At 42.1% G+C, this 72,089-nt stretch overlaps 1 long non-coding RNA gene across 4 annotated transcripts; it reads left to right on the top strand.

The window, feature by feature from the left end:
- Positions 1 to 32,694: 32,694 nt before the first annotated feature.
- Positions 32,695 to 54,272, top strand: LOC102151428. 4 transcript variants are annotated; one of them, XR_005385432.1, is made up of 5 exons: positions 32,695 to 32,944; positions 33,243 to 33,440; positions 38,191 to 38,284; positions 46,793 to 46,947; positions 54,161 to 54,272. It is a non-coding gene; the product is annotated as an uncharacterized LOC102151428 (long non-coding RNA). The 4 variants fall into 4 exon arrangements; XR_005385431.1 differs by lacking the exons at positions 46,793 to 46,947; positions 54,161 to 54,272 and adding an exon at positions 38,733 to 40,081; XR_005385430.1 differs by lacking the exons at positions 46,793 to 46,947; positions 54,161 to 54,272 and having other exon boundaries at positions 33,297 to 33,440; positions 38,191 to 40,081.
- Positions 54,273 to 72,089: the final 17,817 nt, after the last annotated feature.

The raw sequence follows: 72,089 nt of genomic DNA, 5'->3' as shown, positions 1-72,089 counted from the left end.
GAATAGCAAAACCACATCATCCATGGATCACCTAATACCACAGGCCTTGGACCAACACCAAGGTCCAAAAAGAACTCTCTGGCTTCAGAATTCGATTCCTGGAGCTGCCAATAGCCAGTCCTAGTTCTGATCGTGATGATTCACACAAGGGACAGAAGGCTTTTTCATGGGTTGGGACACATAAACTCATAAATTTTACATATAAACTCATAAATATGCATGTTGGCCTCAAAGTTTTGTAACTAGCTCATCCAAAATTTGCATGAGGCACTTTAAAATCAAAATGTCAATTGAATTCCATAGAGTAATAAATGTCTCTCCCCAGAAAGGGAAAGAAAAGCCCAAATTGCTACCTGTGAGTGAACATGTAGCCATGGGGCCAGCCAGTGCCCACAGAACATTACTGAGGTTTCCCTATCTTTCACCAACCTGGGCTGCTTCTCTCATTAACCCTTTCTTCCCCACTACTTCCTCTTTTCATGTGCTCAAGCTGCATCCAGGGGTTAGTGCTAATTCCTCTTGAACAGCTTGTGGCTTGGTTTCTCAGCTGCAATCCCTTCAGGTGAGGAAGCGATGCCTCCAGCCATGACAGCTACAAAAAGTGCATGGAAACGGACTCTTACATTAGATAGCACAGAGAAAGTGGGGAAGGCACATAACTGCAAAATACAGAGTATTAACAATAGCACATGTTTGTCTTCAGTGCATTTTTTCCCCAAAATTTACCTTAGTAGAGAGAAGTTAAAAGATCACTCTTAAAGAAAGAGGGCACAAATCACATGAATATTAACAAGAGGTAAGCAGGTGGTCTAACAAAGACTTAGTGAATGTGGCTAAACAATCCTTTGAGGAGGTATTTAAGTCATCACAGTTGGCACTAATTATAAAAGGAAACCATGTCTTTTTCTTTCTTTAAGACTTAAAATGCAACCATTTCAGCACATGCCAGAAATAAGTTAACTAGATCCTGACTTTCATTACCATGCCTGATTCCCCAAACACAGATTTCATCTTAGAAACTGTTATGAGCTCAATTGTGTTCCCTCCAAAATTTATATGTTGAAGTCTTAACCCCGGGTACCTCAGAATGGGACTGTATTTCAACATATGGTCTTTAAAGAGGCAAATTAAGTTAAAATGAGGTCATTAGGGTGGGCCCTAGTCCAATAAGACTGGTGTCTTACTAGAAGAGGAGATTAGGACACAGACATGCAGGGAGGGAAGGCCACGTGAAGACACTGGGAGAAGGTGGCCATCTATGAGCCAAGGAGAGAGGCCCCAGATAAAAGCATTCCTACTGACACTTTGATCTCAGATTTTGAGCTTCCAGCATTGTGAAAAGATAAATTTCTGTTGTTAAAACCACCTACCTAGTCTGTGGTACTTTGCTATGGCAGCTCCAGCAAACTAATACAGAATCCCAAACTGTAGATGTTTGACATGGATAAATCTAGGACAGTTCAGCTGAAATAAATCTGCAATATGCTTGCTTCCTTCCCATGATCATTTCCATTCAACTCTTAAAACCAATGAAAGAGCACGCCATCCTAGACCTGGGTGAAATAACACCTCTTTCAAAACCCTGAGACCCCATGGACAAGATGGAGTTAGTTGGGTAAAGAGTTCATGTGCCTGCCCTAGTACCTAACAAATTCTACTAGTCAGTATTAAATAAAGAGTCCTTCTCCCCTGACCAATGCAATAGCCTCCTTGGCGGTCACCTATGCCTCCATCCCTCCTCCTTCCAATCCATTCTCAGAGAAGTAAAGCAATCTTCTCAACATTTGGAAACTCTCTGGTTTAAAAGCCTCCAGTGCTTTTGCATCACACCTGGAATAAAATCCAAACTCCTTAGTGCGGCCCAGAGAGGATCCAGCCCGGTGCTGTCTCTCCACCTCCAGCATGAGGCGCTTTCCGCCTTGCACACACCTCCCAGCACTTTTTGCTCTTTGAACATGCTAAGCTCTTTCCTGCTCCAGGAATAGCATGCCTTGACTGCAACTACCTCAAGGAGATATTTTCCACCACCCTCCTAAAATATCTGTCATTCTCCATCCGACCCACGCTTCATTTCTCCACGGCAAGTATCATAATTTATATATATTTCACTTGCTCTTCTGTGTACTTGCTTTTTCTCTAACCATGAGATCAAGGACTCTGCCCAATTTATCACCATTATCGTTCCATGATTGAATGAATGAATGAATGAATGGATAAGAAACACAGTGGGGGAAACCACTTTGTAAACTCTAAGGCGTTACATACATGCAAAGTGTAATTAGTGGATTTGAAGGCCTGTTAAAGCAGAACCTGTGTCTTCTTTTCTTCCCAAAGCTCATTGTCTCAGTAAAAGGGAAGTGGATTGATTAATTTAGTCTTCATCATTTGAAAATGATGTGATGAATGAACTATCATATCTAAGAACTTATGATTTATAGCAATGTATGGGGTCTAAAACAGTTTCATGTATTTTATCTCATGTAATCTTCACAACTTCCCTGTGAGTAGGTATTCTTACTCCCACTCTACAGAAGGGGAAACTGAGGCTGGGGTGCTAAGTAAACTGTTCAAGTCTATACAGATGATAAGTGGTAGAACCAAGACTCTCACTATCCCACAGCCATCATCAATCCCAGATTGCTTTGTAATTATCCCTCCTGGGCCGATGGTGGCAAAGGACAGGTGAGAGGAGGAAGACCCATGTTCATGTAAAAAGAGACTGTTCTGTACATTTGTTTGGCAGCAGGGAAAAGGCTTTTCTTAGAATGAGCTTTTTTGAGCGGCTAATGGAAGATTCTCCTTTGTACTCTATTTTTCCCTTTATATATCAGTTCTACAACCTGAGTATATTTTGCTATTACAGTCTAAAATAGTCCTGTCTCCATTCTATTTCAAGGCAGATTTCTCCAGAAATTATTTTGCTATTTATAATATAGTATTATACTGCTGACAGATGAAAAATTATATTACTACGTCTTCCAGGGTTAGCTTTCCCATATACTTAATTAGGTATCTTTTTACCAGAGGATAATTTAGTTCTGTGAATATTATTTTACTCATTAAACATATTTATTTAATGCTATTATTATCAAACTAACATTTAAACAGATTATATTCTCTCTTATAATGACATTTACAAAATAATTTCGCCACGAAAATGGATTCTGTGGTCAAAGTTGAAAGACAAATGGCAGGACATGAGAAAAGTATTTATAGCTCATATAATGGTCAGGGTTAACATCCCTAGAATTAAAAAAAAAAATGTCCAAATGAATAGGAAAAACCTCAATGTAAAAATGAACCCGAGAAATAGGAATATGTTCACAGAGCACATGAAAGTATAGAGCTAATAAACAATAGCAACAAAGATACAACCCCCTTAAAATGCACATTAAAGCAGTATTTGCCAAAAATATTGGTAGAAAGCTCAAAAACTAAGGACATCTATATAAAGCAAAAACACTGCGAGGTGTCAATTGTTACATTTTAGAGGCTACATTTACAACATCCACTTAAATCTATAATGTGCACTGATGACTTCCGTCTCTAGGACTAGATCTTCTTGAAATACTACCATAATTACATGTCAGCATAGTAGACTTATCTTTAAATAATTTTATAATCGGTCCAACACGTAAATGCCACTTGCACCCATGTATTCAACATTAGATCCCTGGCCATACTGGACACAAGTTTTCATTTGGAAATTTTGCTCAGTTAGAAAAGAGTAAAGCCTTCATAATAAATTCTTTACAGACTGAGATTGAAAGGATACTCCAACTGACAAAGCCATAAGAACATTCAACGTAGTTGTTACCACGTTCTTCGGGAATGCAGCCTTCCCCTTAAAACTGTTCTAGGAATCATGTCTAATTCATCTTCCTATATTTGCTCAGACCTGTTGTGAGAAACACAGTACTTGCCTCTATAGGTGCAAATATATGAGCACATGACAGGTGCATAGCCTGCCATCCAAATTGGGATAAAGGAATTCTTCATAAACACCTAAGGAGAAAACAACTGGAGCTCTTTTTTTTTAGCAAGGATAATACCTCCAAATGGACTAAATTTTTTTCAGATTTTATTTATTTATTCATGAGAGACAGAAAGAGAGAGAGAGGCAGAGACACAGGCAGAGGGAGAAGCAGCCTCCATGCAGGGAGCCCGATCCCAGGTCTCCAGGATCACGCCCTGAGCTGAAGGCAGACACTCAACCGCTGAGCCACCCAGGCACCCTGTAAATGGCCTAATTAAGGAGAAGAATATTGAGAGTTTAATATGTGCCAGGCTCTATTTATTCTCTTCACCTTATGTGGATTATCCCATCCCAACCTTTCAAACCTGTAATGTGGACTTTAATATTATAGGTCTTCTTACTGGCCAAAGAGGAAGAAACCTGCCATTTCAGGGCATCACACTGCTTTGACATGATTGACAATGGATGAGGCCCCAGTGCAGAGTGAGCAAAGCTAAAATGTACTTCCCCGGATCTATAAAAATAGATACGAATCTGTATGATTCAGGAGGAATAGTTCATCCAAAGAAAATTAAAAACTATGACTTTGTCATAGTCCAGAATTTGAACAGTTCATCATAAAGTGAATGACACCTGACTTACATCGAGAGTCTGCCCAGCTGGGTAGCCAATTCAAGATCTCCATGAAGAGACACACGTGTTTCATGGATCTATTTCATGGATCATGGGCCACTATCCCGGTCCGGAATACAGCATCTGCTCATTTGATAAATCTTTGTGATTAACTCCTATGTGCCAGCCAGGTACTGTTCTGGGCACTGAGAATACAGCAGTGAACTACACAGACAAAAAAATATCTGCATGGATGCGGAGACACTAAACAAATGAGTACAATATACACTCTGGCGAAGAAAAGTGCTATGCAGAACAACAAAGCGGGGGCAAGGAGTTAGGAACTCTGACTGGGGGAGCGGAGAAGGGGCAAAGGATGTCAATCTGTCACCCACAACCTCAACAGGTAGAGAAGGAATGTCCAGCCGAGTAAATGCACCAAAGCATTCTGCCTGGGGGAAAAAAAAAAAAAAAACAGAAAAGGAACAAAGATAATGAAGAAACAAACAAATATATCACCATTTTTATACCAGGTTTTAGTGTCAGGTCCCGGTTAGTACTATAAATGCGTTAAGAGTGTATGAGTGTCACGTGCCTTCTACACTGTTTAAAATATTTACAAGAATATGATAAATTAGTCTTATAATTTTAATTACATATTTAGAAATCTTAGATTTAACCGGTAATCACTGTTTACATATTTTGAGAAAATGTCATTTGTTGAATTCATGACTTTGTATTCATTCGTTGCATAAATGGTACATAAAGAGAGAAATGTGTCGCTTTTAAACATTTTTTAAATACTCCCTGATAGAGAAATTCATAAGATTAATAAAACGGGCACTAAAAACGTGAAAAGAGAACTGAGTGTTTCTCTCTGTGAACGGAAGTCCCTCAAACACATTACGCGTGAGAAAACTGAGCCTCCAGGGAAGTTAGGTAACTCACCCTTGTTCTGAGCCCCATCCGTTGTGAGTAACAAAGCCACCGAGGATTTGAGCACGACCGCGACATCAGTAGCCTCCCGAAACAATATTAAATGTTTAAAGTGTGTAACATAGAGCTTGGCACAGAGTGGGCATTTGATAGTTCTCCCCTCCTGACCCCAGCTTAAATCAAACTGCAATCGATGTGACCCAAAATCCTACCCAAAGTGCGCCCAGGTGCGTGCACACACCCTTGCACACACATTTGCACACACATGCACACACACACCACTCAGACAGCATGAAGTAGTCCTGAGGAAGAGCCGCTATCTGCTCCCTCCCCTCCCAGCTCTTACCAACTCAGGCCCATCAGACTACAAACCCCCCTGCTGCGGTGTGGTCATCTCACCCATTAAAATGGTCTGAGTGGGCAGCTGGTCGGTGACCGTGGTATGCGGTAGGCGGTTGTAAGGATGGCCCCCAATGAACCATGCCTCTATTTGTAACCCTCGGTGATCACCTCGCCTGGAACCGGGACTGTCCCCATGACTCACAACTAACAGAATGAGGAGAACTGATCCCACTGGACGTTGAAAGGCAACTTAGAAAAAGCCTTACAACTCTGTCTTGGTCTCCTGGAGCACTTGCTCTGCGGGAAAACCAACCACCACATGAGAAGTCCCACTACCGTGAGACCCCTGTGCTGTGAAGAAGCCCGAGCTAGCCATGGATTGAGGTTGCTGGAAAGGGAGATGCCCCAACAGCCCCCAGCAAGTGTTCCAGCCTGAGAGCGGGCAGTGCGTGTGATGAAGCCTTCAGGTGCCACCAGCCTCAGCCACCATCTGACTCTGGACAGATGAGGGTCCCCAACAAGCAAAACTTGCCCCCCTGAACCCATCAAGCCCCAGAACTGTGAGATCATGATAAATCATTGTTGCAAACCACTGTTTTTTGGATTGTTTTGTTTTGTTTTTTACACTGCAATGGATGAACAGTGATCACCCTGCAAGCCCTCCTCCATTTGGCATTTCCTCAATGTATTTTTCTTAGTTAATAGATCCCGCGTTTTCCTACGTATGAACTACCCAACCAAAAATGTCCAGTCAGCACGCTCTTTTTCTCTTCTATCCATATTCAGAATAGTAATAACATACACTTTATCTAATATTTCAAAATTACCACCTATCATGACACCCAGACAAAGAATATTTTCTTTCTCCTTTTCCAGGAAATGGTTGAAAATGAACTTAATAATGAACATTTTCCAAGCAACGTTCTACTCCAGAACTCATGGGAGTTATAAAATAACCCAAAACTAAGAGGGTGAAATGGCTCACCTTTTAAATTCTTTATATCTTGAAGTCTTTGATTTAAATCATTATTTTTAAAAAAATCAAATCACACGGTGCTCTTAATAAAGCATTATTATTTCAGGAAAAAGGATAAAACTTTCCAAATGCAAATGTTTAGCTGGGGTAGAGTCTTAAAAGATTCCAAGACATTAGTAAGGAGATGGATTGCTTTGCTATTACAAGTCTAGGTTACAATATCACTGGAACCAAATTCCCGTCAGATTGGTCTTTACTCAAAATGAATGTTTGTAATTATGAAATGAAATAAGTTTTAATTTGAATTGCCTAAAAAGGGGAAACCAAATATTGTGTAATTACAGGAGAAGAAATTTGAGATGGAAAACAAGATAGTGTTATTTACAAGTAAAAAGGCTTTTATGGGATTATGGGGCTTTAATGTGCATATTTGTAGGATTTGGGGTAGCAGAATTTGGAACTAAAATATTTTTCATCAGCATTTATTTACAGTCTGCATGCAAGAAATGGAATCCCAGACACATCTGATATTGGGCTTATTTAAACCTTTTATATCCCTACTAACTCTGAAAAGACTCAAATGTTAGCCCCACATAATGGAAGTAATCGTGGAGTGTGTGATAAAATAAGTATTTGAAAACCACATGCAACTTTTAGGCTCAAATCCAGAACTATAAAATCCACCTTAGAGACATAATGAGCCTGCCTCTCCTTGGAGGAGGAAAGCATGCCCCCGTTCTCCCCGCACAGTTCATGGCACCTGACAGCCCACAAGTGGCTCGTAACTCCTCTACTGCTGGTACCCCCAGCACCATTTTGCTTCTCTGGAGAGCAGCTATTTCTCATCTTCTATGAAACTGTGACTTGAGAGCCTTTTTGTCTTTATCCTCCATTTCTCCTGTCCCCTTCTGATGCTCCACGTCTCCCACCCCCGAGAGCAGGACCCTGGGACCCAGGTCTGCCTCAGTTATTTCCACCCAGCCTGCACCACTCACCTTTGCTAGCCTCAAACCTCTCCCCTCAACTTTTTCTAGGGCAAATCCTTCAAACCGTGGACATCCTTCCCCCGGCGGGGACAGACTAATTTATACTTACCCACACCTTCCCAGAGAGAGTGCCTCCTTTTTTTTTTTTTTGTTCCTTATTTTTTTATTTATTTATTTTTTTTTTATTGGTGTTCAATTTGAGAGAGTGCCTCCTTAAAAGGTGTGGTGAAGACCGTTCACAGTTGGTCAGACACGTTGGTCCTTTGTCACATATGGCACTGATGCGACTGGAAAGTGGTTGCCCAGTCAGGCAGTCCATTTCCCAGACTCCCTTGCAGTCAGGTCTGGCCATGGGAGTGAGCGCTGGCCAGTGAAATGGAGACAGAAGTGCTAAGTGCTACCCCAAGGCTGGCTTGTGAGCCTTTCCCATAGAGCTCTTCTCCCCACTTTTTGCCCCATCTGGCTGGCTGGAAGGGAGGTGATCCTTTCGCAAACCTCCAACAATCTGGGCCCCTGAATGGAAGACGGTCACCCTGGGCACATATTTGCCCTCCAAATGCCCTCCACATGTTGGGTCTCTCGGTTTCTCTTTTTAACTGCAGCTACCCCAGCCTACATGCTACTTAGCCCAAAGGAATCATTCTCTGACAGAGAGACGTCGGGCAGATTTGGGAGGGTGAAAGGAGTTTCCCAATTCCCTGCAGATTGCCTTGTTTAAAAGTCACCCCCACATAGAACTGTTTTAGTTGACCTCCAGCAAGGGTTTGCCATTCATCAGTCACTGGTAGACGCTGCCCTCTGGCTGCCTTCCTGCCCAAAGACCTTCTTCAACCTACTTCATTAACATCTGTACTCAGTAGTCATTACTGAGCCTTAGAAAGTTTCAACAAGTCTTCCCAGCATATCAATTTAGAAATTCACTGATCAATGAAGATCTCCTGTGTCATGATCTCATTATTTGCTCATTCACTCAAACACTTAGCGAACACCCCAAATATCAAGTATCATGCTAGGCATTGACTGAACACAGCTTCCTGTCCATCGGTGTCAGTTAGTAAAGAATGGTGGCAGGGGACAGATAGGAATTGTAAAATGATAATCTAGGCAACCGTGCAATTACCATTACAGCTGAATTTATTGAACCCGTGTTATGCCAACACCCTACTCAGGACTTGACGTCATTTATGTTACGGAATCATACCAACCTATCCTCATATTATAGAAACCAAGGCATGAGGCAACATGCTGAATTTACATTAGCAACTACCACCGAGGTGGAGGTTTAAACCAAATTCTGTCTGATTCCAAAGTCATTTACTAAGTGTGTGACTTTGGGCAAATTAAGTCAAACATCCTATCTCTCCCTCTCTAATCTGAAACGCCATCTCAGTCTCGGAGAAGTAATTTGTACTAAGAGTTAAAATCCAGGACAGAGATGTTTACACTCTCGCTGCCCAAAGTATACTTTATAAATACTATGTGTAAAAATCTGGCCTCTTCAACAATTTTCTTGCTTCTGAAATGTCAGTGGAGGGTGGAGGAAGCTTAAGTAAATATTTACAGTATTCATATTATGAAAGAATTTTCCAGCTGGTGTGTCTTGAAATGTTGATTGCCTTCATGCCAACTGAGACCCTCCAGTGAAGACATCTCAGACCTCATCTTGGTGAGTTGAAACAGTTGTGATAAGGTGACCGACAATTATCACATGACCCCAGGGACTCCTGTTCCGGGTGCCTACGTGGGCGTCACTATGGATTCTGGAAGAGCCCAGAGGAGAGTGCTTCCTGCCCAAGTTTCTGGGCTGTGAGATGTACCACATCGTGAGCCCACTCCAAGCCTGGCTTTGCTGCCAAAAGCGCACTCGACCAAATCCCTGCACTCCAGGTGCTTACTCAGGCTCAGCCGCGGACTGAGAGTCGAGCATCCCCTAGAGAACTGAGAAATACACATTTGGGAGACACTTGGAGTCTGTGCTGAGAAAGCAGCGGAGAGGAAGGCTGCCAGGCAATTGGGGAACAAGCCAATGGGAGCCTTGTGGATTGAGCACTGAGGTGCACGTGGGGTCTTCATTTCCCAGGAAGCATCAGTGGCACGTAGAGCTTAATTACAACTAACCCTGGAAGGTAGGTACAATTATTATTCACATTTCCAGCCAAGGAAACTGAGGTTAAGAGAGGTCTAGGAACTTGCCCAGCATCACACAGTAGGAAAGATTTAAATGGAACTCCAAAAGTCTCTCTTAACGTCTTTCAACCCAGCTTAACTGAAGAAAATAGATAGATAGATAAATAAATAAATAAATAATAAATAAATAAATAAATAAATAAATAAATAAATACCTTTTCATGAACACAGCCCACTTTCCTCGGACAGCAGTGGGTGTTATAGAATCATTTCACAAAGTTGGTCGTTGTTCGGTTATACTCCTTTCTCTGCTCCTTCTGACCATCTCTGGGAGCTGAAGCTGACTTCCTCTCTCTGAGGAAATAGGAGTTTGAGGTGATCCTACATGGTTGTCAAAACCGGAGTGTCCCCAGCTGACAACTAGAGGAGTGGGCATCAAGGGGTCACCCTGAACTCCAACCTAAGATAGCCTGCTGTATCCTCAGCCGGCCACCTCTAGCCAGGAGCAAATGCCCTCCACGTATCACAGGGAGTGACTACATCAGATAAATTGAGGCACAAGTAGATTTTGTCTAGAGGCAGGTGGGGAAGGGGAGGGGCGGAGAATCTCCATATGGAGAGTAGAAGCCAATAAGCCCATGATCCCATTGATCTGAGTTCAGCCTGGCCTGACCAAAAGAAAATAAAATCAGCGGGTCTTAGTGAGGCTTAAGTCAAGTGTTCTCAGCTGGGAGCAATTTTGTTCCCAAGGGAACACTTGGCAATGTCTGGAGACATTTTTGGTTGTCATGACCTGGTTGGGAGGAGTATTATTGGCATATAGTGAGTAGAGGCTGAGGATGCTGCTAAACATTTCACAAAGCGCAAGATCAATTCACAACCAAAATTATCCAAACCAAATGTCAATAGCACTGAAATTAAGAAACTCTGGCCTAAGCCAGTCACTCCCTGGGATGCTCTGGGCTCAGCAACCCTATACTATGAGGAATTTTCAAAGGTTCTTCAGACTTCTGTAGGCTAAAAGGATACACAGTTATCCCCATGTGAGAGGCCATAGAGAAGGAATCAGAGAGGACAAGAGAGAGAATGGATCCTGGATACTAAAGGTGGTAAGGAGCATGGACAGACTACCTTCTGTACCCTCAACTCTCTCCTCCCTGTCCTAGCTACCACCCCTTCCCCATCACTCTGACATTCTAGACTCCCAAAACCTTGTGGCCCTTCTTCTTTGCAAACCTGTTTCTGGAAAAGGATTCAATGTGGAACCAATTCTGGAAAAGGATTCAATTCAATTCTTCCTAATGTAGAGTGAAAGTAAATTATCATGATCCCTCTCTCAAGAATATTAGCATTTTAACCCACGTTGTGAACTGTATAATGTGAGACCTTGGGGGTGGAGGGAAGGCGGGTTGGGAGGCACAATTCGTTTATATAATAGAGTATGTGGCAACAGCAAGTAGGTAGGGGAAGCCTAGGGTTCAGGGCTAGCCTGTAGTAGAGGTTCTTCACTGGTAGCCTTGAAGTCACATCACGGAAGATCACAGTAATGAGGATAGTAATAGCCACCTATATTTACTGGGCACCTGCTCTGGATAGGCAGTGCTCTAATTGCTTTACCTGTATCAACTCATTTAATCTTTACAACAGCCCATTGAGGTAGTTACTACCACTATCTTTATTTTGCAAATGAGGAACTGAGACACAGAGAGTCCAAAAAAACCCCAAACCAAAACAAAACGAAACAAAAAAAAACCTCACTCAAAGCCCATTAGCAACTGGAGAAGTAGGAGTCAAACCCAAAGACCCTGACTGCAGAGGAGAGCATGGGCTCTTAGCCACCCCTGCTTCACTGCTTCCTTTGCTATAAAAAGAGCTCCAACCAAGAGGAACAGGACCCACATTGTACTAGATGCATGTGTAGGGCAAGTTAAACTATACTCAGGATTTGGGGTTCCTGCTTTAGAAAGGGATAATTTTGCATCCAGTAATCACTGAGTTCCCTGCAATCACTGACTTTCAGTGATTCTTATGGTCCAGATATAAAATTTCAAAATAAATAGACTTCATCTTACCTTTGGTGACATTTCTACTGAGTAACATGGTTGGGCATATAACATTCTCTTAAAGGAATCTAGCAATAAGCACGTTATCCTATGGGATCGCTACTGCCTTCCCCTAGAATTATCCCCTTGCTCCAGGATTGACTCAGCCACCAGAGCAAAATCCCAATTTCTCTTATTTGGTGGATCTCTTTTAGGTAAAAGGAAAGAAAGCAGAGAATACACATCAAGGTGTGAATGCATGATGAGCTCCAGAACCTTCTCTTATTCTGCAATGTCAAGCAAAGAACTATCAAGGCAATGAAAAAAAGTGAAGATATTTGGGGTATGATAAATTTGAGTAGCAGTCCTAAATCAGCAGGAGAGAATCTCTTTTTCTCCAGGTCTAAAACTGGTTACACTGAACTAGTCCCATATTTCTTTTGTATGTCATTATATTTAGCCAAGAGGTAGGCTCAAAGTCAATGCTCAAAAAGTACTTACTGGTTGACTAAGAAAATAATGCCTCTGTGTACCTCAAGTTTTATTTTGGTAATTTAATCTCCATTGCAATAAAGTTAGAATTTGAATTTAGCTCTTGAAAAATACATCTTTACCACCTAACAAGTCACGGATTTATCAGAAGGTTCCTACATCCTCTGACCTGACAGTTTCCTGGAGAAACAAATGACGCATACCCAATTTTTGCTTCTCAGAGTATCAAAGCGTTTATTAGGAATGAGAATCTCCAGCTCCACCTCAGAACCTTCTGAAATAGACTCTACATTTTGACAAGACCCTCAGATGATTTCTTTGCATGTTAAAGTTTGAGAAGCATGGGAGGGGTTATATATTATATTATATTATATTATATTATATTATATTATATTATATTAGGAAGTGGCTGGAGAACCTACACCTGTATACATAAGGCTAACTAAAGAATTTCTTGTTTAAATATTGAAGATTACTTTGCATTTTTGGAGTCTATGTGAGCCTAAAGGCAAGAATTAAATACATACGCACACACACAGGGGCATTACTTCAGCTCTCTAGGATTTTGCAGTCTAGTAAAGGACAGATGTATAAAGATACAGCACAATAATGATGGTAGATTCTGGAGTGAGGGAAGAGTAGGAGAAATGACTGTGCTTACCTGGAGAGTTAGAGAAAGTTTGGGAATGGAAAAGGGAAAGAATAAGATCAATTCCAATGGTGGGCACCAGTCCCCCATGACCAACGGGTCCCTGGCTGGCAGCAGACACAGGGCTACTGGCCTGCACATGCCCTCCTGTGCTATAGTAGGACTCAGCCCCCTCTCTGAAAGGATAGAAAGAGGATAGAAATAGGGTTGGCCAGATGCCACATGATACACATGCTTCACCAGAACAAGAGAGTACACACTAAATCTGAAACAAGAAGAATTATTTTGGCACAAGGAGATAAGCCCAGCTCAAGCCACAAGGACTCTAACTCTTGTCAAGAAAATGTTTTAGGCCCAAAACCCATTCTCATACAGCCATATGGGGGTCAAAAGAGTGCCTGCATGAGTGCATGACTCTACAAAAAAAAAAAGAGGGGGGGGGGGAATATATTGTTAAATGTAACTAAACAATCCAAGAATGGTTGGCTTCAGGCATAGCTGTAGCCAGGTGCCGAAATCATGTCTTCAGAGACATGATTTTCTCTATTTCTTGTGCTTTTCTCTGCTTTGGCTTCATTCTGAGACAAGTTCCCTTCAGACATTTATCAAGAACATTCAAGCTTACATTAACCTTTTAGGATTCCCAGAAGATAGTCTTTTACCAGTTAATCTTAAAAACTTCCATTGGCCTGGCTTGGGTCATGTGACCATCTCTCAATCAATTGCTGTGGCTGACAGATCTGGACTAGCTTGCTTAGCGTGTGGGTGAGCCTCAGTGCTCCCCTCTATAAAATGGTGGACAGTAATGCCCAGTTTGTAGGAGCAAATGCAGTGAATGCTCACTGATTGGTAACTAAGATTATTGTCATCATGACCTGAGCCAAAGGCAGACACTTAACTGACTGATCACCCAGTCACCCTAGACAACAATTTAAAAAAAAAAAAAAAAAAAAAAACAATAAAAGTTTAAAACCTTCACAGGGTCACAAAGATTTAAAACATCATTTGTGGGGCACCTGGATGGGCACAGTCAGTAAAGCATCCAATTGTTGGTTTCAGCTCAGGTGATGATACTAGGGGTCATGCGATCGAGCCTCACACTGGGCTCCACACTCAGCTGGGAGTCTGCTTGAGATTCTTCTTCCGTCTGCCTCTGCCTCTCCCCCCAACTAGCACACAGGCTCCTTCTCTCTCTCTCTCTCTCCCTCTAAAATAAATAAAATAATCTTAAAAAAAATAAAGTAAAACCTCATTTGTCTGTGACTTCCATTGGCACTTTAGATTCTGATTTGGATCCTGATCCAGATCCCCATCCTACTTCATGGGAGAAGGTTTACACAGAAATTTGTCTGCTTTGGAATCAGAATCTCAATTTCTATTGCTTCCTCTAATTTCTGCACCTTGCTTTTGATTCTGCATCACACCCCCTTGACGGGATTTCTACATGGGGCTTTTCCTGCCTAGGCAACACCCCCCCCAAAAAAAGGTCCTCCTCCCTGGGCTCTATTGAATGAGACATAGGTAGAAGAAAGGTTGTAACATGATATGCTTTGGTCAGCTGGGGTAGTAGGCTGGTGGACTCAGTCCTTATAAATATAAATCAATTCAGAACACATCTTGTAGAAAGGAGGTAGCACCGGTGTCCAGGGGTGTGACTGGCCATATGTGATTGGCCATATCAACTCAGATAGGGCAGGGTTCAAGCCAGGGCCTCCACACACAGAGGATCTATGGCACATTGTCTTGTCAGCAATAACCATCCATATGAGCTTAAACCTTCCCCCATTATAGTCAGAAACACCTGTCGATGAATAATAATGTGTTTAAATTTAACCTATTATTTCTGAGCAACTGATGGAGTCTCAATGAATATTTTCAGGGACAGATCAAGGAAAAACTGCTTACTTATGCTACTAAAAGGTTATCCACAGAATATACACAAATACTTTGTTGAGAAAACAGAAAAGCTACCTGACACATACAGCCAGCCTACTGGAGATAGATTTCCGTTCTCAGAAAACACCTAAGAGGGGAGCAGGAGAGGCAGAGAAGGGGGTGGGGGATGGGCGAGTGGGAAGAAATGCTTCCCGTCAATAGCATCACTTATTGCTTGAATCATTAGAACCTCCTGCTCGTCCCAGGCTCCCATCTTTCCACTTTAAAGGAAAGTGCTTTCTGTAGGATCAAACTAGCTTTCTTATTTAACAGAAGAAAAAAGGAGAAACACCAAATGCATAACAATGGTGACCTTCAAACTGCAGAGCTTTGAGGTCTGGCCTTTGCTCTGTGCTTGTAGCAATCTCTCAATAACTGATTAAGGGATTAACCATCCAATTTGTTCAAAAGAACAACAAGATTTATATACTTATAAGGTCCTGGAAGACATACACCTGAATTAGCATAACAATAACCTACACCAGAGGAGTCAGACTGAAAAGTAATTCACATTTATAGTTTGAGTTTTAAAACCAACTATAAAATAGAAAATAGTCTACCTTGCCACCCGCTCTAACAGGATTAAGGAGCATGTGTTGGTTTTATTTGTACTTCTTGAGCAAACAGGTCTAATTAGAAATGAAAATCTTGCATCAATCAAATGCAGGTTGACGATGGGCAGATCTACACGTTTTATCTGGGGGTCTTAAAGGGCTGCCATCCAAGTCTAATAGGCATGAAAGGAGGTGAATTCCCAGCTGCAACAGAGCAGAGAGGACCTCAAGGACTACTCCGTGTTCCGAAGAAGGTGGGCAAGGCTGGGCTCGAAGGGTGCCCTTATGAACAGCGAGCTCCCTCCAGGAGGCAGGTATTAGAGAAACAACAGAATCCTTGGCTTTGCTTTTTAAGTCTGGCCCCACCCTAGACTGTGCAAAACTGTTTACTCAAAAGGACAAGAATTATACTCCTTGTGTCAGTACAAGGGAAACAGGTCCCTTAGGAAAGGTCCGACACTGGGTTCAGGTACGGGAATTGGTGTCTTGGCCCCAGAAAGAGTGTCTTGCTGAGCAAGTGGACACAGGCAGATGTGCCCCTGGGAACAGGCAGTGGCTTCAGGCTAATTTGTCTGCCGAAGTCTGAAAGTCCTCACACAGGGATGGGAGGCCCAGGGGAGAACCCGCTGCCACTGCGCCTGACCTGCCACCAAACCGACTGCTGTTCCGATCCCCTAAGCAGGGTTTCGTAAAGAAAGTGAGAAAAGAAGAAAGGAACTAGGGTTTTACCATAAGATAGTAGGACTGTACACTGAAAACCATACACAGGAGCAAAGGGAAATTACTAACCTGAGTCCTACTTTATCAGGTTTGCCTGACATTCCTCAGAGCTAGAAGCAATTTTGCCCATTAAACCCACTCTTCCTCCATCATTTCAGCCAAGAAAGTCATTTTAGCCAGTCCTTAATTTGATCTTAAATTTTGGCTCCTCAAAATTTAACCACCTAGGGGCTCCTGGGTGGTTCAGTCAGTTAAGCGACCAACTCTTGATTTCAGCTCAGGTCATGATCTCAGGCTCATGAGCTCAAGCCCCCCATGGGGCTCCACGCTCAGCACTGAGTCTGCTTGAGATTCTCTCTCACCATCTCCCTCTCTCCCTCCCCCCACTCGTGAAATAAATAAATAAACAAATAAATAATAAATAAATAAATAAATAAATAAATAAATAAATAAATAAAATCTTTAAAAAAAAAATGTCTCCTTCGCAGGATTTCATCATTTTCCTCTGGCCTTCCAAATCTTCCCAGAATGTCCTCATTTCCTTCAGAATTCAAGTTTACATTCTCTACTTAGCTGCTCCAAACTCATTGCTCCTGCCTGGGCTTCCCCTTTCTCTCCCTGAACCCACACCCACGGCTTTGTGATGCAGCCTTTCTTCTTCCAAAGCCTGCTTCAAGGTCACCTTCACAAAGAAACCTTTCCAGGAATTTCTACCACACTCTACTAACAGTGACTACAACCAACTGCCCTGGGCAGCTGCCCATTCATCTGACACTGAGTTGGGTTGTACTGTTTTACTTTCTGTGTCTTTATTTGTGATTATCTTGTACTTCATCCTGGGGTGTCTCCCACACAAACACCCCCCAGGGGCTCTGTACTGTGAATCTTCTCAGGTTTCAGCACTGCACACTACCAATGCTATAAATGCCCTGCTTGTCTGTCCTGGACTACAGTAGATCTCAGGGACACAGAGAAACAAGCTAATTCAATTAATAACCAGCTCAACACACAATCAAGCTCATGATCTAATTCTAGGCACTAATCCATATGTGAGGAGTGAACCCAAGTGGCTTGAGTTTCTGTTGTCCTTCCTGGTTTGGTTCTGATAGAGATATGCAAACCATGTGGCTACATAACATCACTTCTTGATTTTTTTTGTTTAAACTCCACTTGAGTCTCCTTTCTGTGCCATCAAGACATAAGCCTATAATCATAGGAATCCCAGTTTCTGAAGCCAGAATGCAGTAGCACAGTCCGACAAGGGAATTTTTCCTATTTGTAAATTGATATGAGGATATCCAAATGATAGAAAGTTAAGACCCTGGGGTGCCTGGGTGGATCAGTGAGTTAAGGGTCCAACTCCTGATTTTGGTTCAGGTCACGATCTCAGGGTCATGAGACCAAGTCCAGCATCAGGCTCCACACTCAGTACAGAGTCTGCTTGGGACTCTCTCTCCCTCTCCCTCAGCTCCTCCCCTGCTCATGCATGTTCTTTCTGTCTCTTAATTAATTAATTAAAATGAAGGTAATTCCTCTTTTTACACTAAGCAAATCACCTATCATCTTTGCAGATAAGAATAAAAAATAACATTAATTTGAGAATTTAGGAAAATCAAGAATATGTCACCACCACAGGTAGAACAGAAAAATCCTGTTTAATTCCTGTAATTTGTTCAGTGCCAGGAGCCATGGTCATCTAGAAAATAAACCTAGTGCATAGCAAATGGGATTCTGAGGTTAACAAACGAGGCACTCATTGTTTATTCTGTGTCTCTGACCCAACTCCTTTGCAGCAGGAGAAAAACATGAGTGTGTGAATCTTTCAGAATGAATTCTTGGCACCTCATCAGAACTAACCCAAATAACTAAGGAGGATTTAGACTGTCTAAGAGTGGCCCAGAGCCAGCTATGGGGACAACCAGAATCAAATTCAGAGCTTCAGTGAGTGGGAAATAAGCACAGGTCTCAGGGTGGGAGGGGGTTGGGGATGGGAGTGGGGGGACAGGAAGATATAATTCAGACAGAGGTTGTGCTCGGTAGCTGCTCTCATTCTCAAAGATGCCAGATCACTGGAGACTTTACGATATAAAAATAGCCAAACTGATCCTTCTTTTGTGTTGATCAAAGTGATTTCTCAGTAGGGCAGCTTTGAAAAGCATCACAAAAGTGAAAAAGGTTCTCAAACCCACCTCCTCCTCCTCATGCTCCCCAGCCTCTTGGGAATAAGTTATCAAACAGGGTACTCATACAGCAACCTCAATCTCAGGAGTTAACTTTATGGAAGTATTTTTTTGCTAACACTTGTCTCAGACACAAATGGATATAGTAGGTCACTTGGTTTTTATAAGGCAGTAAAGGAGGGGGTTCCAAAGAAACATTCATGTTTTATAATATGAAACCATTTTTCTGATTATTTTCCACTAAAGAGAGGAAAGAGATTAATTGGCATGAAGCAATTTCCAAGGTCGGCTCAGTGACTTTTCACTGATGGGCAAACCATATTCCCGGCATCATAGAATTTTAAAGCTAGACAGGGCATTGACAATCACCTCACCAACTTCCACATTTTCCAGATGAGGAACCAAAATCAGAGATAATCAGCGATTTTCACAAGGTGACACTATGTTATAGGCAAAGCCAGGATTAAAATAAAGGTCTCCAGACTCAAGAAATATATTCAGCTGTGTCCCACTGCCTTCGTATGAGCTGAGAAGCCATCCTGGCATAATCATCTCTGGGGAAAATACAATGGCCATTGACTTAAAAAATACAGGATGGCTGATGGTGACCTGGGTCTTACAGAAGCCCCACCTACATCTATCTACATCTGTCCGGTTAGATTAATGATTTGACTGTTTCTAACCATGACGACACAGGTGTCTTTTATTATCCAAAGTTATTCATTTCTGTCTAAAAACACAGGCAGATTCATTATTATCCTAAACACTAATATTATGAAAGAACCCACCTTTGGATCCCCCTCCCCTGAAAACCCTCACCAACTTCTAGAGAGTCATTGACTTTATCCAAGTGTCCACTAGACAGAGAAGCTACCTGGAGAATGCAAGCATATTAAATGAGGCATTCAAAATCCATTTTTTACAAACCTTGATCAACTCAAACAAAATATATCTCCAAAATGATCTGATAGCTTGTGACCCTTATTTTAAAAAATAAAACGATCTTTTCACATTCTAGGTAATTCGGTCTATTACAAAAGAGTAACTTCATTATTCAAGTAAAAGTATGCAACTCTGAGGAGCCATAGTTATAGGGCATTCGGGCTCTTACGTTTCTTGAAAGTTCTAGCTTTACTATGCTTACTGATATGGTCTTGTTCCTCACACACATTGCCTGACCCAGGAGATGAGGAACATTTGTTGCTTAACCCTGTACTAAATGCTGGCAGCACATGCTGAAACTCTAGGGTTGTCCCTTTCATGTCATTTAAGCAAAAAGAGAGCTGCCCCCCATTACAGTCAAGAGACCCTTTGTCTATGTGGACAATGAAGTCAGGTCATTGCCTTGTGGCTGCATGTGATTCCCTCTAGCATGTGCTAGCATTGGCTGCATGGATGAAAGAAAGCTAAGAGTCCATCCAGTGAACCACATTCCTGTGAGTCAATAGCCCATCCTTCTCATGCTTTTCCATGGTCTTTGGTTCCCTTCTCCTAATCCCATTTCCCTGTGGCTCTGTCTTCCCCCGTTTTTATTTTTTGGAAAGAGAGGTGATGAAGGGGAAGTTATGAAGAAAAGCAGAGGAGATGGGGGTATGGTGATTATGTCTGTCCAAGCCCCCCTCTGTAATGCTCATCTTTAAAAAAAAAAAAAAGATTTTATTTATTTATTTATTCATGAGAGAGGCAGAGACACAGGCAGGGAGAGAAGCAGGCTTCCATGCAAGGAGCCTGATATGGGACTCGATACCAGGACCCCAGGATCATGCCCTGGGCCAAAGGCAGGCGCTCAACCACTGAGGCACCCAGGCATCCCTGTAATGTTCATCTGATAGGATTTGTGTCACCTAAAACATTCAACCTCTTGTTGGGGGTAGGGTGTGTGTGTGCGTGTGTGTGTGTGTGTGTGTGTGTGTGTGTGTGTGTGTTGGACATTCTTTGTCCCAAAGACCTGACACACAGAATGGTTGGGTGAAGATTTATTAAATTGAATGCAGTGCAGTGGTATTCGCATTAATTTATTTGGGGCTTAGGTAACTAGATTCGTCATTTACAGTTTTATTAATACTTCTCTGGGTTTTTTGTGACTATCCCAAGAAATTATTTCTTAGTAGTTCACATGCTACAAATCCAGATTGTAGGATGGAAGGAGAAGGAAGAAGAAAATTGGAGAAAAAGGAATAGAGCTAGACAAAACTAAAGTGGGTAGAAATAAGATATATATTAGGAAAAGAATGGACCAGAACTCAAGTTGCTTGCTTTTAAATTAAGATTCAACTATGTGAGACTCAATTTCCTTATCTTTAAATGTGGAGAACATGGCATCCAACAGTGTTGCCGTGGAGAACAAATATAGTCTCTATATACAGGCTTTAACTACCTTTTTTTTTTTTTTTTTTAGGATTTTACTTATTTATTCATGAGGAGAGAGAGAGAGAGAGGCAGAGACACAGGCAGAGGGAGAAGCAGGCTCCATTCAGGGAGCCCGATGCTGGACTCGATCCCGGGTCTCCAGGATCATGCCCTGGGCTGAAGGCGGTGCTAAACTGCTGAGCCACCCAGGGATCCCCACTTTAACTACCATTAAACACCACCCAATATAAGGAATAATCGTTATAGTGGCGGAATGGTTAAGAACATGGTCAAACTGCCTGAGTTCATCTAATCCTAGCTTTGCTTCCTATTAGCTGCATGTCTTTGGACAAATATGTTAACCTATCAGAATCTGAGTATTCTCATCTCTAAAATGGGAATAATTATAGTAACCACCTGCCAGAGAGTTTTTTAAGAATAAAATGAGATTCCCATAAGCCTAGCCCAGTTCTTAGAAATACCTATAATATATTTGAAACTGTTATCTACCTTTATCACTATTTTTTATTGTAGTAGAGTGCTTATCACATGCCCGGTTCTAGATGTTTTATGTTTGTAAATAGAAATAGAAATACACACACACATACACACAAACACATAAACACATATGTACTTACACAGTTGACCCTTGAACAATGTGGGGCTTGGGGTATCTAACCACTGCAAGTCAAAAATCTACACATAACTTCTGACTCCCCCAAAACTCCCCTACTAATAGTCAGAAGCCTTAAGGATACCATAAACACTTGATTAACACATATTTTGTATGTTCTATGTATTATATACTGTATTCTTACAGTAAGTAAGCTAGAGAAAAGAAAATGCTAAGACAATCACAAGAGCAAATAAAGTACAAGGTAATACTGAAAAAAATCCACATATAAGTGAACTCACACAGTTCAAACCTGTGTTATCCAAGGGTCAGCTGTACATACATATATGATTATATGTATATTTATATTTATAATCCTATTTATATAATATATATAATGTCAGAAGAGGATTATATTTATCTCTTGGGTATTGAATGAATATGGCATAAAGCATTTCCCAACCTAGAACTGCCAGTCTTAGCTCAAACCTCTTTGCTGACTCATGTCTTCATGTAAGACATGTATTTTCCTATCCCAAAATGTCTCCTCGACCCCCATATCCATCAAAATCATGCTGCTTCCTTTCCGGACTAGGGAGAAGAAGAGGGCTGGAGGAAAAAGTGTGGCCATGGAAGCCCTCAGCACGTTCCAGCAAGAACCACCAACAGGTCTGCAGTGTTTTCCAACAACAGAAACTAATTCTCTGATTCTCCAGGCATGCCTGGCTGCGCAACAATTCAATTCAGTCCTGACACGAAGCACCTGGAGTTAGCACCAGATCCGTCACACAGACTGCCCCTACTTCAAATGTCAGTCACAAGTCCTGGACCACCACCTCTACTTCTGACCAATTGCTATAAATTGAGGGTTCCCATAACCCCTCCTCAGATTGGATAATTTGCTAGGACAGCTCAGAAAACTCAGGAAAATACTTACATTTGCTGATGTATTATAAGGGATGCAATTCAGGGATTGTCAAATGGAAGACATGAACAGAGCAACATATGGGGTCAGGGTGGCTGGAGCTTCCATGCCCTCTCTGGGTGTGTCACCTTCCCAGCACCTTGATGTATTCACCAACCCAGAAGCTAAAATAGTGACCAAACATACAACCAAGTACTGATGGGAGAGACCCAAGCAGCACTACCCAAAATGTGTTCCCACAAAATACCATCCTGTAAGAAGCTCTCCAAAAAAAGAGATTCTATGGAATTAAGAAATCCTGCGTGCTGCATTGGCCTCATGGATATTCATACTAACATATTGAAGGCTCTGAGAAGTAATTTGTGTAACTTACCCAAAGACTCCCAGACTCAGCAGGCCACCATGCAATCCTTATTTCTGCCTTAACGCCTTTGAAGAGAACATAGTAGAAAATGTTAAACCGGAAGACTTCTCTACCCCTCCTCTTTTCTAAAAGTCTTTATGCACATTGCTGAATGTAAAATAGTGGATCTGATGATATTTCAGGACCAAGATGATGAAAACGGCGTAGCCATAGTAGCCGGGTAGAGGAACTGGCTCAGGGACACACACAGCCTTGCAAAAAAAAAATTACATCATGAGGTGATTGGTCATAACTATTTTTCACCGAATATTTCAGGCACATAGTAGGACTGTACTTCTCTGCCATCTTAACGCAAGTTTTAGTCCCATGATTTGCTCTGGCCAATTACATGACTGGAAGTGCCCATGTGACTCTTCTACAAAGGAGTTTTGAAAGCTAGTATTTAAGTGACACATCCCTTTCCCAATAGTGAGGCCATTGTGTAAGCCCTTGTTGAGATGGAACTTCCACCAATCTGGTCTTTACAGACTGGAATGAGCAGAATGCCTCTTCTGTGCCTTGATAAACACGCAACTTGATAAACATGCAACCAGAGTGAGAAATGTTACTGCGTTACTTCATCATTATAAACCAGCCAGTTTTAGGTGTTGTTTCTTTTCACAGCCTAAAGTTTTGTAATATATACTATCAATCTATACTGTAATATATACTGTAATATAATATATAATATATACTGTAATATAATCTGTAATATATACTATCAATCAATCCCCCCCACCCACCGAGCCTATTACTCTCTATTCTCACTCTTAGTCTGAGCTTCCACCACAATCCAAAAACTGAGTTCACTCAAACCAAAACTCCTCTTTTCTAGAATGTGCATAAGAGAATCTTTCAGGACTCAGAAACTCCCCACTCTCCACTCAAGGCTTCTCCTACAGTGGAGGGAGAATTAGCCTCAATAGTTTAAAAAGATTCATGCTTCATTTTATTGAAAAGGAAAATCAGTGCATTCCCTTTGTAGATGGTGTGACTGAATAATTCATTGAAGGCTTCATTATCTATAATTGTGATAACACACACTTTAAAATAAAGTATTGCACATATCAAATATCTCTGATACATTTCCGAACAAATATGTGCAGATATGTAATCAGCTGTGGTAATCAACTGCACATCAACAAAGAATCGGAGTGTTTTAGGGGCGTAAAGATGCTGTTACAGTGAACAATCATTTGGCAGTGTGGCTTATTTTAATAGACACATCACTTTAAAATAAGTCTTCACCATCTGCTGCAGCCTCTAATTACAAATGCAACTAGAACATAATTCACAATTGCATCATTAAAAAGTAAGACATAAGGGATTTAATGCATGCCTGTGTCCTTTTTCAATGCAGCAGACGTCTGTTCATCTTTTCTTGTGTTTTAGGCACAAAATTGGCAGGTAAAACTTTCTTTGCTCCATACTGAAATTTCCCACAGTAGAGTGTTTCAGGGGACAACAGGAAATCCATGGAAGGGTGCTCACTTGTCAAAAGTATTCATAGGCTACAATCCTATTGATATTAGATTGACCTGTCAGCACTATTTTTCACATGCAAGAAAAAAAAAAAAAACTACCTTCAAACAACTTACAAGAAAAAAGTCTATTCAGTAAGAAGTACAGATAAGGTAATTTAATCTTACCAATAAAAATAGCTTGGAAATTCACCGCTAGTTTAAGTGTCTATAATAAACTAACCTTTTAGCAGCCCACTTTCCAAATGTTGTACAAAACTAGCTTGATGAGCCAGTCTTCTGCTAGACACAAAATTAATATAAGAATATATAAGCACTAAAACATCTTGTTTAAGGTCAATTCTCTATTTTTACCTGCCTATCAAGCTTTAATTACTCAAAGACTACTCAAGAAAAAAGTTGCCATGGCATGAACTGTCAATTTAGAAGTCTGAATTTGCAAAGGTGATATTTTGCCTGATATAAGGGTATTTCACCACTAGATGGATGAGGTCATGGTAATAACCTTGAGGTCTAAATAGCAATGATGAGGTCTAAATGATATCAAATAAGAATTCTATGCCATATGGCTTTAAAAATAAAATCATTATCATGATCACCACTCTTTATTTTTAAAAACATAAATATGAATATTTATCTTTATTACTAATCCTTATAGAAAACGCAACAGAATTACATGGAAAGAAAAAACAAACTATATTCACATGGTTCCTCTAGTAATTCTTAATCTTCAACAAATAGTACTAATCACTTAATCCAGTCCTAGGAGATTTTCTTGTCTACCAGCATCATGGCAACCATAGTGGTTACTTTTAAAAATAGAACTACGAAATGATCCAGCAATTCTACTTCCGGGTAATTATCCAAAGAAAATGAAAACACTAACTGGAAAAGATATATGCACCCCATGTTCATTACAGCATTATTTACAATGGCCAAGATATGGAAACAACATAAACCTGATCAACAGATAAATGGGGAAAGAAAATGTGATACACGTGTGCCGCGCGCGCGCACACATACACACACACACACACACACACACACTGGAATATTACTCAGCCATAGAAAGCATGAAATCTTGTCATTTGCAACACCATGGATGGATCAAAGGGGCATTATTCTAAATGAAATAAATCAGGCAGAGGGGTGCCCAGGTTGGCTCAGTTGATTAAGCCTCCAAATCTTGATTTCAGCTCAGATCATGACCTCAGGGTCATGGAATCAAGCCCTCTGTCAGGCTCTGCACTCAACATGGAATCTGCTTGAGATCTCTCTCTCTCTCCCTTTGCCCCTCCCCCCTGCTCTAAATAAATAAATAAGTAACTTTAAAAATCTTTAAGGAAGGCAGGCAGAGAAAGACAAACACTGTATGAGCTCACTCACGCAGAATCTAAATAATAATTTTAAAAATGTTAAAGCTCATAGATATACAGATTAGTGGCTGCCAGAGGCAGAAGAGGGGGCAAAGTGGGTAAGGGGAGTCAAGGAGTGCAAACTGCCAGTTATAAAACGAATGAGTCATGGGGATATAATGTACAGCAGGGCAACTAGAGCTCACAGCGCTGTACTGCATATTGGAAAGTTGGTAAGAGGGCAGACCTTAAGAAGCTCTCATCACAAAAGGAAAAATTCTGTAGCTCTGTATGCTAAAAAAAAATAGTTTTTTAAAAACAAATATGCTATATCATTTATTTCTAACCTCAGGCCAAGAGTAGTTTAGAATTTCTGTTTCTTCAGTCTGAAAAATCCTTTAACATCACCCACAACCACTGATTTATTACTTTTATTACTTTTCTGAAAGGCTACTTTGGGATGCATCCACTGGTACACTAAGTCTCCTGGCATTTCCCAGGATTTGAATGAATGCAATGACTTGGAATCAACCTAGAACCCCCTTTCAAGTCCTCCTTACTCAGTAGCATCCTTCTGCTTCCTGGATAGCTTTGCCTGTTTCTTCTAGGATGCCATGTTCCCTGACTTACGGTTATTGCTTCTCATATGATGCCCCCACACTGGGAGCAGAGAAGTAAGAGTAACTGTCCCATTCATCAAAGGAGGGCAACCCCAACCTATTGTTGACAGCCACTCTCTTGTTTTCACTCACACTAATAGCTTTTTCCATTCTTATTAGAGCCACTTCCTGTCCTCTGGGGGGCTCCAGGGGAACTTCCTTCCCCCTCAGTCTCCTACTCCACCTTGACAGCACAATCTTTGCTATAGACTTGTAATACTAGCAATCACAACCAGTCATAGAATTTTTCTGCTCTTTCTTTTTTTCACATATAAGACTCTCCTCAAAGATTCATTGTCTACAAGGGCCTGAATGTTTTCTCTCATTAAAACCAACAGTGATATTTTTGCTATTACAATGGATCATTTTTATTTCCCCAATCCTTAGCTTCTTTCCCCTATGGAGAGAAAACTTCTATTATTCCAGATTTAAAACAATGATCCTTAATAGTCATCACAATGACCATTTTATTCGCAGAATTCCACATACATAAAACTCATTCCTAAAAGATATTGGAGCTACAAAACCTGGGTCATAAGAACACAACAATTTTTAAAACATTTAAACAAAACTAAAAGTTTTAATGCTTAGATGTAAAGTGACTTAATTTATTTTCTAAGTAGCATAATTCCACTTTCTTACCAAAGAGCAAAATAGAATTTAAGAAGTCATAGAAATATGGGCTAGAGGAGTATCCCAGGGAGCGAAAGCTCCTAATTTGACTCTTCAGTCAGAAAAGCATGTACAAAAACCACCTCAGAATGATAGCTTTCTGCTATACCTTATTCCAGAAACTTCAGAAAGGGCTCCCTCCCACACACACACACCCCTACACTCCGCCCTCCCAACTCTCTCCCTGTCACCACCTGCCTTCATGGTAATGCACTCCAGAGTCTCCAAGCCCCCTGTGGACAGGAAGTTCTTTCTAAACCCCCTGTTGCATTCTTGGACCTTTTTTTTTTATTATTATTATTGGAAAAGAATAGCTGTCCATTATTTAGCACAATAAGTTGTCTTTCCTGTACTTTAAGATTTATTTATCGATTGAGCTCCCCCAGTCCTCTCTCCCCTTGATTAAATAATGTAAATGCTTTTATCTTGTCATTATTTTTATCTCCCTGATATTATTTGGTCAGTATCAATCATTTTCCTTAGAAATTTTCAATCAGGTTGTTTGGGTTTCTTTTTCCAGTCACATCCAATTTTAACAGTTATGGCTTCTGCCATTTTGAGTTTTCTTTATTTCCACAAAGTTCAATTTTCCCAGATCAAATTTTGCACGTCTAGATTTTGTCAAGAAGATTTAATTTGGCCATCAATTTTTTTTCTTTTTTAGCCAATAACAAATTCTACCACAGGCTGTTGTGTCGTTGTCAGTATTATTTTGTTGCGATCAGTTCTACCAGTAATAGCCATTATGAATTTGATAAAAAGAAACATAGCTTGTATTTGTAACCCATGAGAAAATTGTCAGCAGTTTTTGAGAGACAGAAATAAAAGCCAAAAAAAGCGGGACAGGAGATAAGAGGAGACACCTACAAGGAGGTAAAAATGAAGACCTACAAAGAGCGAAAACCAAGAGAGAAGCTATAGCCATTTTATTGCACTAAAAGCTCAGCTCCCAAGTGCATGGTGTTGTCAAAATATTCTTGGGCCAAAATGGTGGAATCTATACACACAGCTTTGTTAGTTTTTCAGTTACTGTCCAGTTTCATAAAATTCTATTTTGAACTTGTAAGGACTGAACCTGAATATTATGCTCCACTAATGGTTTGGTCTGTGCTCTGTGAAAACAAAAGGTTTGCCCATGGCTTGCTCAGTCATCCAATTGTTCATTCACTCACCAAATAAATTGTGAGACGCTTGGCTCACAACGTGCTGAGTAGAGTGTAAGTACTGAAGACGTGGGGGTGCGCAGGACAACCCAAGCCCCTTCCTGCTCTCATGGCCAAGACCAAATATATGAGACACATAAATAACAGGATCAATGCTCTGAAGGAACAGATAGGGAAACAAGGCAGAATGAATGGGTGGGAAAGCCTCTCAGAGGAAGCAAAATTGGAGTTGAAACCTGAAGGGTAAGACGCACAGAGCTAGCAATAAGCATTGTGGAGATGGAGCTGAGGGAGCAGGCACCGTGAGGCAAGGAAGGGTGTGGGCACCTATGGAACAGAAAGGAGACGTGTGTATTTGGAGATTAGTGAGCAAGTGAAATATTCCAAAATAAGATATCATCCTCTGACAGGTGTAAATGGGTAAACAGACAAAAGTTTATTTTCAGTAAAATTAAAATCTAAATGTTTGAGATAAATACTCAGAAACATTCATTCCAGTGCTCCGTTTCCCACCAAACTAGTTTTCGATTCACCTTCAGTACTCCAAACTATGTATGTGTGCATAGGAACGTGTGTATGTATGGGTGTGCAAGTCATATTTCATGTTAACACATCTAAGATTACATGTTTTAATCTGTCTGAGGGATAAATGGAGGTCTGCTCTGGCTCAACGTTCCTGAAACATAATTTTCCCTACTGGTTTAACCCAGTATGCAAAGCCCTGAGGAATATTTTAGCAACAAAGACCCCCCCACCCCCATCAAACACAGGAAGAAAACTAACTTCATTTCCTCCTGTTCCTTCCTGCCACAAATCTACCTTCGTATCAGGAGATAAACTGACCCGCAAACACAGGTGTAATTCAATATTCTATTTCAAATGCCATCTGATTTGAAACCCAGGTAATTAACAGCTCACTAGAGACCCTACTGAAATAAAACCAACTTTGATCCTATTCCCAAATCCCTTGCCAAATGGATGGGCAGCTCAAACCCTTCTGCTTTTGCATTAATTGAAATGAATGCCTCTATCAGAAGAATGCTGTGTGCAGGGAGAACAGACTACCGGGAGGGTGTGTTTTTCAGCTTGATTATTAGAGAAGCTAATTTGAGTGTTGGGGTGCCATAAATACTGACGTGCACTCTCTGGCATCTTGGAGGAACAGAGGCATATGAGACACGATGCCTCTGAACTTCAAGGAATAAGCCTCTGGTTCTCTTATTACAGCCCAGAGAAGGGCCATATTTTATTTCCAGTATTTCAATACACAGAGAATGGCCTTCTGGTCCAACAGGTGACTAACACAAACCAAGTATACACAACAAGGCTGTTCTCAGTTATTTGTTCATTCTTTGTATTCCAGTGCTCTGATTATCCATAGTGCTTTACATAGCATAGTCCACACACTGTAACAGCTTTATTTGCGGAAATTACTCGGATGAGGCCAAGGGGTCCCTGATGATTCACTTTAAGATAGATAAACTTGAAGGCATAATTCATGGTCACTGGTACCTATAATACAATAATAGTGGCCACATGTTGAACTCCTACTTCCTGCCAGGCTCTGTGCCATTGACCCTACACTGTTTTCATCCTGCTCCGCTCTTAACCACTGTTTCAAGGTACTTTCTAGTTCTAGCACCAGGATGAGTGAGGAGCCTAGTTTTCAGTCCTAGCTCTGCTGGTTTCTAGACTCTGCACAAGCTGTAGTGCCCTCTCTGGGCCTCACTTTCTTCTGCTACAAAATGGACCTCCCCCCAAAGTCATCATAAGGGTGAACTGAATTTTTTTAAAATGTGAAATATGTTTAAATGCTGAAGTTCTCTATGAGTATAAATACATAATCATTATCAGTTACCATTTATGAAATGTCTACAAATTGTCAAGTAGTGAGTAGATCTTTACAAATATTTTTCTCCAATCCTCACACAATCTGAAGAATAAGTATTATCCCCACTTTCCAGAGAAGGAAATGTATGTGCAGAGAGGACAAATATCTTGCATGAGGTTTAGCCAGAAAACAAATCCCTGTCGATGATGAGAGACTATTCCCAGAGATTATATCAGTGAAAGGTTAGATCAGTTAGTAACACCTACTGTCTTCCAACAAGTCCCTAGAAATAATCTGTAAATATTGCATATTATGTGATCACGATGTGTGTATACAAAATAAATACACATGCGGATAATAAATACATTAAGTTGCCCATTATACATGAACAGAGTAAAATTGGTGTATAGGGAATGAAACATCATTGAGTAACCTGGAGTCTCCCCATATTCCACGGAGCCCATAGAGCCCAATTAAGTAAAGTGAGCATGTGCCAAGGTGGAAAAGGTAAGCCACTGGGGTTGTAAATTTCTCTAATATGTCAAAGGTACAGCAACTCCTGGGTGAGATATGGTGCCTTCCCATCTGCTGGAGACATTCATGAATTTCCAAATGGCTGTAGTCCTTTCTAGGGCTAGGTGACAACACAATTGAATCGGGTGATGTCTTCTGCTCGGTTGTATGCAACCGGCCCCTGTAGAGTTTAACAACTTATTATACTTTCTCCTTCAGAATTCTCAAGGTCTAAGTGAAGCTATATTGAGAAAGAAAAAACGGAAGGTGCAAATAAATTGTATCATTTGAGGAGACGCACCTGTAAATACCTAGACTCACCATGCAGTTCCATGAATTACGGGCCATCTGTAGGAGGCAGGCAAGACCAGCCTGGCTGGAGAAACAAACCCTAAAATCTCAGTGGCTGAGAATTCAGCAAAAGTTTATTCCCTACTTACACAAAGCCCTCTTCTGTTTGGAACAATTCTCTCTTTTTTCTTCTCGCTTTTCTTCTTGTCCTAGTTTCTCCTTGTGGTTTTGCCATTTCAACATCACCACAGTCATCAAAGCAGAGCAGAAAAAGCTGGAGGGTCACACAAACCTTTTCACTGGCTTGGCCTAGAAGTGATACATGTCACTTGTCATTTCATTGGCAAGACCCGGTCATATAGCCCTGCCTCCCTACAAGGAGCAGGGAAGTTCCCTCTTAATGCTACCCAAGGAGGAAGGGAGAACCAGCAGGTGCATGCCCCATCTCTGTCACCACTCTCTCCATATGCAAAGACACTGTGCTGGGTGCTGGGATTCAAGGACAAACTAGACCCACTCTCTGCCTAGGAAGGAATGACATAGTTGACCATAAGGCACACTGTGATCTGGATCCAAATGCAACAATAAATATGGGGTGCAGATAAGGGAACAATTAATGAAAAAGGGGGATGTAAGAGAAGATTCAACAGAAGTATTGTTTGAGTGGAAATGAAACTAATTTTTACGTGTCACTCAACAACATCATCTCTAAAAACCAACATGTGCCAAGGAGGAAGCAGCACAGACTCAATAACTAGGGGGAAAGGAAACACTCAAGCAAAATACTGGTAACGAACCACACTGCAGTCCAGAGGTTAGCGGAGATATTATTGGTCCAGACCCTGCCCTGTGGATATGAAACTGTCAGCCAGTGTGCCAGAGACCAGTGTCCTCCGTGAGACTGAGATGACTGGCAGCAAATAGCCATTCTTCTGTGGAGCCTGACAGGGGAGAGGGGAGGAGAACACAGCACATAGGATGCAGCAGGAGACTAAGAAATCCCCTCGCCCCGTGCTAGTGACAGTGAGTGATCTGGGATGATATCCAAAATATTGCAATTGCATGGGACTCCTAGTCTTCATATGCAATCCCCTGAAGAAACATCATGATGGCTTCCATAAAGTAACCTCTTTATTTCTGATAGCCCAGGATTTCTAAAATGAGATTGGTAGAGTGCATTGTTCTCACCCAACTAAAACCACGTTTGGCATGAAAAAGCTACCTAAGACAAAGGATAACACTGGCCAAGCTAGGTTGAGGAAGAGTTGTTGCTCGTCGTCTGTCCAGCAGCCATGTCGTGGCTGCCTGTGTGGTTCTTGAGCACCGGCAGTTTTGTGCATGTGGGAACTGCTAGGGAACCTGCAAACGAAGGCACAAAAGGGTCTTGGGTTTCCACTAGACTGTCCTTACACCCGATGCCTTGAAAGTGAAATATTATGGAGCTCAAGACTATGGCTGCTGATCCAACGTCTTCCAGGCTTAATTTCCAGCCTTTGATTAAGCTTTTTTCCAGATTTTTCATCTCTTCATGGAACATTCTTCCAGATTCCTGGTTACATGACTTAGAGGAATCTCCATATTCCCACAAGCATGGAACAGGCCACCCAGCTTCAGTCACTCTGGGCTATCCAGGGTTCCTCCTGACAGCCACCTGCCTATGGACACTATCAATGACTTCAACACCTGCCTGCCTTTCAGTTGGACTTTAACTCTTTGGGTTCATATAGAACTTAGCTCAACTTATTTTCCCAAATTCCTTAGGAAGCTGTTCACAGTAGATCCTTTCAGAAAATGCCAAGTGGTCCATAATGGCCATCCCATTGTGACCCATCTTGGACACCATGACAGAGCAAAGATGTGGTGCAGCAGGTGAGCATCACAAAGTAGAGTTTTATTCCCCCACCCCCACCGCCCCACCGCCAAGTATCACTCTGGAACAGCACGATAGTATAGTGTAGGGAACACTTGGCCAAGAGGAGAGTCAGAAGACCTGAGCTAAGTCTGGGCTTGGACAGGTCACTTAGCTTCTCTGGACCTCAGTGGCTGAGCTCCAAGCTCAGTTTCTTCAGTTAGGACCCCATGAGAACAAATGTCCATGTCTGAGTCCTGATATCCCATGACAAAATCAGAGAGTAGAAATAATAGGAGTTCCCACATTTCTGGTGAATAGTTTATATTTATGGGCTAAAAGATGATCAAATAAGATGAAACATGCCCTGGATAAAACCAGGTAGAAACAGAAGTACAACATCTTCTGTACAAACAAAAATAGTAAGGGTAGCTTGCATTGCTGGCATCATATCCTTTTAAAGCACTTTTGAGTTCATGTTTCTTATTTAGTCTGCTTTATTCAAGATACCTGAGGACACTGTCTGGGGCCCATACTTTAGGCTCCCCATCTGCAGAGTGCTTTACAAGAAAATCTTCATGTTGCAACTTGACTATTTGTTTCTTCTCCAGATTTCTACTAGGTTCAGACCTGTAATCTAGGCCTCTGGCTTTTCTTGCTCACAGAAAATATTCTAAGGGGGCTCATTCAAGACAGACTAACTCAACATGAAGCCCTGCCCTTCAGAGTCTCCCCATCTTCAACCATTAGAAAGCAGGGATTCTCCATGAGCAAAAGCTTCCTGAGGACGTACAAGGCAGTTATCTAAGGTAAGTTTACATGTTTCCACCTGACGCTTAGGCTTCCCCTGGAAGCTAAAGAGAGAGATGTGTGTTCTGGAAAGAAACATGCTAAATCCATTGGAACATCAAATTTCTTTTTTTCTTTTTAAGTGAGGGTTGGGGAGGGAACATGAAAAGGGAGAGGGAGAGAGAATCCCAAGTGGGGATTCAATCAATGAGGGGCTCGATCTCACAACCCTGAGATCATGACCTGAGCCAAAACCAAGAGTCAGATGCTTACCTGACTGAGCCACCCAGGAAATGTCTTCTGATTTCCCCCTTATCATCTGCTCTCAGGCAGTTGGTGTATCTGGAAAGGAAGCAGAGTAAAAAGGACATTATTGTTGTTTTTATAACTCTTCTGACATGAAAAATCTTTTTTGCTGTTGTTTTTAATGAACTGTTCTGGTGTTATTTTTCAAAATCTTCCAGGAAAAAGGGCATAGAATCCTAGGATGTCACAGTGATCTTTTTCATCATGTGTCTGTGACATCTGAGCAGTTCTGTGATAGATCAGTAGGCCTATGACAGACAACACATCCTTGTCTTGTGAAGCACTGAACATGAACATTGTAACACTTTCCTAGCCTCGCTGTCCCTGAGGTTTGGAGATGTCCAGACGTAGTGCCTGCAACAGGCTGCATCATCTGACTTACTGGCTAAGGGCAGTGGCAATTTTCATGGTGCAAACTCAAACTCCAGGCTATGCAAGCTCTGAAATGATTTATAATGACCCTAATTCCTGTCACAGACACTTCTGCTCTCCAGTCACTTGTCAAGCCTGTGTATGTGTATGTATGTGCATGTATGTGCACACATGTATGTGGTATAAAGGCCCACATGTTGCAAAGAAGAAAGCTGGCAGCCCAACTTCTCCCTAGGGAAAACTTCTAACCATGGCCACAATAACCAGTAGAACTTCAAATGTCTACATGTCAACATTAAGTTTTCCAAAATTATGTAATCTGAACTAACAATTCTGAATGCATCGAACTAGTAAATACATATTCACAAATCTTAAGTAGAATAATTGCTTCTTAAAATAAAGGCACCTGCTAGCTCAATCAATAGTTTTCACCTGTCCCACTGGTATAGCCAGACAGGTTTTCAATTTGAAACGATATGAAGATTTTGTTTTGTTTTAAGATTTTATTTATTTATTCATGAGAGACACACAGAGAGAGGCAGAGACACAGGCAGAGGGAGAAGCAGGCTCCATGCAAGGAGCCCAACATGGGACTCGATCCCGAGTCTCCAGGATCACACTCTGGGCTGAAGGCGGTGCTAAACTGCTGAGCCACCCGGGCTGCCCATATATATGAAGATTTTGAATGCAACATGTTCTACCTCCCCAAACTGCTATTTTATAATAAAAAAAATCCAAATAATAAACATCTCTCCCACCAAGCAAAATTGATTTTACTGTGTGTTGCACCCCTAGACAGTGCTGTTTGTGGAGTGTGGCACCTTAACAAGAACAGTGTCTTGTATTTAGGCCACCAGCTTCCATCCACAGACAATTTTCATATTTATTACCTCATTTCTGATTCACACAACAACTCCGTAGAACAGGAACCGCCACTTCCTTCATTTCACAGATGCTTAATCTGAGAGCTGGGAAACACAGGGAACGCGCCCAGGGCCTCAGAGCTGGTTAGGGCAAAGCTGGTATTTCACTCAGTCTGACTCGGAGCCCCGCTCCTTCCTATCTCCACCACTCCCCTTGCCCCACATAAATGATATAATACAACTGCAACTCTAGCAACAAGAGGGGTAAGTGGGACACCTGCTCCTAGTCACCTTGAAGGGCCCTCTCTTCCACCTTCCTTCTTCATACCTATCAAAAATGGCCCCATACCCAAGAAATGAGCCAGCACACAACAGCAGGTCCTTGAACCATCTGAAAGATGATGGCAGAGTCTGGAGGGAGGGTGAAAAGAAGTCTGCCCCCTGCTCACCTTCTAGTCCTCCCCGCCATGATTCATGCTTCCAAGGCCACGTGATAAGCTAGGGTCTAACCCTGAGCCTTCAACAGAGAAGACAGCTAATCTTCCCAAGGCATAGTCATAAATCTGTAGAAGTCAGAGATTGGGGAAGAGACAAAGATTTTGATCACTAAATTATCAAATGGTGATGGCTGCCTAGCTCCCCCACGTTCCTAGAGAGGTAGGGGAGATATATTTCCCCCTGCACTTTACCCAGTATCTCAAAGATAATAGTCAGCACTATCTGATAATTTGCCACCCAGGCACATATCTCTCAGAATAGGGGACCCGGAAATAAAAGACATGAGCAAGAAAATAAAGAAGCAACTGTTGACAGCTGCAGATGGAAAGAAAGAGATGAAAAGGAACTGAGGGAAAGGCAAGCAAGCTATGTCCTAAAAGACTAAGGGGATGACAAAAGACCACCAGGGTGTCAGTGGAGATGACAAGGGACTTGTGCCAGGGTTGAGGTGTATATGCAGCCTCCTGCCACCTTCTCTTCACTGTCTGCTTCAGAGCTGCCTGGAATTTTCCATAGGCAGGCTGAACCCCAGGGTCATCCTGCTTCTCTGAAGTGGTGGCTCTCCCAAGAGTCTGGGACTTTGTGGCACTCACATTGGCAAAGAAGGCAGTGATTGGTGCTGACTGTCAGGTGTATATGTGAGTCTGAACCTGTCTGGTTGCAAGTGACAGAGAACTAACTCAAAGCCAGCTAAAATAATGGGCACACATAACAAGGGGGTCCAGAGGGGGTCGGCTACATGGAGCCATGCGACACGGGCTCGTAAACGTTTTCATTAGCTTGCTTTTACTTTTAAGTGTTCTCTCTCCCTCCCTTTCCTACCCCACAGCTGCTTCTCACCATGCATAGCCCCCATCTCTCCTTACAGCATGTTCCCTCTGTGAGCGAGAATGAGCCCAGAGAACGCTGGGAAGGCACAGGTGGACAACCCCAGGCTCATACCACCTCAGCCAGCAACCTGAGAGGGGAAAGAGAGTATGCCCACATATAAAATACCATGACAAAATTCCCATTGACTTGGCTCAAGTCTCAAACCCAACCCTGGGCCAATCACCCTAACGCAGGGGATGGGGTATTAATGATTAATCAGGTCACACGACCACCTCTGGGTGCTGTGGTTACTGCAGCTGTCTATTCAGCCAGAATCAACTAGAAGAGTATAGGGGAAATCTCCCCTCAACACCCCCAGGGAAAGAGAGAATAGTGATACTGGAATAAGAGTTAGATGAAGTGAGAATGGTGAAAATTAACAAGACAGGAAACAGCAAATGTTGGAGAGGATGTGGAGAGAGGGGAACCCTCCTGCACTGTGGGTGGGAATGTGAACTGGTGCCTCCACTCTGGAAAACTGTGTGGAGGTTCCTCAAAGAGTTAAAAATAGACCAGCCCTACGACCCAGCAATTGCACTGCTGGGGATTTACCCCAAAGATTCAGATGCAATGAAAAGCCGGGACACCTGCACCCCGATGTTTCTAGCAGCAAAGTCCACAGTAGCCAAACTGTGGAAGGAGCCTCAGTGTCCATCGACAGATGATGGATAAAGAAGCTATGGTCTATGTATACAATGGAATATTCCTCAGCCATTAGAAACGACAGATACCCACCATTTGCTTCCACATGGAGGGACCTGGAGGGTATTATGCTGAGTGAAATAAGTCAATCGGAAAAGGACAAACATTATATGGTCTCATTCATTTGGGGAATATGAAATTAGTGAAAGGGAATAAAGGGAAAGGAGTGAAAATGTCAGTGAGGGTGACAAAACATGAGAGACACCTAACTCTGGGAAATGAATAAGGGATGGTGGAAGGGGGAGCTGGGCGGGGAGTTGGGGTGATGGGCACTGAGGGGGTACTTGGCGGGATGAGCACTGGGTGTTATGCCATATGTTGGCAAATTGAACTCCAATAAAAAAATTTTTAAATAAAATAATGTATAATAAAATAAAATAAAAAAGAGTTAGATGAAGGCCAGGGCCAGGAGGCTACATTCCATATGACCCATTGTTTTTCACTCTCCACTAAAGAAAATCTAAAATATTCTTCAATTAGGCTTCTGAAAACTAAGAGTCACCAAATTTTGATACATCTATAAATCAGATTATTCTTTAGTCTGCAACTCTACATAAACACATTATGTGGATGTGTAGGGAATACCAAACTCTGCATCTAGCAATTAAGATGCCTCTTTTTGTTCAGAAAACATAGGTGAGCCCTCATCATTAAAGGGGGGTTTCTCATTCTTCAATATGGTACAAACAAACCAAACCAAAAGCACAGCCAGCCGGGTTGGGAAGACAGAGAAGGAGTGACAGAAGAGTCACTTTCCTTGATTATGTTCTTTTTAAGTTGTATCCTGAACTAATCATAAAGGTAATGAGTTAGCTGCAGAACTGTAAGGAAACAAAGTCAGAGAGTTTAAGTGAGGTCCTAAGACACAGAGACAGTCATCAAAGGATGGCATTGACTTTATGTGCTATTCTCTGGAGAGCCAAAAGCTCAGCCCCCACCCTCCTGCCTGGATAAAAAGCTGTTTATTCCTCTGAACTGAGGCTTTGTTGGTGCCAGAAAGGTGAAATGGAACATTTGGACCGTTATGTGGATACTGGAGGGAGAACACACCCAGAAAAGAAAATCTAAGAAAAGTTCTATTCATTTGAATTAATTGAGACAGCATTTATTTTCTGTTTAAATTGATCTTGTAATTGTTTCTACTTTTTTTTTCCCCCAGAAGGTATGTAGAGACATCACCCCGAGGGTCAGTCCATTTACAGCAGGAAAGAACTGAGCACGGCTGAGACACCCAGCATCTTTCACCCATGCAGGTCAGACAAATGATTCTCTCGCACAGACCGACCATATGGATTGATTTAGCAGCATTTCACCTGCTGCCCAGAGACATGGCTTGAGTCATCCCATATAAATTACTGAACTCTCCACCACAAAAATGAAAAAAAAAATGTTTTCTTGCACAGCAGTAGCAATTAATGTGCAACGTGTTTATGGAGTTTAATAATATACGGCCCGGCACTCGTCTCTGTATGCAATAAATACCATTATCTTGAGAGAGACTGAGTTGGTGTCATCAGCATACAAGACGTGGATGATGGATTCATCAATAACTGAGCCTGGCCTTATTACAGCAAACAAATTAGACACCGTGGAATCTATTGCCATATAGACAGGACTTCCTTCTCTTCAAATAGATGTCATAATTAATAGTGGTGACCTTTTGGCAACAGCTTGCAATTAACGGGCTCTCTCTTCCTTTAGTGCCTGCACACATAAGTGGTTGTTCAAGGCTTGGCCCAGCCCAGTGGAGTGGAGCAAACTCTAGACATCTTCCCAGGAAAGTGGTGGCCAGTAAGGTCAATCACCTCTTCATCTTTCTCAGATTTCATGCCAGCATAAGGTAGAAAGGAAAGCAGTGAGTCACCCAGAAGAAGTTCCTAAGCCACTTCTCTCTGCCAGGCACAGCTCCAGGCACTGAGGATAGAGCAACAAATCATATAGAAGGACTCCCCCACCCCTCCTCACCCCTGTGAGTAGAGAATGACATCAGACATGTAAACAAATAAATGCTTCTAAAATTCTGATATGTAGCATGCTGAAGATATAGAGCGCTCTCGAATCTCCGTATTTTTAAATGGCAACAGGGATTTTCACAAGAGGAGATATTTTATGTACTCGGCATCCACGTGATTCAATAATCACCAACATAAGCAAGATTCTGCTGCTCCTAGATTTCCTCTTCCTCTGAATTTTAAGAATAACATGGCAGTTCTGAAGAGGAATGGGTACTGCCTGCAATTTGATCATTTTAAAAGACTTTAGTCTTTTAGAATAATTATTGTGGAGTTCCACAATAGCCCAGGTTAACCAAACCAATACCAAAAAGAAATGGGTATTATCTTATATTTTAAAAATACTAGTTTTAGTGTGGGGAAAAAAAAATGTGCCAGGACACATCAAAATCACAGGTTGAACCATCCATGGAACATACATTCTACGCATTTTGTTCCCTTACAATTTTTTACCTCTATAGTTCAGTATAGATGATGTCTATACAGACAAGTTGAAGTTCATATTTAATGCAATTGTCCATGAAAAAATAGTTGAGGCAAAAGTCCTTCTCACATGAATTCTCTGGAATCCTCCTTCAGTTTTTCACTCTAATTTTAGACACAGCCTTGCCCTATTTGTTCATGAAGCAAGAATATTCTAACCAAGCCCTGTGGTTCTCAGTCCCTTCATGGTAGGAAACTGGGACAGTTGGGTTGGTTACGAAATGTGTTTCTGTCATAGGCAATTAATCTGCACTGATTTACTCTTTTCTCTCTCTCTCATAACGATGCCACTCTGTGAATCCCAATGTCCTTCTTGAGTCACAGGAGAGGAGAGCGATGCACTGGCAATGGCTAATAACCCTGGGCACGTGCGTGACATTCATGGGGATGTGAGCTGCAAGTCACCTTCATCTCGAATGTATGTTACAGCCAGAAAAAAAGTGGTGAACAACTGCACTCAGTAAATACTAATTCGAAGGAATAAATGATGACACCCATGGTACTCAGGTCATTTTACTTTCTCCCTCTACTTTGCGGAGTGAATGGTTCCACAGGTCTGTTCACGCTCCATCCCTTCGTCACCCTCCCCTGGATCCCAGAGAGGCTGCCCTCTACTGGATGCATCTCTAGGCTGACTGCCAGCTGCATGCAGCCAATGAGAGCAGGTGGCGGGAGAATGTAGGCCAGAGGTCGAGGAAAACCCACTGCATTTCTCTCCCTGTCTCCACTTTGGGCATCGAATTTGGCAGTAGAGGGTCCAGCTCTCCCCAGCTTGGTTCCAGCCTCTATCTGGAGGACCCAACCCTGTGATTCTGGCAACTCCACGTCCGCCCTAGGATGGTACCAACTTCCTACTCTTAGCTGTTCTCCGATCTGCCTCTTTGTTCCCTGTTCAGCTTCTCAGCTCTTCCATCACCTCTGCGATGAATTCCCTGTATTAAAACTCCTCCATCTTTAATAATCAGGATAGTTTCTGCTTATTTTGGTTGTATACGAATTGATACAGAGAGTTTCCAAGGAAAATGCAGTTCAGTTCATATTGAGCACCTATTGTATACCAAGCACCATGCTCTACACCGGGGAGACCATGATGCATAAAATATCATGTCTGCCACTGAGGAGGTGTGAGTCTAGCAAACAGGTCATTTCACAATTATCTAGCCAGCACTGTGACAGGACCAGGCTAGGGGACTTCGGAAACTCTGAAACTGGCTTCTTAGCTGGCTTCTGGGCCTCAGGGAAGGCTTCCTAGAGATGGTTGAGCTGAACTTTGAGGATGAAAGTTAGCCAGATGAACAGATGCTGGAAGGCTCTATTAGGCAGAGGGAGTAGTGTAAGTAATTGCACCAAAACATTAAGCTGAATGGGGTTGGTGTCAGGGTGGAGACAGAGCAGATACAGAATGGAAGCAGGGTGGTATCATTGGACCTCAGGGTATGAGGCCAGAGAATATGGAAGGAGGTCAGGGACTAAGGCAGGTAAAAAGCTTCAACTCTCTTCAATGCACAATTACGAGTAATTGATTATTTTTAAAGCAGTGCAACAGCAAGCTCACATTTACAACCTATAATTTAAATGAATCATTTGGGTCATACTGTAGTAAATCGTAGCTCTAAAAGAGGCAAAAATAGAGGAAAGAAATAAACAAAAGAGTTACTTGAGCCAGATTATGCTAAGAATTCAATCCAAGCAAGTGCCTGGGTGCCAGCCACAGAGCCACAAGTCTTACCAGTTTTACACAGATCCTATGATTTTCCTAAAAATCCCATGAGTTAGGCATTAAAATCTCCATTTTTCAGATGTGGAAAATGAGTCTCAGAAGGTGAGAGAATATCTGAGTAAGAATTGAACCCAACGGTTTCCTGACTGTGAAACTTTAATTTTCTGCTCCTTATTACATGATAGGATGAATTGATGTTTCAGAAAGTTGAATTTTCAGTAGCTACAGAAACAACATAGGGACCCACAAACACACATACATTAGGTTATTTCACAATCAATGCATATTCCATCTAGGCATGGGCTTGTTCGTTTATTTTAACTATTCCCCTCAAGTTAGATTCTAGCTCTTTAGAGAGTTGAAAATAATCATAGATAATTGACTCAACTTCTAGATCAAGGCTGGCAGAAGATAGTAGGTTGCAGCCAGTAGAATTTTAATCAAGATTTGAATTAACTTTTCCATCCTTTACCCCAACACAACATGGATGTGAAAATAAGGATATTAGCTTAAAGAAAGTCAACACATCAGTATTTCATGAGGTATCAGTATTTCACATCATGTATTTCAAAATATACATGAGGTCTAGAGGAGGGCAGGAAATAACTGCCTTTCCTACCAAGTGACATTTCAGTCCCTCTAGCAGAGGGCTATTGGTCAAGTTCATGGAAACTGTCACTCCGGGCTCCATCCTGGGTGGGTGATGATGGATTCCTCACCACTAGGAATAATTCAACCCTGCAGAAGTCTTCATGGTTTTCCAGACCCTAAAGCCTCCCTCTTGCTGATACTACTAATCCCTCTCAGGGCAAAATACTAATAATGCATTATGATGCTAACTCCCCAACCCAGTGGGGCTTAAAAGAGAAAGCAACAATTGGACAAATGAGACCGAAAACCCAATACCACAACTATAATTCCCTTTGGAAAACCTGCCTCTTGACTCACCCCTTTCCTTTCCTAGGATAGCCTCTCCTAAACCAGGAACAGTCAGCACCCCCTGAGGTTAGACTCAGTGCTTCACAGACTCCTTTCCACCCCTAATGGTTCCCACCAGTAACAGGGATTCATTTGGCAGCCATGATTCCACCCAAATGTTTAAGAATCATCTTTGGACTTCTATGTCACCATTGTTTACTTATTATTTTTAATCTTATATTTTAGCCTTACATTTATAAACATAGCCTTGTTTTGAGTATATTCCACATTTTATGTGCTGGTTACATTATTTATAATAAATATTAACATAAATATGTAAAAAAAATCGTCATATATAAACTGCCTTTCATCTCGGGCGAAGTGGAAGTTGAGGCAGTTCTGGAACTACTGTTCCATCTCTTGCCTCTGAACCACATACACCATGAGGATATTTATGCAAATAAGACTCCAGATGACTATAAGCTCTATAAGTGCACAGATCTTGTCTATCTTGCCTGCAACTGCATGCCCAGAATCTCGCACATTCCCTGGCATGTAAGAGGCACTCGATAGGAGAGTAGCTAAAATTTACTGAGCATGTACTATGTGCCAAGGCACCGTTCTAAGCATTTTATACACATATAAACTCATTTAATGCTCAAAGCAACCCTATGGGTTAAGATGTACTGTCTACATTGTAAGGTACAGAATCAAACGCCCAGAATAGTTGTGTAATTTGCCTCTGACACGTAGATCAAAAGCAAAGAGCTTGGGGCTCAAACCAAGGCAGTCTTGTCAAAGAGCTAGTGTGTTCACAACCAACACTGCTTTTCACAAACTTGCAGATTGACTGGGCACCCTAGTCTATACGGGGAGACTTGTGCTTCCTTCCTGCCTTCTCGCCTACCCTCGCCGGAGTCAAACACCGCATGCTACCCAGGGGACAGTGCAACCTCATAGGAATTTCACTCTTATGCTTTGCCAGTGTTTCTCTACCTTGGGAGTAAAAAGACTCCGGTACCCCAGGCAGCTCTACATTTTCTTGTACAAACCTGCAGTTCGCTCTGTCTCCAGGTCCCCTGGCTATACGCAGTGGCCATAAGTTTTCTGAAATACCAGGATTTCAATTTATCACTTTGAGCAAAGCCAGCATCTTCTTTCAGGGTGGCCATGCATCTCACAAGTCTCTTGGTAATAATGTTCGAGCTGGATTCTGATGAGAAAAAAAAAAAAAATCCCTTTGGATGTGAAATTTCTCCCTCTTCAAATATCTGTTCTTATTTCTCATCAGGAAAACGGGGTGGCGTGGGGGGATAAATGTTCTCAGCTTGGGCTGAATTTACACTGTAAGTTTCATATCTCAGTAGTGCTGTGGTCTTTAAATGCATGTGTGTCTTTTATAATGGTTACCCAGGTGATTTTAGTCTCTCCAGAACATTCACCTTCTGATCCAGTTTTAAAAGAGATGATACCACTAAAAAAGCTGCTTTAAACTTGAAAGCAGACCCTCAGAAACTCAGAGGAAATGCTTATGAGGAAGAAAGATGATTCTGACCTATATAGGAACATTTTGGACTAAAGAGGTTATTACTCTTCAAAAACCCTGCAAATAGCCAAGTTTTTCAGAATTGAAGAGAAAATTCAGAGACATCCTTCTTACTGAATCCTGGACATTTCTCTTTGTTTTCTACCAAAGTAAATACTACATCAGCCATCAGGTATATAACTGCAGTTTGATCTTACAAGCTCCCCGCGCCATGAGCCAATCAGCTAGAACCCAAATAACCTCGCTGGATATTTCATAGACCATTCAGTTGTAGAGCGATGGATGCACGAGCAGGACAGGACACTCGAGGAGATCCAGACCTACTCCACCTCTACATTTCTCTTCCCCCCCACTCTCGGCATGCACTCTACCAGCAAGTCTTAACAGTTCTACCACCAAAATATGGAAGCCCTAAATCCATCCACTTCTCTCCATCTCCATATCTGTCCTCCAACTCAAGCCACTCTCACCTCCCCTTCCAGAAACTTCTAACCTGTGGTCTCTCTAGTTCTATTCTTTTTCTTTTTGAGTTTTATTGAGATATAACTCACAGTACTTAAATTTCCCCCACTGAAAGGGTATAATTCAATGACAGTACATTCACAGAGCTCTGCAGCCATGACCCCAATCTAATTTTAGAACATTCTCATCACCCCCAAAAGAAACCTTGTACCCATTAGAAGTCACTCCTACCCTTCCAGTCCAAGGTAACCCCTAATCTACTTTCTGGCTTTGCTACATGTGGAATCATACAACATATGGTCTTTTGTGACTGGATTCTTTAACACACCCTGAAGTCTTTTAGGTTCATCCCAACTGTAGCCTTCATCGTACTTAATTCCTTTATATTGTTCAGTGGCACTCTGTTGTATAGATATGGCACATTTTGTTCATCTGTTTACAAGTTGATGAGCATTCAGATTGTTGCCACTTTTTGACAATTATGAATAATGCTGCTATGAATATCTGCATACAAAATTCTTTGTGGACATATACTTTCATTTATTTTATATTTTTTTTTAATTTTTTTTTTTCATGAGAGACACAGAGAGAGGCAGAGACACAGGCAGAGGGAGAAGCAGGCTTCATGTAGGGAGCCTGATGTGGGACTTGATCCCAGGACTCCAGAATCATGCCCTAAGGTGAAGGCAGACACTTAACTGCTGAACCATGCAGACGTTCCTATGCTTTCATTTATCTTGAGTAGATACCGAGGAGTGGAAATGCTAGTTCATATGGCAACTCTAAGTTTAACATTTTGAGGAACTATGAAGCTCTTCTTCCCAAGAGGCCGCAACATTTTACATTCCCAATTAGCAATGTAGGAGGGTTCCAATTTCTCCACATCCTTGCTGACACTTATTATTCTCTTGTCATTTTGATTATAGTCACCCTAGTGCGAAGCAGTATCTTACCGTGATTTGGATCTGCATTCTCCATATGGCTAGTGATGCTGAACATCTTTTCATGTGTTTATGGATCATTTGTATATCTTCTTTGGCGAAATATCTACTCAAATCCTTTGCCCACTTTTTAATTTGGTTGTTTTGCTGAGTTGTAAGAGTTCTTTCTCTATTTGGATGCTCATCCCTTACCAGATATAAGAATTGCAAACATTTTCTCCCATTTCTGTGGGTTCCCTGTTCGCTTTCTGGATGGGGTCATTTGCAGCATAAAAGGTTTTATACTTGATGAAATCCATCTATTTTTTTGTTGCTTGTACTTTTGATGGCATAGTTTAAAAATCACTGACTGATTCAAAGTCATGAAAATTTACTCTTACTCTTTCTCCTAACTTTTATAAATTTAGCTCTTATGTTGAGGTGTAATTCATTTTCAGTTAATTTTTGTGTATGATGTGAGGTAGGGGTCCAACTTCATTTTTTAAAAACATATGGAGGGCAGCCTGGGTAGCTCAACAGTTTAGTATTGTCTTCGGCCCAGGGCCTGATCCTGGAGACCCCGGATCGAGTCCCACGTTGGGCTCCCCGCAGGAGCCTGCTTCTCCCTCTGCCTGTGTCTCTGCCTCTCTCTCTCTGTGTCTCTCATGAATAAATAAATATAAAATCTTAAAAAAAAAAAAAACACATGGAGATGATGGAGATGTGGTTGTCTCAGCTTTGTTTGTTTGTTTTTAAAGATTTTTTTATTTATGATAGACATGGGGGGGGGCAGGGACGCAGGCAGTGGGAGAAGTAGGCTCCATGCTGGGAGCCTGACACGGGACTCGATCCCAGGACTTCAGGATCACACCCTGGGCTGACGGCAGGAGCTAAACCACTAAGCCACCCAGGGATCCCCTCAGCTTTATTTGTTAAACTGGTTATTCTTCCCCCCATTGAATTATTTCAGCATCCTTGTTGAAAATCAATTGGCAACAAATATAGGGGTTCATTTCTGCATTCTAAGTCCTATAATCTGCATGTTTATCTTTGTTTCAGCACCATACTGTCTTATTACTACAGAGCTAGTAAGCTTTAAGGTTTGGAAGTGTGAATCTTCCAACTTTGTTCTTCTATTTTCTGTTTCTATTCTTGATGCTCCATAGTAATTGTGACACCCACCACTAGATCTTGTTATCTAATGTGTTAATAAAAAGCTTTTTTTTAGTTGATCCACGTTTATCTTTGATTCACTGAAATCATTATTTTATTGAAGTATAATTAACATACAGTGGTATATTAGCTTCAGGTACACATTATAATAATTCAACAATTCTATACATTACTCAATGTTCATCACAATAAGAAAATGCATGGAAAAGTATATTGTTATGTAGCAATTTTAAGATACATTTTGATAACCATATTCTAGCATCCTAGCTGCCTTTTGTAATTCCCTTATGCCTGGAATTTTGTGGGATTTTTTGCACATAAAACACGTTTCTTGAAATAAACTTTCCACTGCACAACCATAATCATAACACTCCCTGATGGAACCTTCCAACTGTTTCCAATAAGAGTAAAATCTACTCTCTCCTTCCCTGACCCTGCTTACTTCACTAACCATCTACTTCCTCTTTTCCCATAGGTATCCTTTGCTTCTAATCTCACTGGCTTTTTTCTGTTCTTTAAACCCCCAGGCCTCTCATGCACAAGCACTTTTGCTCCAGCTCGTCCCTCAGCCTGAAACCTTCTTCCTCCTTATCACTAAAGAGTGGATCTGCCTATCAACCAGGTCTCAGCTCCAGTTCAGATGCTTTGTGTGTGACATCCATCCTTTTGGCAGCCCAGTAAGGTGTGTGGACATCTTCTCAGAAAAATGTTTTTAAATATTTAAAATAAAATACATGAAGCTACCAAGAAAACCAGTATCAGCTAAGATGCAGCTGTCAAAATATTAAAGAAGCAAACAGGTGGTGTAATGATACATAAGCTTCTTTATTACTTTATTAAATAATAAGACCTAGTTTTTTGTCTCAAATTTATCATGATTTTGAATTAATAAGGGGCATAAGAGACATTTCAAGATACCCACAAACATCATGATACAGAAATATCTGTGATTTCCATTGGTGAGAAGTCATAAGCATTGCTAATACTGCTGTAGCTTGTTGTCTATCATCATAATTGAATAAAATGCTGTATTTCAATTAGAGAGTAGGGAAAATTGAGACTTTTTTTCACCATAAAATTCAAAGGCACCCTGAGTTCTTTCCTAGCTTAAAACTTCAGTAAGTATGGGGTGGAGCTGGGAATCTGCCTTTTTAACAAGCTCCCCATGTGATTCTATCTTGCAGTACTATGGTCAACACTGGGAGAAATAGTAATTTAAGGGGTATCTCATGAGGAGTACTAGCAAGTGATTTCTCTTGTGCTAAGTACCCCCTTATCCCTTCAAAGGTCAATGCCATCATGGACTTCGGTTCAGGGATTTTTTAAGAAAGCCATATTAAAAAAGCAGCTCTCTCTAAATATCTTCTGCTGACACCTGAGAAGTGGAGCCAAGCCAAATTTAGAAAGTCAGAGGGAGGAATCAGCTATCCATCCAGATATCCTACAGACCTCAAAGATCTCATTGGCCTATTTGCAGAGGAGTTGTCATCCTATAGGACAACAAAGGCATATGCATCAGTCCTAACAGAATATCAAGAGCAAATTACATAATTAGGAAATTAGCAAAACAGCTTACATTTATATTTATCGTCTATTTGTATTTATGTTCTATTCCATACCCTTGTCCCATGTTTTTTTATTTTTTATTCCTCAAAATCCATTCTTTTCCAAAAAAAAAAAAAAGGAAATCTGTCAGAGAAGTGAAAAAAAATGCATTGGCTCCAAACTACAAAAAGAAAATCTAAAATTAATGCAAATCTAAAATGCAAATCTAAAATCTAAATGCAAAATCTAAAATTAATGTGTGGCTCAATTAAAAGTCTACAAAGGTAAAATGTAGTACACTAGTCAACTGCAACTAAAAATAAGTTAATTAAATTGAATATAAAATGAAATCTCCAAAAGTGAATGTGCTCAGGGATGACAAAATCTTAAAAGGTCTCTGATCCCTAGATCCATTCCCCACCCTCAGTACCAAAGGCAGTGTGTGAGCAAGGCCCAGGCCTGTAACTTAAGGAAACGTCAACACTCAAAAAAAGATCTAGGAAGCCATACTCTTCCTCCCACCCCAGTGTCAGTAGACTCTGCGTCCCTCATCCTTGGCACACTTCCTCATCTCCTCCAAGCCCTGTAGAATGCCAATTTGTAACTAGCCAGGAGTCATGACCTCTAACTCCTATAGGGGTCTGAAGAATTATTTGATTCCTGAAGCAATCAGGCTCAGTATCTTGAACTTATGTACTTTTTTTTTTTAAAGTTATTATTTATTTATTTATTTATTTATTTATTTATTTATTTATTTATTTTCTAGAGGTGGAGGGAGGGGCAGAGGGAGAAGGAGAGAGAGAATCTCAAGCAGATTCCACACTGAGCACAAAGCCAGACAGACTCGATCTTGCCACCCTGAGATCATGACCTGAACTAAAATCAAGAATCAGAGGCTTAACTGAATGAGCCACCCAGGGGCCCCTTGGGCTTATGAACTTTTAAAGGGCTTGTGATAATATCTGAAAACTGAGGAGAGGGATACATATATATTATTGTATTTGATATATATTATATACACATATACGTATGTGTACATATTATATATATGTGTATTATATATTTTATAGACATATATACTGCAAAATATGAAGACAAAAAATGAAATTATTATCAAAAGAAGAATTATAAAATCCTTATGAAATCCTTTATGGACAAAAAAAAATCTGTATTTAATGTGGCCTGTAGGTTAAATACGTTTGATATGATACGATGTGAAATGAGACCTCTCAAAGTAAGAATGCCTAGAGCCCATAAAATTATTAAAACCCTTGGAGCCAGGTAGGAAATAACAGGATACAGGTATAGAAAGAAGATCAGGAAGGTATGCCTGGACCCCCTCCCTGAATCAGATACACACATGCCCTTTGTAAAAGGGGAACTTCCCCCTAGCTAGGTGGTGTATCACAGAAAAGGGGGTTCAGCATTACCAGAAAGCCCAATTTCCAAGGAAGGCCAGGAATCCCAATTCTTCTGTTAAGACCTCCAATTTCCAAATGTCAACAACTGATTCACAGTTTTAATAAACACTCTTTGGGGCATAAGCAAAGATGATCATACTGGATTGGGAGAGGCATGGATTCAGAAAGCTAAATCAAAAGAAAACAAATTGTTTTTTTGGGTTTTTTTTTTCCCAAAACAAAAGAAATTCCCCTCCTAGGTAGCCGGAGCCTGCAAGGTGTCCCACAAGTGGGGGGAGGTGAAAGGGGTGGGGGAGGGATGCACACATGCACAGAAGAGCACACTATAAATGACTTAAGCCTATATTTATAGGTCTGGAATTAGGTTCAGTGTGAATATTATAAAATTATTTGAAGAATAATTAGTTCGATAATGAGTCTGCAGGTGAGAAGCAGCTGTTTTGCTCCTGGGCTTGGGGTCACTGTCTCTGCTGTGTGAAGAGTCAGCAGTAATTAGAAGAACCCGCGGTGCCAAACTAAATTAAAATTTTTCAAACCGTTACTCACTGTATGATATAATTTTGTTTCATGTTCCCAGGATGAGGAAACTCGAATTAAGTCTCTATTCATTACAAAAATAGGCTAACTAATTTAAGGCTATGAACTATCTGTTTGTCGATGATATTGAATGCTTTCTATCTACTGTAACAGATCATTCTGCACTAAAATAAATGGCAGTTGATTATATGCCAATGGTTTATTTAACAACACTCAATTGCACTGAACTCCGAAAATGTAATAGGTCTCCGTGGACCCTCCTGCCTGCTATTTTTCTGAAAATAAAATATTGATGTAATTGGATTTCCCACCCACATTGATCCTCAAACAGACAGATGGGATCAGTTTAAGTAAAATTTGAGAAATGTAGAAATTGTGATAATCGGTAAATAAAGTTATTTCACAACACTTGGGGGAAGTTTAATTAAACTCCCCTGAAATCCATGGAAACTTTTGGATGGTGTTCTCATAAATCCCAAGGATTATTGTAGAACTGCAGGTAAAGGCCAGGAATTTAAAGAAGAAGAAAAAAAAAAAAAACTACAAATGAACATTTAAAAATAAAGAGAAGAAACCTTCAAAAACATTTCATGGACCATATCCCTGTGATACCAGACCAACTGGTTGCTTCAGTCAGTTCCACGAGGAAAATGCTACAAAACCAGTTGTTCAGCATCTTTTAGGACAACACAAAACAGCTTATTAATTGAATCTTTCACTTTTCAACTTGGTATTTAGCTATTGTATAGACACAGCTTTAATCACACCCTGCAAGCAGCCAATTTCACTGATGTGACTGTGTAAGCAAGACCACAGGGTTGAGCTTTTAATAAGATGGGCTTACCCTAAATGAAAGCTCTTCTGGGCTTTCCTTATTAGGTGTTCTCTGTTTTCTTTAGTCATCAACCTCTGGACTAATCTTGTTAATAGAATGATTTCGCCTGATTTTTTTAAATGTCTTCTCTGATCCAATCCAACTGGAGCAATTGAAATGCTTTCTTTCATCAGCATTCAAAGGTAGCATTAGCAAGAGGAACAATGAAAAGGCTCAAATCCTTTCTGAATTTTCCCATCATCCCGAAAACAAGATAAACAACTCCCTGGAGTATTGAAGTGCTCAGCCTTTAGGCAATTAAATAATTTTTGTCTTGAATGTAGACCACACCCCCACAAGAAGGGGATTGGTCAAAGGGCACCACCCAAAGGTTATTTTGAGATCTGGCAGGGGTGTTTTCACCATTAAAGAAAACAAAAATAAGGTCCCTCCCCATTCTTAGCCCTCTTTGTGTGCACCTACAAACTTTCACCCTGGAGTTGTCTCTCCTAAAGTGATTCGAAGGGTGGCTTGTAAATTAGGTCAGATTTTAACCACATCAGAGATCCTGATAGTTTAAAAAACTGTGTTGTGAATCCTTTTTGTAAAATGAATAATACTTTGATTTATCTATTTATCTGTGAATTTGGGTTAAATGTCCTTCAAGTGAGATATATGTTAAAAAGTACGTTTTCACCTCCCTTCAGCCTATGAAATGTGATCAATAAATGCAGGTCTATAGTCCGAAGAACCGAGTCTTCGTGTGACTTTTTCTGAGCTGCCATATAACCTAGGAAAAGTTGCCGAACCTCGGCTGAATGTCCAGTTTCCTCATTTATGAAGAGAAGATAATGATCATTTCTACTTTCCAGAGTCTTCAAATAATTAAATAAGATTCTTTTAAAATGCAAGGGTGTTTTGTAGACTATTATAGACAACTAGTGCTATACAACCTAGATGTTATTAGTAATCATATGGTCAGGGTGTAAAAGAGAACGGGAGTAGGTGGTCACCAGAGCAACTCCAGGGGGATTCACATTGCCAGTCCAATTCTTCAAACCCCACTGGGGATGACATTCTTGGTTTGAGGAGATCTGTGAAGGTCACTTTCCTGACCCCCGATATTCCCTTAAAATGTCTTATCAAAAACCAGGTCAGCTGGAAACACTCTGAAAATGCAGCGAGTCTCTGGATATGCACATAGCCGCAGACCTCTGGCATACTATTAAATTAGCAAACGAAGGAGTCTCTTGTGTTTCCTGGGGCAAATGAAGGAAAATCTAGCTTCATGTTTATAACATTTTAGTAGTTCATTTCTGTTTCTCTGGGGATTCCTATGCACGTTTTCTATAGTAAAGAAGTAACTGGTACATTTTTTGGATTTTAGTTTTCCCTCTTGATCAATGGAGAAATGTGAGTGTGGCGCGCAGGTTGGCATCCAAATGGCACCAAGGGTGGATGAGAGAGTTTATACAAATTAGTATGCCAAGAGTCTAATATTAGTATGAACAGGCAGGCCAAATTTATTCCTCCAATTGTATTCTTTAAAAAAGTGTACCAACACCTTATAAATGTCTGAATCAAGGCTGTGTAAGGGCATTTTTTCTGAAGCCACTTAATGGGAGAACAATGACTAGTAAAAGAGGTCTAAAATTAGTTTCTTTCACCAGGCCTCCCCAAGAAGCGGTAAAACCGAGCACATGGGAGGTCTCCACCCCACTCACTTCTCCACATCCCTGAATACAGTATGGAGCCTGTAGGGAGAGTGATTTAACCTGTCTCTTTTCTCTATGATCAAAAAGAAGGATTGTGCTTAAGTTCCCAACCCTAAAAAAATGCAAAAGGTAAATTGCATGTTTTAATCCAAAACTAGGCTACAGGTAAAGAGTGTTAGATCACAGGACCAAGATCATCACAGAATCAAAGGATCTCAGCACGTCAGTGCTAGAAGGGCATTTGAATAAACCACTGGTATTCTGGTTATATCTGTCTCTCCGGCATTTGAGAGGGTCAATCCCTCTGGGCCCAATCATTCTGAACTCAATAACAAAACTCCATCCATGAGCCCCCAAATCTGAGGACTCCAAACTCCCACATACGAGTAAGACTCAACCTCACCAACGTCCTGTTACCAGCGAAGAACCTGACCGGGTGGCCCATTTATGCTGTCCCATCCACCCCTACCTACCGTTCCTCCCGTGTTCCCTTTACTCCTCTCTTAACCACAACAAACAAAACCCCGCATTTGTAAAGGCTTTCCTGGCTTATAAGCCAGCTACATATAAAGTGCCGGACAGGGCAGGGATTATTCATAATTTTGAGAGGAAGAAACCATTTCTGAGGAGTCAAGTAATATCCCCCTGGCTTATACCACAATTATGTGGTGGAACGTAGTCTAGAATCCTTCCAGAGAGGGATGCCAAGAACCGGTTAGACCACAGGGCCTTTTAACTCCCTGAAATTACGGGATTCCATTACTTCTATAGAGAACCCCAAAACGTATCCCCATAATGTCTAGCAGAAGCTGGCACATAGGATACATTCAGTTAATACTCTGATTACTTGAACTATTCCCCAGAGGCTTCACACACCCAAGAAGTAAACAACTGCATGCATCCTCCTCCTTCCCTTTGATGATTCAGAGTCTAACCTGGTAGAGACCCAAGGCCTCCCTCACAAGCAGCTCCATTCGGTGACTGAACCAGCAACACCCCCACTCGAGACCAAGGCAACATATGTTCTATTTAGAAGACATATGGGTGTTACTATGGCTCGGAGAATCCGGCCATCCCCCTGACCTCCCCCACCCAGCTTTGAGGCCCCCACCCCCGCCCCACCTCCACTGAGGCCTGCTTTTCCTGTTCCGACCTGCCGTGTGAGTTCTCCCATCCTGCCTTGGCCCTTGGCTTTGCCAACACTGTCCGCTCGTTCACTGATTTCGACTCCTCCCCTTGTCCCTAGTGCACCAAAGCTTTGGCATCCTGCATGGCCAGAAGGAAACACAGAAAAATCAAGGTTCTCTCTGCTGACATCAATCATGGTATTACCTGATGTTGATGATTCGAGAGCTGTGTCTCTATACCTCCCAAAGCTCAAGTATGCATTCCAGCGGCCCCCAAAACACGATGCTACCATAGCACTGAGCCAGGAGCTAGCAACTTGGTAAATAAATACTTCAGGGGCAATGGGCTCAGGAGTACACAGCCCACCTGAGGTGTCGGGGTCAGGCCTGAAGCCCCAGAGCCTAAGGAATTGGGAGGACACAGTGTGTCACGGCTTTAAATTCACAAACGTCTCCCTAAAATGCTAGATTTCCAAATTAGTTTCAATTGGATTTTTAAGCACCAGAAACACTACGCTCCCCTGTCTCTATATTCCTGACTTCACCGTGTTCCGGTCTCCGTTCACATCTCAGATCCTCAAAGAGGAATCCCCTACTCCCTCTGATAACCACTGAGGGGTGAGCCTGATTTCTCTTCCCTTCTCCTCTATCCCATCACCAGGATTAGCTGCCTCCCACTTCCCAGCACTGATAACTCACTAAATTCTTTGTCTCTCGCTTTCTCATGTCTCCCCAGATGAGAATGGAAGCTCCATGGGGGCCAGACCTCTGCCTATCTCATTCCCAGCCACTAGAAGAGCTGCCGGCATAGAGGAGGCTTTCGATACGTGTGTATTTTGATAAATAAGCAAATAAACGGATGGGTGAATGAAGGAACTGGCCATGAATGAATGAATCAATCCACCACTAGTAGCTCTCCGGGTGCACCGAGCACTGTCCAAGCGCTCTGCGTACATTGTACGCATACACAGTGATGTTCAAGAAGTGAATTTTTTGTTCAGACAAGGCCTAGGAGGGACCCTATAGATGACCCAGAAATCAAAACATAAGCAAAAAGGCCAAAGGAAACAGTCACAGGTGCTCAGCCACTTCCTCCCCTTCGGGGTCTCATATCTCACTTTATTGGCTTCCCAATTCTATTGGATGTGAATTATTGTCCACCTCACTTTCTAGGTTGGAGCGCTGGGGCTCGGGAGCATTAGGGGACTTGTCCACATTCATGTACACGAATGAGTCACAGGACAAGGTTATAAACCAATTCTGTCTGACTTTCACCACGGCTCGCTCTCTAAATGGTAATTCTGAAGAGCCTGCACACTCGCTGAAATCCTGGGGAACTCTGCAGAATAAGTTAGCACGATGTGGGTATTTTCAGCACTTATTTGAATAAGATTGGAAGAGCTTATTGTAGTGTTTAATAATTAATTGCTCTAGGTATATGAAGAATGACTTTTTCTTAATGAAAAACTTCAAGATGATATTATAATGTTAATATTCTCAGAAAGTACTCTCCTGTGACACAGACCTCAATGTTAATGGGAGGAAGTATATTCATATTTTTTCACAGGTAATTCTTAAAAGCCAGAGTATTTAAGAATCTTCATGGAGGCACAATTCTATTATATGAGAAGTAGCTGCTTGGCAGTTTCAAAGAATTTAATAAATCTCTCCAGGAAAAAAAAATGTTAGTTTCAAAAGAAAATTTCAAAACGGGCTCAAGAATATTCTCTGTGTTCTTGTATTTGCATTACAAATAAAGAACCTTTTTGCTGGCTATGAGAAGCCAAAGAGAACCAGAATGTTCGTTTTGCATGATTTGGTGAGTGGTATGGTGTTACCGTTTTTTTTTTCCTTTTAATATGAGAAGCCCATGGATTTCATGGTGCAGATTCCCAGCCACGGAACGCTTGTTAAGAGGCCTGTGGAATCTCGCTTTCACCAAGCCACACTCTCGGAGTCGTCTGGATTTCAGGTGACTTCAGTGAGAAAGGCTGGCCACCACCCAGGGGGCCACGAACGGCTGCCTGGCAGGACCTGCCCTGGGCACCTTGCACCGTCCTGCAGTCTACGCTTACTTTACACCACGCATTCCACATTCTGTGTGTGTGTACGCACCTGTGCACGTGTGTTAAAATAGACATAATGGGCACCTGAGTGGCTCAGGGAGGCTGACTCTTGCTTTTGGCTCAGGTCAGGATCTCAGGGTCGTGGCATTGAGCTCCACGCCCAGCAGGGAGTCTGCTGGAAATTCTCTCCCTCTCTCTTTCCCTCCACCCAGCCCCCCGGCACTCTCTCGCTCTTTGTCATAAACAAATAAATCTTTAAAAAAATAAAATAAAATAAAATATACATAACATAAAATTTACCCCTTAAAGTAGTTTTAGGGATACAGGTCAGTGCAGTGAGCTCGTTGACATTGTTATGCATCCATCCCGAATGTCAATCCCCAGAAAATTTTCATCATCACAAACGGACACTCTGCACCCATTAAACGGCTCCCCACCCCCCTGACCCCCCACCCTTCTACTTTCTGTCTCTAGGAATCTGGCTACACTAAGTTTAAGTGGAATCATGCAATATCGGTCCCTTTGTCATTCCACATTCTTGGTACGCTTGACCATTATTCTTCAAAATGAGGGACATTTTCTAGGGCCCAAGTGAGGGGATACCGTCCTGCAGCATGACTCAGGAGACACTTGGAAACCGTCATTATTTCTTTAATACCTGGTTTAAACACTCAGTAGTAAGAGTGCTAATGAATCTGCAACATTTTGCCAAACAAATTATCAAGATTATATCACTTGTCCTTTCCTTCCTCAAACAAAGCATGGGGGGAATCACACTCCAGTCTCAAGGGTGGAAGAGCAACATTGGCACAAGTCATCTTACAGAGGCACGAGGGGTCAGAAAATGCCGTCCCAGACTCACCATGGGAAAGAAACAGAAGGAGTAGTAATTCTCAGTCCGACAGCCTGTTGTGAGTTTTGTCTTTCCCTGGTGATGGGGTGATGGGTAGCAGGACAAAACACACACACACACAGAGAAGAAAAGAAACTTCCTGGGTGCAGGGTGGACGTAAGGCTTGCAGGGAAAGCTCAGAACACAGCAGGGAAGGAGTTGTGTGTGTCTGCTCCTCTCCATAGCTTGTCTGGGGAAATAAGACCCCACAGGGACACACAGGTGCTGGTCACGGTAGAAAAGAGGTGAACAGGCATCATCCAGAGCCTCTGAGGAGGAAGAAGGTAACCAGGAGGAAGTGGTCAAGGCCCAAGGCAGGGGGCCTCAGCCTTGACAGCTCTGCAGCCCCTGGCCGGGCTCTGGGACAGCTCTGGTGCTCTGCTCAGCAAGAGCTGAGGCCCTCTGGGATGAGTCAGAGCACTGGAACCTCCCCCAGGGCCATGATGGACATGCCAGGTTAGGAGCCAAGAGAAGGCCTCCATCCAGAGTCCTCCCAAAATATCTGTGTCAGGACACCAGTGGTCTCATAGGCTGCAGCCCGCAGATAGGTATGTGAATGTGTGTGAGTGTGTGAGAGTGTGGGGCGTGGGGGGGCTGCAGGGAGAAACAGGACAATGGAGTAGTTTTTAAAGGACAAGACTGTATTTAAATACTTTCCAATATAGCACTGTCCCCAGTATTCCAACCCCGTGGTGCCCGTTGGTTTCAGTCCTTGCATTTGCTCCCTCAACTAGGTAATCCAGGGTGGAGTCTACGGATCTCTCCGGCACCATGTGCACACCCCCTGAGGTTTTGGGGTCGACCTCTAGGAATGTCTTACATTGCTCGTGGCCTGGCATACTGAGCTCACTGCCCCTCTCCTTTGCCATGTGGGTGACATTAGGTGATAAGGGTCAGAATGTAACGAGGGAAACCAGAGCTGATTTATATGATCGGTTATTTCGCCACGCTGCTCCTATCCAGACTTTGAGGGTAGGAGTGCTTTGCTCACCCATGACAATCCCTCCGCGGGCAGAGGACAGATGGCTCAGTCTCTGGGTTAATGATGACTGCAAGTGGGTAAGAAGGCCCTGCTCCTCACTCGTCTCCCCATCCCCACTTCCGTCAGGAGTCCCAGCTGGCCCCCATCTGGGCAATTAGCCCCAACCACGACTGAGGACCAGGGTGACAGGAAATACACAGGACCTGCCTTCGTCAGCTAGGGCTGCCATAGCAAAGCACCATAAATTGGTTGGCTTAAAACCGCAGGAATGTATTGTCTCACAGTTCTGGAAGCCGTAAGTTCAACGCCAAGGCGTCAGTGGGCCATCTCCCTCGGAGTCTCTGGGCGGACTGCTTCCATTCCCTTTCTTACCTTCTGGTGGTGACTCTACCCTAGGCAGCCTCTGACGAACAGCTGCAGCGGGGCAACCTCTGCCTCTGTGGTCACCCGGCATTCTCCATGCGCCTCTGTCTAATGTGGGGTTTTCCTCTTCCTGTCAGGACCCCAGTCATATTGGATTAGGATGCACCTTAATGACCTCACCTTAACTGGATTACACATACAAAGACTCCGTTTCCAAATTAGGTCATATGCACAGGTACTGAAGGCTAGGGCTTCAACATAGATTTAGGGGATTCAGCTCATGACAGCTCATGACAAGACTTTGACCTTAAAACCCTTGCTTCATCAGGGGCCCATCCTCCTTGTCTTGACTCTGACTTGATGATTCCAAAATCTTTCTTTAAAGATGTTATTTGTTTACTTATTTATTTGAGAGAGAGCAAGCACAAGCAGAGGGAGGGGGAGAGAGAGAAAATCTTAAGCAGACGCCACACTGAATGCTGAGCCTGCTGTAGGGTTTGATCTCATGACCCTGAGATCATGACCTGAGCCAAAACCAAGAGTCAGATGCTTAACTGACTGAGCCACCCAGATGCCCCCCAAATGCTTCTGTAACACTCTAACATCCAGTCGCTCCTTTCAGCATTTTAGTTCTTCCTGACTGACAGATCAGACTTTTATTCACTGTCCTCAACCTGAAAAACTTATCCATCCTCTGGCATTGGTCTGACTACCCAGATTTTGAGGCTTTGTCTTAGGGAATACACCAGACCTGTCCCCAGCACCAAGTCCCCAGCTCTGTGGTGGCCACAGCACCTATCTACGGTCCTCTCTGGGGTCCGGCCCCCCACCCTGGCCCACCAGAGACATCACTGGAGCTTCCCTTCCCTAGCCCCCAAACTGGCCTCCACCAGGCCCATCACAATCTGACCAGAGCATTCCTTTTCTGAGAGCAAAATTTTCTTGTTTGCTTTTATACGTTTCAAATAAAGGTCATGTTCCTGACAAAATATGATAAGCCCTGCCTCTCTACCCCATGCAATTCTTATATAGATTTAGACATCCATATATATTTTCATAGTTTCTCAAACTCATTTTGAAAAGTACAAAAAATTAGATAACTTTAGAGCAGGGCAGTAAATAAAACAATTTAGAACAGAGAGGACCAATTGTGAAAAGTAAATTTCTTCAGAGTTCAAATAATCAAATTAGTTCGGGTCTTTACTAACAAAAGCCTCAATGGAGAACTGTGTCAATTTCTCAAATTTTGGATTTTCAAATAAGTCTTGGGGCGCTTAGGGTGGTTCAGTCAGTTAAGTATCCAACTCTTGATTTCAGCTCAGGTCATGCTTCAGGGTCCTAGGATCAAGTTCCGTGTCAGGCTCTGTGCTGAGCATGGAGCCTACTTGAGAGTCACTTGCTCTCTCCCTCTGTCCGTCCCCCTTTTCAAAAAAATAAAATAAAATAAGTCTTAGCCACAACATACTCAAAGGTAAATTTCTTTTACTTTAATTATTAGATTAATTGTATTAGCCCTCCACTTAACATGTTGATAGAGACCTGGTCTAAAGCCAGATCCATGTACAGAAGCAGACACTGCTGATGCATTGGCTCTTCATCCTCTTTCTAAACACTATTGCCTGGTTAGCTAGAAGAGATTTGAATATCGCTCAAGTCCATAAAAAAATAAGGCACTTTCTAAAGAGCCACAATTTCCATCCTTTCAACACAGAGAGATGGCCAATAGTAGGATTAAACAGACTGAAGTTGCCAACAACCATGTCATCCTGTAGCTGTAAAAATCCTGTTGCTTACAGTTTATAAAAAGATTACCAGCTTGGCCATGTATGGTCTACAAATATAACTTAATGACATCATTAGACTCTTCCAACTGGCCACATACATGAGCCCCAAGAAGAAAGCCAATAAATTTCCCACTACTAGTTCACTCCGGTTATTGTTAATGTGTCTGTGCCTTTTTCTAGTTTGCCTGATTCTTCCTTGCAAATTTGTAGAATTAATCATCCCCATTTGGTAGAAAGAAACTCAGAAATACAACTGACCAGCACATGTTTTGCTGCCATCCAAACCCAGCCAGTACTCTAGCCACTACTTCTGTTCACGAAGCCACCAGAGACTAAATGAATATTTCCATCCCCTGCCAAGAATACACGCCAGTATTTACTAGTACTTATGCAAAATAATTTTCCAGAATCACTTTTCAAAAGCTGAATGCTCAGTTGACTTATAAAAGTCTAAAATGGATTAATAGGAAAGAAATAGACAGTCCCAGATGCACAAGTTATCAATTTTATGCACCGGATGAGTAAGACTTACATATTTCAACTAAGCTGGAATTACAATAACCCCATTTCTCTCAAGAGAAATGGTGGCTGCTGTAAAAATGAAGATGTGCTTTGTTTTACTTGCGTAAGAGGAAGTAGTCTTGGCTTCATTCAAATGATTGGCGTGAGGGCTTGAAGATGCTGGCTCTCCAACTGATTCGTCACCAGTTTGAGGTCACGTCTAACTTGACCCTGGTTGGCTGAATGATGTAAGATGGACTTTGCATTTGTTCATTCATTTAATAATTTTTTCAACCAACACTGATTGAGCAATAAAATAAATAGGATCTCTAATACGTGAAGTATTGACCCAGGACGTTGGAACTGAAAAATAAAGAAGAACATGTTCCTTCTCACAAAGAACTCTGAATCCAGCAAAGACACTTCACTAGCCTCATAGGTATTACCTTTGTATCAGTCAGAGATTGGGGGTTGTAAGCAATAGAAACCTTCTCTATCTTGCTTACAAATGTGGAAATCTTAGAAAGGATGAGGGGCAGCCCACCAAATGTAAGGACAAGGCAAAGAACGGGTCTCATAAGGGACAGAAACCAGATCCCTCATGGGTTTCTATGTAGTAAAAAAAAAAAAAAAAAATACAGCACACCTCCAGGTTGCAACACTCTAGGTGGATGCTCTCTATTTTCAGTCTTTGGCACATCAGTTTGGACTTTACTTAACTTATATTAGCTCACATATCCATCTCTTCACCAGGTAAGGCTGGGGTGCACTGACAAACTCATCACGATTATTTCCAGTGGAGGAGAGGCAGTTTCCCAAAGTAAATCCAGATGCTTTCTAGAACAAGAAATGTATTCTGGGCAAGCAGAATAGCCTTGCCGTAGCCTTTATTCCTCCCATATTCCAAGGAGTACTTTTTCCATGGTTAAGACCACTTACACCCTGACCTGAAGTTTGACCTCGCTCTAGGCTTTGAAAAAGGCCAGTCGAATAGCCCAGAAAATCAATATTAATTCAGCCTTGCCTCAAGTCCCGCTCAGCCCTTGACACTGACTCTAATCCCTGGGCCCTGCATTGCTGCTGAGGACCTGAGTGCCGGGGACCACGCATCCATCACTCATGCATCCCAGGTGCCTGGCACCGGACCCGCTGCAGAGGTACTTGAGTCCCTGCCTCGCGGGCCTGATCTCTACCTTATTTCCACCTAAAAACTAGACCTCTGTACTTGAATCTGGACAATAATACGGGTGGTTAAGAAGCAACACTTCTGGGGCACCTGGGTGGTGCAGCTGGTTAAGCAGCTGACTCGTGGTTTCAGCTCCAGCTGTGATCTCAGGGCAATGAGGTCAAGCCCCGTGTTGGGCTCTGCCACCAGGCATGGAGTCTGCTTAAGAATCTCTCTCTCCTAGGACGCCTGGGTGGCTCAGTGGTTGAGCATCTGCCTTTGGCTCAGGTCGTGATCCTGGGGTCCTGGGATTGAGTCCCGCGTCAGACCCCCTGCAGGGAGCCTGCTTCTCCCTCTGCCTGTGTCTCTGCCTCTCTCTCTCTCTCATGAATAAATAAATAGGATCTCTAATAAAATAAATCTCTCTTTTCCTCTGCCTCACCACCCCTCAAATAAATAAAGACCTTAACAAAACAAACAAACAAACAAACAAACAAAAACTTCTATGTCAGAAAAGGCCAAATTAAACCCAGATTCTTCCACTTACTATGTGATCTTGAATACACTGCACCTTGCCAAATACAGCTCAGCTCCTTATCTGTAAAATGGGTGCAATGATATTTACCTCATTAAGTTTTTATGGGGATTAATGAAAATAGGTATTTTAAAATTATGTCACACAGTGCCTGCCAGCTGATAAAATGCATAATAAGTCCCCCTTGATCCTCTAATCACACCTGTTTCAAAATTTTATTCTTGCTCGGATTCTCTAGATTTCCACTCTCTGCTTATATTAGCCTCTGAGTTTTGACTTCTCCACCCTTCAACTTTCCACTTCCCATGCTGTGGAGTGGCCCCATGCTATTCACAGAGGGCTATGGCCTGCACCCCCAGCACCGCAGTCACATGGCCCACCTCAGCCCCTCCCCTACAGCCTCATGGACTCAGGCTTAACTCCCCTCAGCCTTCTCCCTCCTCACAGCCTGACATGCACAACCAAGGGACCTGGCCTTCCAATTTACTCATCCTCATTATTACAGTTGTGAAAACAGTTGGTCTGCTAACAGAGAACCAACTCTCCTAGGGCTGTTTAATATTCACCAGATTACTGTGCAATTTCTATTTTCTTTTGCTATAATTATTTGGATAAATCCTTAGTTACTTGAATCCGGGAATGGCTTTTTGTCCTTTTTTAGCAAATAGTTGATCTAAACATATTGATCAATTTCTATATGCCAGGCTCTGGAGGAAGAGATGCATAAAGCACAATGCTGCTCCCACTAAGATGTAACGCCAAGACAGAAGGATCACAGAAATGTCATTGCTCCTTCTTTCCTTCCATGTTAATTAGCAAGCAATGATGATACAGATATCCTAAAAGATCATTCTAAGCAGTGGGCAATAAAGATATCACTTAGGTTTGGTTTTAGAATACTGCTTGGCAATTATATTTGCAGAGAAGTATACCAATCATAAGCATAGAGCTCAATGAATTTTCTCATTGGGCATTGAGATCAAGAAATAGAACATTACCAGAACACCTGCAGCCCCCTCTTTTCCCTCTTAACCAACCTCCATCACTCAGAGCCACTGGCCTGACTTTGAATGGATTCATACAGTATGCAGTTTTGATTGGCTTTTTCCATTTATCATTAGAGTTGAAAGCCCCAACCACGTGGTAGCATGTAGCTTTGGTTTGTTCATCCTCATTAATAAACGGCACTACTTTGGATGAATATTTTACACTTTATGTACATATTCTCCCTAATGGACAGCTCTGTTATTTCCAATCTGCAGTGTGATGAATAATGTTGCTATAAACATTCCAGCACATGTATTTTGATTTACCCGTACACTCTTCTCTTGAGTTTATACCTAGGAGTTGGATTGCTAGGTCATACCATACGCTATATTTAACTTTAATAGATATTTTCAAATGGTTCTGTTCTGCATCTATGTTTTGTTGTTTTTGTTGTTGTTGTTGTTTTAAAGATGCTGTTATTCTAGAGAAAAAGAAGTTCCTTGGGGATCCCTGGGTGGCGCAGCGGTTTGGCGCCTGCCTTTGGCCCAGGGCGCGATCCTGGAGACCCGGGATCGAATCCCACGTCAGGCTCCCGGTGCATGGAGCCTGCTTCTCCCTCTGCCTGTGTCTCTGCCTCTCTCTCCCTCTCTCTGTGTGACTATCATAAATAAATAAAAAACTTTAAAAAAAAAAAAAAAAAAAAAAGAAGTTCCTTTATAGAGGCCTGATTCTATGGCATCTAAGAAGCTGATTCTAGGATCTGCATTCACTCCATTCTAGTTCTGCATTCAACTCCTTTCTCCGTGTTTGCTTTTTGGGTTCAGGGGAGACCACTGTCATTACCTGCTAGGCAGGTACACAAAGCTAACATCAAATCAAGATTTTTATGCCCTCCCCTGGAAGCCTGGTAGGAGTCCCCAGAGCTGAGAGTGTGGTTTACCCTGGATCTCAGGAGTCTCCTGGGAGGCAAGTGAGAGGGGATTTGGTCAGAGAAAGAGAGTGGAAGGAGTGAAAAGTAGAGTCAGGGCACTAGGACACAAAATCCAAAAAAGCCCTCGAGGCATGAGAACAGCCTAGGCAGATATTCATGAACTGAGAGTGAGCAAGTAAGAGGCAGCTACAGAAAGGCCAGTGAGAAGGTATCTGGGCTAACACCTGAGTCCAGGACAGCCACCCACCGACAGCTGACTCATCTCTGTTTTCTGCAGCATGGTCATGGGTTGGGGAGCAGACAACAAGAAGGGAGACGAAGCAGACATCAATTCAATTTCCTGGCTCACTACTTTCTCAAGGTGATTATTTAAAAGCTCAGACCTGGTGGTTGAATCACCAAAACCCTTCTCCACATTGTTAAACCTTTGAAACCTCCACGTCTACTGGTGTAACCCATTTGGAAAGCAACATATCAAATAGATAGCAATCCATAAGATACTTACTCTCCTTAATGCAGTTATCCACTTCTGAAATTTTATTTTAAGGCTATCATTTAATACAGAAAAAAAGAAATCAAATGTATTTACCTATACATTGTAGGTATATCTGTACTGCTTTAAAAAGGAAGTGGGGCCAACCTCAATGTCCAATAGTAGTGGACAGTGTATCAGGTTGACACTTACCTATAAAATGATCAAAACTAATAAAAATTAACCTCTGTGAAAATTTATTTAAAATCTCAGGAGACAAAATTGTACAGACATTAAGATTAAGATGAAATGAACATGCAGACAAGGAAGGCAGGCCACAAAAAGATAAGTAAACCATCCAAAGTAGTAAGGGACAGAGCTCAGGTATTTTGATTAAGCCATTATTGTGAAGAGTCATGTTAGGAAGTAGGACCATTAGATTTTTCCATCTTCATATGGGAAATCTTTTAATGTCTTTATAACTATGTCAGATAGGACAAACTTCTGTTGAGCATCCTTATGTCTCTTATAGAAAACTAATTCTTTCCAGGGCATCATTTTACCAAATGTTTACAAGAATCTTAGGCCATTGGGACTATAATCTCTATTTTAGAGATTAGAAATTAACGTTTGGCTGGTTAATTATAAAAACCTCAGCAACAAAGCAAAGAAAGCAAACCCAACAATTTTCCACATATCAAACACAGGAAGTAGAAATGCCACAGAGAAAAACATCACGAGTAAGAGCAAAGTCAAGCACCACCCACCGTGAGTAAAGCCACCATAGGGAGTAGGACAAAAGAATGCCTACTTTCTACTGGAATTTGGCCAAACTGTAGAAAAAGTGCATAGCATAAAACTAAGGAGTGTCGGTAAGTTACCTAGAGGCTCTGAAAAGACCAGCTAGAGGCAAAGAGCATCAAATGGCTAATTGTGACTTTGCATTTTTTTTAATGAGGTCATTGTGAATCAGTGCACCAAAGGACTGGGGATCACTTGAGAATGGGGGTTCCCTGAGGGTGTAGAATATGGAAAGATTCTTTGAGGATGTAAATTTTAAAACTTTTGTTATTCACAACTGATAAATCATTGAACACTACATCTGAAACTAATGATATACTATATGTTGGTTAATTGAATTTAAACAAAAATAAATAGATAGATAAAAATAAAACCTTTGATCTTGAAATCAGTCTGACATAGGAGAGATTGCCTTAGAGCTGGTTCAGCAAGATTTTTCCAGGCTTAGAATTAGGCCATGACATGGAAGACATGCTTCACTGAGTGTCAACATTATTGAGATAAGTACACATATGCGTACGCACACCTACGTATACATAAATACTGGCACACGTACATAAGCACATACACATTTACGTACATACACATTTATACATACATATAGACCTAGATCGACATTTGGGGGATGTTAAAGTAGCTGGAGTTATAAAACACAAAGAGAATCCCCTTTCCCTCAGGTTGCTAAGATCATGAGCCTCAGACACATGTCCTTATAATAACAGAAGCCACCCGGGAGTCTCCATACCAACCGGTCTCACTTCTATCTGCCGTTCTAACGTGTCACTTCAAAGGGAAACCAAAGCAAAAGTCACTTTAAACCAGGTCTAAGTCCAAGTCTTCGTCCGTTCTCAAAACCAAACTTGACTCCAGCTTCTCCCGCTCTGGGTGCTCGGCAAGCTTCCTAAGTCCCCTGTAACACCCAGCTGGCACCCTGGTGCCACCACAGAGGCTGGTGCGCACTGCAAATCTAAGTGCATGAGAGCTGGAAAAGAGATCAATTCATCCAACTGTCTTGTTTTGCAGGAAGAAAACTGAGACTGGGAATTAAAGCACTCCTCCAAGATCACAGGCTACTCCTCGGGGAGCCAACACTGGGAACGCTATATCTGGAGCAGAGTGGGCATTTGCTTACATCGGAGTGACCAAGGGAGAGGGCAGCATGCGTGGGGTAAAGATGGAGAGTCACACTGCAGCCCATGCAACAGACCTGCGAGAGACAGCACAAGAAAAAAGGCAGCCGATCTGGTTACCTGGTGTCGACATAGCCCAGAGGCAGTCAGAATATAAAATCCTACAGGCAGACCTGGAATGTATAAATCAGAACAATTGGGTATAATAATTCGGCTATCAACTGTTAGCCCAACAGAAAGACATTTCCTTGGGAGGAAAGGGGAACAGAAAGAGAGCTTTGTTATACATTGCACTCAAACCTGGTGAAAACATCAAAATAATCTCATTAAAGAGTAACACACTTACTCAAGACAGACAAAAAGAGTTCACAGCAGTCTTAAAAATCTGTTTAAGGAATTTCACTTAATCCTCCCCTTCAGTAGACTTGTTTTTATTCAAATTTGCCTGTAGGTTAATACTTACATCATTGTTCTTGGAGCAAGGGCCTATCCCTGCAAACACGTATTTAAATAAATGTTCTTTCCACAACTTTAAAGAACCTGTTGGTATTGGATCAGATCTTTCTAGTTCATCCAGTGACAAACCTTTCTGAAAACCTCTCAGAGCAGAGGTGATCTGTCTTTGTTTTTCATAAGCGAGACTCTCTTTTAGACTAAGAGGTGACAAACAAGGTCACCTTGCGCACCAAAGAAACATTTACCTAAGCCAACAAGCACCCAGAGTATGCAATCTTAAAAAATGAATAGTTAATGAGCCTGCCAAATTATATGCACCCCTTCCCAGAGCAAATCTTCCTAAATGATGAGTGATGGAGTTTTCCACGGTTGAATCTCTTTTTTAATTGAGTAAATAAGTGAAGGTAAGGATTAAAGCATAAAATTAAAGCATAAAAATAAAGGCAATAGGTAGGAGAATGGGGGGGACGGGGTGTTCAGTAAAAGAGCAGGAAGATTTATTGGTTTGCTTTTTTTTTTTTTTCAGTGTTTTTATCTCCTTTTCATTTAACATCGTGCGTGCTGCACACAAAAGAAGGTGTAATGCATACAGGCTTTGGAATCGCATCTCTTTTGCCTATGGCCCTGCGCCTTCCATATCCATTCCTTAACCCTCCCACCAAAGAAAGGAAGTGGACTTCTGTTTGTGGACGTGCTGTCCACTAGGAATTGTGGCTCGCATCCCATCCCAAGGCTTCTCTCCTCCTTGCCCCACTGGATTTCTATTCCACCGTGATGACCAGTCGGCCGATAGAGTGAAGTCGACAGGAAGGTGTGCCAGTTCCAAGCCTGGGCCTTCAGATGCCTTCCACGTTTTTACTTGCCCTCTTGCACTTCTGCTCCCACCATGCAAAGAACCTGCCCAGGTGAGCCTGCGAGTCCAAGAGGAGGGTGAGGGATGCACAGAGCAGAACCAATCTGTTTAAGCCCATCTTAGAGCAACCAAGCCAACCAGCCAATATCAGCAGAGCCACGCGGCCAAGCCCAGCCAAGCCCCGCTGACCCACAACTGATCCACAGGGCCTGGTGCAATAATACTACTAAAATAATAACATTATATATCATATTATATATCATACCTATAATAACAACACAATAAGAGCTATTTTTCATCCGAGTTTTAAGATGGCTTATTACACAGCAATAGCCAAAGGCTACACCAGATGCGCTCAGAAATCTAACAAGGAAGAGGTTTCATCCTAACATATCTCAGGTGATAGGGAAGACATTTCCCTGCCTGTGCCTCACTTCTCCCATTTGTAAACAAAAGCTAATACTAGCTGTTAACCTTCTTCCAAGGCACTACAAGGATTAAATGGCAACACACTTCTTACTCTAGAAAATTCACACTGCTGAACACAAAGGGTTATGACATGATACGTTGAAAGATAAAAGAGAGAGAGGGTTGGAAGGTAAGGAAGTGAGGGAGGGAGGGAGAGAAAACCTCCCTTTCTGGAGGTCACTGCGTGACTTGAAAGGACACACGCGACAGCGGTGATGAATGCACACCCAGGTGGGTAACTGACACATTTGCTGAAACCCTTGAAGGTGACATCTCCTTTGAAATAATCCAGATTATTCATTTGCATGTGAAGACACAAACTAAAGACTTAGCTGACTGTCCCCCCATGAAGTGGCCCTCTACAAACTAGAACAGTGACATCTGTTAAATGAAGCCCAAATTCCTTTTCTTCCAGGCTTTCATGGAAGTCTGCCTAAAGGAAGAACAGCTGAGAAACCGCCCCTGAGATTCCTCCCCCAGAATCTGAGTAACCACCTCAGAAGGCAGGCGGGTGAATCACTGAGCCCACAGCGCTCTCCTTGGGGGGGTGCGACAGGCGCGCCAGAAACGCCTCACACTTTACATTCTGCAAGTGCAGTTGAGCTGAATCATTGACTAATGACTAACCTGCCCTGCCCTGTACCCAAGGCGCCCAAATTGCCGATGAGCTAACTGTTGGCCAGGTGCACACGACTAAGAGAAATCATACTTCTGCTAAGCAGCCGTCACCTAAACATTTAATTGCCTGGAGAAAGCTCCATCAGGAAGAGTTGTGTGTGCCCTCTTTGACAAATCCAAGCACAGACAGAGACAAGGTCGGACGTGTCTTTATCCATCAGAGATTGGCACCGCCACATCAAGGTGGTAAGTGGGAGAAGTTAGCAGTTTAGGGGGGGAGGGTAGAGACAAAGCACATGCACACACAGCCACAGAGGACAACTTGTGGGCAGACAGGAGGTCTCCACCTGTCCACCACTGGATCCACTACTCGCTTCTGAGTCCTTCCATTTGGTTACTCTTGTGCTCGGACACTATGGCTCCTCTCTGGCTACATCTTCAGTTGGACACTAATCCATATGCAAACGGTGGTAGGGTAAAGAGCGATTTCACACTGTCAAGGCCTTTTCCCCTTGACCCATTCAGCATTCCCAATGCAGCAATCCAGTCACCAGGAGAACCTAGTCACCGCTAGCAGTGGCCGGATTCCCAGAGAGAGAAACACATGCCATAGTCCTGGGCAGTTTGCACAGCCTGGGCTGATGGAAACGCATCACACATCGGAGCTGAAAGGAGAAGCCTGGGTTGCCGACACTCCTGGAGAGAGGGTGTCTGTTCCCCAGGTAGTCCTGCGTCATTCGTGCAGGGAGACTGGCTCCTTCCCAGGTAACAGCACTGGTTGCTCTTGGAGCTACAGGATTCACTCCCTATGGTTAACTCTTCTTCTCCAAAGTAAATCCTCTAACCCTCTTAGGAGAGGAGACAGCATAGTAGTAGTCATCCACAACTTACTGTGAGTGTCACTAGATTATTTCTGTTCAATAGAAAAAGGTTGATGGTGAAAGGATGATCCTTAGTTTCCATACTGGAACAGGCCACTATGGGGTTGCAGCCAATGCTGGGGATGCAAGAGAACTTCCAAGCATGAACTCCAGACTTTCAGAGGCGTCTGTGACCATATGCTGGAGGTGCCAGGGCTGGGACTAGGAGGGGAGGGGACAGCAAAGTCCGAGAAGGATGCATGGAAGGGCCAGCGCCTCCAGAGTGGGTTGAAGAGCCAGTAGTAAGCGCTGGAATGGTCACAGATGTCCTCAGTTGTCCAGGGGAGACCTACAGCACGCAGAGCCCTTACAGCTGCCTCCAACCTACTTTTACCCTCCAAATGTTTTCATTTTGGAGGCGCCTGGGTGACTCAGTTGTTTAAGCATCTGCCTTTGGCTCAAGTCATGATCCCAGCATCCTGCGTCAGGGTCCCTGCTCAACAAGGAGTCTGCTTCTCCCTCTCCCTCTGCCTCTCTGCCCCTTCCCCCATTTGCACTCACTCTCTCACTTTCTCTCTCAAAATCTTTTTTAAAGACTTTTTAATAAAAAGAAACAAATATTATTCTTTTCTGTATGTGCCACGATGTGAAAAATGTTAGGAAGCCCTACTATAGCTTCATGATGTAATAGAGCAAGTAGCCTTTTTTTAAAAATGTCGATTTTTACTACAGCTAATGACTTCTGGGTGTTTCCCAAAGCCAGGGACTCTGGTTAGTCATCCCCACTCTCTACACTCCCATCTGTGCCCCCCATCTTCTCATCTATGAAATGACAGGACTCTGCTAGATGGTCTTGAAAGTTTCTTCCGGCTCAAGATCTCAGCTGACTTCCTGACCTGTATGTTCTAACCATTCACATCCACTATCCATCCACTTGATCTATATCCTAGAAAGGGGCTGAAATGCCCCTTTCACAGAGACTCTCTCAGACATGGACTAGTTTCAACCCCTTTGCTATATAGTGCTTCTCTTTTGAAAAGTCTCATTATACTTGCAATTACTTCATCCGTTCATTCATTCTTTCATTGTTGCAGTAAGTAATTGTTGAGAAAGGGCCCACCAGGTTTAGAGCACAGTTTTAGGAGTTAGACCTGCTGGATTTAAATGCCAGTACTGCTGCTTACTGTCTCTGTGATCCTGAGTGAATCACACAGTGAATCCTGTGATCCTGAGTGAATCCTCTGTGATCACTTAGTCCCCCTGTGCCTCACTTTCCCTCAGTGACCAAATGAAATTAATAATCATGTCTATAGGTCAAGGCTGTTGCAAGGATAGAGTTAATGCTTGCCAAGCACAGTGCCTGGCATGGAGTAAGCACTCAGTTAGTTAGCAATGATGATTTTCATGATGATTTCTCCTCATCATACAGCACAAGGCATCTATCCGACGCCATTCCCTTGGTAGGCTGTAATTCACAGTTGCATCTTTACCACCTGAATCTCCAGTGCCTCGCACGAAGTCTGACGTATAATCACATACTCGAGGTTCAAAGTACTGTTGAGTGAATTAATGAACACAGGTAACTCACTTTGTTTTCAGTCCCATCAATTTCTTTCCATGCTAATTTTCACAATTAAAATTTTCTGCCTCTCCAGCTGAAACTGAAGCTTGCTTTGTTCTCAGTCTTTGGGGAGGCCAAGACCAAATGTACCTTTCTCTGTTCATAAGAGAAATATTGCCATTTGGGGAAGTTGCGTGAATACCTTTCCCTAACCTTCTTTCCCCCGGCTCCCCAATCTAATCGCCATTTAAGGAATAACAGTTTGGGTAGCCAAGTATCAGTCCCAACAAAAGGGGGAAACTCAAAAATTTATGTATTAGATTTCCAGATGTGGACAACTCTTGTTTTTTGCCTAACTGGTGCTGACAATTTATGGTTGTCTTTGGAAAATCATTTGATAATGATCCAACTATCTAGAACCTCTTTATTTTAGGCCTGTTAAAAGAAAAGAAAGTTATTACCCAGGAAAATTTCCAGACTGCCATAAAAGAAAAGTGATCGCTGCCAAGAACCATCTGCCATAAAACCTCCCCTAACAGCTTCTTACCTTTATGTATCTGTAAAGTACCCTTTTTTAAAATGAGGCAAAGCCATCAATCAATTCTTTTAAGGCTAATTGCAAATGTTTAATACAGAAATTAAATATTACAAAATGTGAAAGAAGGTGTGTGGCATTCTCGAATTAAATGCGGGCATCTCCTGGAGAGGAATGGAAGCTGTAGACCCACTGGGGGCACTTACCGGTCACCTGGCCCCTCAGCGTCCATAGGGGCGTGGGGGGGGGGTGACACTGACTATAAAGGGTTTGTATGAGAATCATATGAGACAAGAGCAGTGAGAACACTTTGAAAGGGTAAAAATGGTATAAAAATAAAACATGTAGCCATTCTTAATGAGAGAAAACAAAACAATACGTAGTTCCATGTGGCAGTCAAAGCTGCTCTAATGAGGATGCAATCAAGTGAAGAGGTTGGGTTCTAGATCAGTGGTTCTCAAATCTGGCTAAGCATCTGAATCCCTGAGGGTGTCTGGTTAATAATAGAGAGGTCTAAGTTCCACCTTAAACCTAACCTAGTAAGTCAGAATCTTCAGAGACCTACGGAATTAAAATTTGTGCATCGGACCCGGGAATCTGTATTTTCGCACACCTCCCAGGAGATGCTGACGAATGGGGAGGCTGAGGAAAGGCTAGCCTGGGTGATGTCTAAGCTCTTCTGAGGCAGGGGAGAAAGGAAAGCCT

This window comes from Canis lupus, chromosome 37, assembly GCF_011100685.1.
Source record: "Canis lupus familiaris isolate Mischka breed German Shepherd chromosome 37, alternate assembly UU_Cfam_GSD_1.0, whole genome shotgun sequence".
Classification (NCBI taxonomy): domain Eukaryota; kingdom Metazoa; phylum Chordata; class Mammalia; order Carnivora; family Canidae; genus Canis; species Canis lupus.
Note: the sequence above shows the minus strand (reverse complement) of the source record. Positions and strands in the feature narration are given on the sequence as shown.